The sequence below is a fragment of the Zea mays genome, chromosome 2 (assembly GCF_902167145.1).
Source record: "Zea mays cultivar B73 chromosome 2, Zm-B73-REFERENCE-NAM-5.0, whole genome shotgun sequence".
NCBI classification, from domain to species: Eukaryota; Viridiplantae; Streptophyta; class Magnoliopsida; order Poales; family Poaceae; genus Zea; species Zea mays.
Genome location: NC_050097.1, coordinates 85,630,847 through 85,702,783, shown reverse-complemented (window position 1 = coordinate 85,702,783; position 71,937 = coordinate 85,630,847). Strand labels below are relative to the sequence as shown.

Genomic DNA, 71,937 nt, shown 5'->3' with positions numbered 1-71,937 from the left:
CGGTCGAGGGACATGAACTCAAGACTCCCGAAACGGAGCATCGTCCCGGGTTGGAGAGGTTGCTGGAGACTACTCATCTGGAGCTTGACGGGAAGCTGTTCGTCAACACGCAGCAGGCCCCTACCTGGCGAGCCAACTGTCGGCGTTTCGACCCCGGGGGGTCCCTGGACCGACGAGTAAATTGTCGATGCGTGTCCCAGTCCAGATGGGTCGGCGCGAGACGGAACACAAGGGGGGAAAACAGTAAGGGGAAACCGCGGCCTTCGTGTTGTCCTGCGCCCAGGGCGGATGCGCTTGCAGTAGGGGGTTACAAGCGTTCGCGAGGGAGAGAGAGAGAGAGCACGCGCGAGCCTCGTGCGTCGGTCCGTTCTCCCGCGCGGCCACCTTCTCGTGCGAGAGCCCTGGACCTTCCCTTTATAGATATAGGGAGAGGGCCCAGGTGTACAATGGGGGGTGTAGCAATGTGCTAACGTGTCTAGCAAAGGGGAGCCAGAGCCCTATGTACATGCCGTCATGGCTGCCGGAGAGGTTTTGGCGCCCTGTTCATGTGATGTCGTGGCCGTCGGAGGAGCGCTTAAGCCCCGTGGAAGTACAGCTGTCGGATCCTTGCTGACGTCTCCTTGCTTTCGTAAGGGGATGAGAACCGCCGTCGTCATGGAGCACGCGGGGTGCCATCATTACTTGTTTACCGGGGCGGACCAGATGGGACGCCGGTCTTGTTCCCCGTAGCCTGAGCTAGCTAGGAGTAGGGTAATGATGGCCCCTCCTGTGACGTGGTCGGTCTGAGCCCGAGGTCGAGCGAGGCGGAGGCTCCTCCGAGGTCGAGGCTGAGTCCGGGCCCGAGGGTCGGGCGAGGCGGAGACCGTCGTCCGAGGTCGAGGTTGAGTCCGCGCCCTGGGGTCGGGCGAGGCGGAGACCGTCGTCCGGCGTCGAGGTTGAGTCCGAGCCCTGGGGTCGGGCGAGGCGGAGACCGTCGTCCATTGTCGAGGTTGTGTCCGAGCCCCGGGGGTCGGGCGAGGCGGAGTCCGTCGTCCGGCGTCGAGGTTGAGTCCGAGCTCTGGGGTCGGGCGAGGCGGAGTCCGTCGTCCGGCGTCGAGGTTGAGTCCGAGCTCTGGGGTTGGGCAAGGCGGAGCTTCCTATGGCGCCCGAGGCTGGACTTAGCTGCTGTCAGCCTCACTCTGGCGAGTGGCACAGCAATCGGAGCAGCGCAGGCGGCGCTGTTTTCCTGTCAGGTCGGTCAGTGGAGCGGCAAAGTGACTGCGGTCACTTCGGTCCTGTCGACTGAGGAGCGCGCGTTAGGATAAGGTGTCAGACGATCCTTGCACTAAATGCTCCTGCGATACGGTCGGTTGGCATGGCGATCCGGCCAAGGTTGCTTCTCCGCGAAGCCTGCCCGAGCTGGGCCTCAGGTGAGTCGAAGGTGTGTCCGTTGCTTGAGGGGACCCTCGGGCGAGACGTGAATCCTCCTGGGTCGGCTGCCTTTGCCCAAGGCTGGGCTCGGGCGAGGCGAGATCGTGTCCCTTGAGTGGATGGAGCCTTGACCTAAATCGCGCCCATCAGGCCTTTGCAGCTTTGTGCTGATGGGGGTTACCAGCTGAGATTAGGAGTCTTGGGGGTACCCCTAATTATGGTCCTCGATAATAACACTCTCTGTATGTATTTATTCACATTTCATATACTTATGACTATGTGACTAATACGTGCTCACCTCTTCTGCCATTTCAGTGACCTCGCCTGTCCGTGAGCCGTCTCCTGTCCTGCTTGGATTCTCTCCCTCTCGTGTGAGCTTTCCATGTAGCTATCCTCTCTTTAGTAATCCTATCGGCTACTCTGATCTCGTGCTTAGTTTTTCCTTCACATATGCAGTCTTCAGGTCAGGATGTCGCGCACGAAGAATGTGTCGGCGCCAGGGGGAGGAGACGACGAGGATCCTCCTCGCCCCTTCAGGCAGGTCAAGGGGAAGACCATTTATTTGGAGCAGCAGGAAGGCCGCAAAAAGCAGCATTTGGATAGAGCAACCCGTGCAGCTCTAGCGGCCGTAGCAGCAGCTGAGCAGTCAGAGAGAGGTGGCCAGCTGTAGATATCATCAGATCAGATTGCTTACCGAGTTCGTCGTCTCTCCTCTCAGCCTCGCTCCTCCGCACCTACCACTCCCGCCACTGCTACCACTCCACCTCCCACTTTGCCCGCTCCAGTCACTCATGCGCCATCAACCACCTCAACCATACCTACCACCTCCACCACTCCAGCTTCCACTGCTCCTCCTCCCGCTCCCTTTTCCGCTCCACCTATCCGACCTGCTCGCTTCCGGGAGCGAGATGAGACCGAGGTGCGACCACTAGCTACCGATCCTAGATTGATCGATCTTCAGCGTGCTACAGTGGTGCGGGTACGTCGGTTCAGACATGTACCCGTGGAGTCTTGGCTACCTGCACAGAGAGACCCTGCAGCAGCCGATCTTTTTAGCACCAGGATCTAGGAGTCTTTCTTTAGAGCATCGGCTTCAGACATGTTAGCCCAGATTGCTCTGCGAGCGCATCGGCTTCTGGATCTCCCTATGTTTCTGCTAGCCTCCGGTGTTGACTCTGAGGTACACCTCTCATATCTGCCTGGAATGACTCTTCTGACTACCAGCGGCATATATGTTGAGGAGTGGGTCCGAGTTTTCTATGCTTCTGTATGGATCTACCCTGATCACCAGTGGATGAGGTTCCACTTTGAGTGAGAAGATGTTACACTTCATGCTAGCCAGATTCGCCTGCTGTTTGGATTCAACGAGTCATCGACTCGTCTTCACAGCTTGTGCTACGACACCTCTAATCCTCCCCGTCGCCCTCACGGCAGAGTTGCTCCAGCTACAGCTCACGTCGCGGCCTTGTTCCGACCACCCTTCTCAGATGGGTCGTGACGTTCCCCGACAGATTTCACTATAGCAGCCAAGTACCTATATCAGCTCATGAGACAGACGCTTCTACAGCGGATGGGTTACAGGGAGGCTGCTACTCATATCCAACTCTGGCTCCTCGGTGCCCTGATCTCTCATCCAAAGTTTGATGTTGTTGACTTCCTCATTTGTGAGATAGAGGACACCGTATTGGATGGTCTTCGTGCTCGGCGACAGCTGCCATATGCTCACTATCTCTGCCACATCTTCGCACAACTGATCTTGCCACCACAGTTCCAGGGCACCCTTGAGGCCTCTCGCCTCCTCTTTGGCTCTTATCGTCCAGCCCCTGAGGACATAGTGCCGGCACCTGATCCAGTGACATACACTCAGGCAGAGGATACGACCTTTCTACATTTCGAGACTCAGGGCACAGCAGTTCCTGATGATGATGATGATGATTTTGGGATTCTGCCTCCGCCTCCGCCTCCGAGCTCACATGATCATGAGGCCAGGAGTTCAAGTGTTGTTCCTGTTGCCCCTCCTGCGGTTGACCCTGCTCTAGCTGCAATTCTTTAGGCCCTTACACAGCAGCAGACTCTTATGGCCTCCGAGCAGGCTCGACTGGCATCCGAGCAGGCTCGACAGGCAGCTGAGCAGGCTCATCAGGCAGCGGTCCAGCAGCAGATGTCCGAGAGGATGCTCTCTCTCTCTCTTTCAGATTATTCAGGACAGGCAGGACACTCTGCAGCAGTAGTTTTTGGCAGATAGGGCTGAGCACCAAGCTTTCATGACTCACATTCTTCAGCATACCAGTGTTCAGATCCCTCCGGTTCAGTCTGCACCCCCTCTAGCTCTTCAGGCGGCTGTTGTGCCAGCCATTCAGGCAGGACCCCCTCTTCCTTCAGTTGGTCCTTCTTCCTCTCCGCTCCGGCTGGTCACCCTGGTTTCTCGTTGCCGGTCATCAGCTCCGTTAGCGCTCAGCCACCAGTGCCACTAGCTCATGCTGTTACCACTGCTGCTGGGTGTCTGTGACCTCTTCAGCTCCGGCAGCTCTTGCAGCGCAGCCTCCGTTCGAGTCAGTACCAGCTCTAGCTTCTACGGCAGATCCTGAATCCAAGACTGACTCTGACCCTCAGCTGGCGTTTGCTCTTCTGCCACGACCGCGATCGGATGCGCCCCCACCACCTCCTTCCACTTCTGGTCTGTAGGTTCGGGTTCCCTTTTGGTGTTTGACGCCAAAGGGGGAGAGATATGAGAGTTGTGAGAGCTAGGGGGACTTAGGGAGTTAGTAGAGAGTCATTTTGATGTAATATATGTGCTTGATACTCTCTGAACCAGCCCCACTATTGTATGTCGATTTTGGCTCACAAACTCTATTATATACTCTCGATGCTTATGATTGACTGTGTGTGTATTGTGTTTTCACCTTATATGTTATCACCAGTCTTCTAGTTCTTGTTCATTGATTTGATTTCACTTTTATATGAACAAGAAACTTACAATGTGTATGCGCTCGCTCTTATTATTATGTTACACACTCTTTCTGTCAAAAAGTATTGAGTATAACTAACCATCTTCTCTATTGACAGAAATTTCAAAACAAACTACTCTCATAATCTTGTAGGGTTATCATCAATCACCAAAAAGGGGGAGATTGAAAGCATCTAGGCCCCTTGATGGTTTTAGTGATTAATGACAACATAATGGTATATGTGACTAACGTGTGTTTTGTAGAGACAAATGGTAAGTTAGGTCGCATTAAAGTTAGATGTACTACAACAGTGAAAACAATCCCAGAGATAAGAACTTGAAGCGACGACTAAAGCAACAAAACAAAAAGTGAAGGTCTTCGTATTCCGAGTGTCAAGGAGTTGCGGACACTCGTGATATAGTTAGGTCTTTTATTTTGTTTTAGTCGTACTATAAAGAGGGGTTGTCGATGAGTAGTTTGACCAAGAGAGTTCTAGTGTAGTGTTGGTGCATATTCACACTCACATATAGTGTTAGGTGTCACTCTAGAACATACTCACGAGTTAGAACGAAAACTGATTTGAAAAATAGCAAAAAATAGAAATTAGGGTTTCTGTCAGTGGGGCACCGGACTGTCCGGTGCGCCCTCTGTCAGGTGGGGCCAGGTTGGCCTGGGGAAGGGTTTTCCCCCGCGCAGAAACCCGAGAGCGCAGTGTTCGCAAGCTGAATTATAGTGGCACACCGGACAACGCACCGGACTGTCCGGTGCGCACCGGACAGTGACTGTTCACTGTCTGGTGTGCGATCTGTCCAACGGCTAATTGTCAGAACTAGCCATTGGAGTTGACCGTTGGCGCACCGGTGGCGCACCGGACTGTCTGGTGCGCCCATGCACAACAGCTTTCTAGTAACGGCTAGTTGGTGGGTGAGGGCTATTTATACCCCCTCCACCCACCATATTCATTGTCTTGCTGCCCACATTTACTCCTACACATTGGTAGAGCATTGCAAGCACCACAAAGCCTAGTGAGGTGATTAGAGAATCTTAATCCCGCATTTGGACCTCATTAGCACTAGCGAGAGCCACCTAGAGCACACACCACTTGCATTAGGCTTCTCTTGGTCAAGCGAATGTCTATGACTTGTTACTCTTGGTGATCGACATCACCTAGACAGCTTGCTGGCGTTGGGAGCTCGGTGATCACCGTGGAGATCTTGTTGGTGACCCGACTCAAGTTTGTAAGCGGTCCTGAGGGATCCACCGCGCCGGAGTGGAAAAGGATCATATTGTATTCTTGCGAGGACCAAGGGGGAGCGATACCCTTGTGCGGGTGCTCCAACAAGGACTAGGGGAGAGTGCCGACTCTTCGATACCTTGGGAAAAAATGGAGGAGTCTTCTAAACCTTGCTTTACATTTCGCACTTAATTCAAGCATTTTACATTGTGTATTTGTTTAGCAAGTATTTGAAGTATTGTCTTAGCATTATTGTATTTCTAGTACTATTCTCTTAGGGCTAGTTGTTGGGGTGAAGTTGGGCTCTTGCTTAGGTTTTAATTAGTGTTGATTTTTAGAAAAGCGCAATTCACCCCCCCCCCTCTTAGGCATCGTGGTCCTTTCAGTGGTCCACGACGGGTCGCTAGGTCGCCGGGTTGCCTGGCAGTGCTTGCTGCGGGGCCACGGATGGTCCGCGGCTCTAGGCTGGACGGTCCGTGACCTGGCGATAGGAGCAACGCCTTTCCAGCATGTTGTCCAGACAGTCCGTGCTCTGGAACGGACAGTCCGCGATGGCGCAGGGTCGTCTTCTTCTCCTCGTAGGACCTAGATCCTGCCCCCTAGGGGAGAGACCTTAGGGTGCTCCGGGTCAGCAGGTTGCTCGGGGCATCCCCAAACGATGTAGAGTTGCCTAGAAATTAAGAGATCAATTCGAGGAAGAGATCTTGATTAAAGTAGACGAAGTAGATCTTGCCCCTCAAGAGGGGTAAAGATCCTAGGGCCGTCTTAGGGTCGGCAGGCAACCTGGGATAGATCTAGACGACGTAGAGTCGAATAGGGGTGGAGGTAGATATGCGGAAGGCTACAACTAAAGATATGTTACATATACTCCTAGGGCAGGAAAATTAGTAAATAAAGTAGATAGGTTCGATTGGAATGTGTTCGGTGGTTCTCAATTGGTCGTACCCCTTTATATTTATAGGGGAGGAGGTCTGGACCTATTCCTAGGTGATAGCCAACAACTCCCACATGATTAGATGGATAACCACGCATGAGATAAGGATAATCACCTGAGTTAATCTAATCGTTTGGCGCACAGACTGTCCGGGCCCAAGGGCCAGACCGTCCGCCACTTTTGGTGCTCAACATATGCCCCCTGCCTTTTGGTGGAGCTTGGTGAACCAAAAGCGCTAGTGCACTTGGAAACAATAGATCTCATGAGTTATTTTGTTCTCGAAGTAAGGACTTATCTCGATGCAAGTCATTGGCTCTTGTGATCAGATAATATAAATATTTGATGTACAGAGGTCATTTTGGATTGCATCTTCTTCGACCATGTCTGCCTGGCCAACATGCCAATAGGCAAAACTTGTGGTGTCCCCCAACCCGCATAAGCAAATAGATTGGGCTAGTAATACGGATTCATCGCTGTACCAACCCACACTTGAGTAGGACAACACATCGATGATGAATAAACTAGAAAGCACTGTGACATCCCTAGAGGAGGATGGATAGACGATCTTGGTCGTACCACTTTTTGGGCCGGTTTAATCGGCTTTCGCTTTCGCACATATCTTGTTCGTTTTAGTGGCCGATCGTGTGGAACGACATTCTTCATATATTTAGCAAGAAACTGATTAAAGTAGGGCCGACTCTGCTGAGCCATCCAAACATTCTGGAAGTGTTTTACTCACTAGTACTTATCTTAGGACGATGTGCTCTGACAGTCTATGATCGCTGCTACTTCTAGTTGTTCGCGGATCATCCGACCTTCATGGTCAGACTGTTCGCGCCTGCCCAGACCGTCCGGCGTACGCAGGATAGGTGACCATGATCAGGTATCTAATCATGCTTGCCCCCGAGCATCCATCCTACCCTTTGGATGAGGACATAAACTTAGCACGATGATTAGAAAGGATTCATCAGCCATACCAGACACTGAGAGCAAAGATGTCTATTGAACTATAGAGCTTGCTCCCATGGAAGAACAAAATAATAGTCAACTCAATGATGCATAAGTTCGAGTATTGGTTGTACTAATAAATGAATCATTTACTTGAAACTATTCGGCAAGACTGATTATGTAGTTTGCAAGTAAACAATAACTGAATAGTGATAAGCAAATATTATAAGCATGATCATCCCATGAATAAACATGACAGAAGCAAATTGTAGCAAGAATCATTACTACCAACAACTGAAATACTTCGGTTCTATTTAAGCAGCAGCATATCGTAACTATCCATATGCGTAATAATTCAGTTGCACTCCTCCATAATATAAAGACACATATGGAGCAAAATGATGCCATAAAGGATAACCGAACATACCTTGGGACGACGTATATGGCATAGCTGAAAAATATGGACTATGCAATGACCAATAGCTTTGTTGAGCTAGGGCAAACCTTTCACCCAAACATCTTGTACTTGCTTTCTTCCTTTTGTTTGCCTTTACTCCACTTCTTCCAAAAGCATCATCCTTACCTGGATCTTGAGAACTCCCATTAGGGGCCTATGTCATGCCTCTCATCTTCAGCTCTTGTGCACTGAGTTTTTCTAGCCTCTTGTGCCAGATTGATAATCCGAGTGAGCTTCTCGGTTGTTTGGGCACATTAGGCTTCTTAAGTTCAGATTTAGTATGTGAAATATCGCTAGCTAATTTCTTTATTGTTTGGGTATTGCTAGCCGAAGTATCTAAAGCTTCCTCTAGCTCTGTAATGCATGAATTTAGATATGAACTTTTGGCTTTTCTATTATCATTCTTCACTATATAAACTTGCTTGACCATTCGATTCTTATTTTGAGCTCTAGACCGATTCTTATAAATAAAACAATCTTTGTCATATGATCGTTTCTCAAAATCAGAATTGAAATGAGATGAATATTCTATGCTATGTGATCTAAAATATGAAGAAGAACAAGCATTTGAATCATACCAGCCCCAAGATGGATAAGGATGAAAATACGAAGGAGCTGAACCGTATTGCATTGGTATTAGCGCCCCAAAAGGAGGATATGTTGCTGATGCATGAAACTCTTCTCCTCGCCGATCCTGATCTCTAGATTTATGCTTTAGAAATAATTTTGATGGCTTCAAATATGTTGTAGATGACTTAGCATTGCCAGTTTGATCAACATCCTTTACCTTGATTTGCTTACAATATTTAGCCAAAAGTTGCTCAAAAGTAACATTCGGCCTTTTACCCTTTTGTTTATCACGACCTTCACCTCCAAAACATTTACATTTGGACATACCTGGTGCACCATGCCCCCTGATGCCTCGGGTCTTATTAGCCTTTCTTCTATCCGGAGCCTTCCGAGTAACCTCTCCATGTGATAGATTTGGCGCGCGAGGGTCACGCATGATAATATTTTTTCCTTTGGCTTTATCGGCCGAACATGGCCGAACCAAGACTTTCTTGTCTACCAGTCCTAATATGTCGATAGGGACATGTTGTCTGTCAATCTTCATTTCTTGAAATCTCAATCGGCCTTCATCTACGGCCGATTGTATTTGTCGACAAAAGATATTACAATCATTGGTGTTATGAAAAAAAGGAACCATGCCATTTACAATATACACACCTTTTCAATTCCTCTATCGGAGGAATTGTGTGTGACAATTTAATGTTGCCATTCTTAAGTAGCTCATCCAATATTTTATCACACTTAGCAACATTAAATGTGAACTTAACTTTCCCCTTTTGTGTCGAATGCAGGGGAGAGCAAGCAGCAGATTTGGCCTTAGCAGGCCAAACAAGCTTAGCGACATGTATTCCTTTTGGCTTTGCAGGGGCCAAAAGGCATTCGGCTTCATGCGTGGGTGATGGCATGCTGCGACTATGGTGCGCTGCAGGTGGGGTGAAGCATGAAGATTGTGTCTGACACGCAGTGCCCGAGTCTGCGTATGCACACCCGGACAGTCCGATCTTGGTGATCGGACGGTCCGCAGAGGGATCGGACGGTCTAGTATTGTATCCGGACCCTCCAGTCGTGCATGGCTTTGGCTGTGAGACTTGTGGCAGGCTTGGTGCGACTCCAGACTGTCCGGCGTAAGGTGCCGGAAGGTCCATTGGAGGGTCGGATGGTCTGTGATCGTGCGCGGACTGTCCGACCATGTCCACAACCGAACTACCATGCAGTGAGGATGGTGACAACATTTTCCACGGATATGAGTTCATTGACACAACATAATATGGCTAGGACTGAAAAGCTCCATTTGTTGCCGATGTTTTTGACTCAGTTATTTTAGTGCCCAATTTATGGGATAAAAAATCAGGTGTATGAGTATTTTCTAATACATGCGTCATATTATATGTATCTTCCATTATAATTTTAATCCGATTATTAAAAGAAATTTTAACAGATTGAATATTGGCTAATGCCATGGTGTTACTTACAGGAGAGTTGATGCAGCAAGGCTGACAGTGTATCGTATTTTACTTCCCTCTCCTTGACGACCTTTTGGTGGCGATCTACCTTGAAGTGTGAGAGGTACCACTTTTTCGCCACCTTGCTTATCTGAGCCTGTTGTCGTTGAAATTCCTCGTCCAACCTTTTTATGTGGTCTTCTAATTTCTCATCCTTAGCGGCCGCCGAGCTAGTCAGCATTGTGTTCATGTCTGCGACAACATTGTTGTGATCTTTGGGATTGGCCATTGCGATAGATATGATAGATCTAATTTAATAGATCTAATCTATTAGATCAGATATGACAGATCCGATCTTTTCGTCTCCAGCGGAGTCGGCAAAAAGTGTGTTGGTGCCCTTTTGGACCAAACACTAACGATCCCAAGGTCGTCCTTGTAGTGAGTTCAAACCTTGGGGATGATCCCTAGGTTTTGCCCACGGAGGGTCAAGACCTAAGATTGTTATCCTGAAGGTGGGACACCACATTTATGATGCTCACCACCTATTTGGGACCAAACAACAATGAACCCTAGGGTCTTCTTGTGATGAGCAATACCTTAGGTTCGACTCGATGAGGTGGACGGTGCGGTGGTCCACGACGGGTCGCTGGGTTGCCTGGCGGTGCTTGCTGCGAGGGCATGGACGATCTGCGACTCTGGGTCGGACGGTTTCGACCTGGCGACAGCAGCGACACCTTTCTTGCGTGCTGTCCGGACGGTCCACGCTCTGGGTCAGACGGTCCGCGATGCCGAAGGGTCGTCTTCATCTCCTCATAGGACCTAGATCTCACCCCTGGGAGAGAGACCTTAGGGTGCTCCGGGTCAGCAGGTCACCCGGGGCGTCCCCAGACGACGACATAGAGTCGCTTAGAAATTAAGAGATCAATTCGAGGAAGAGATCTTGATTGAAGTAGACGAAGTAGATCTTGCCCCTCAGGAGGGGTAAAGTTCTTAGGGTCGTCCTAGGGTCGGAGGCTAACCCAGGACGGATCTAGACGATGTAGAGTCGAATATGGGTGAAGGTGGATATGCGGAAGGCTACAACTAAAGCTATGTTACATCTACTTCTAGGGCAGAAAAAGTAAATAAAGTAGACATGTTCGATTGAAATGTGTTCGAGTTCTCAATCGGTCGTACCCCTTTATATTTATAGGGGAGGAGGTCTGGAACTGTTCTTAGGTGACGATAGCCAACAACTTACACGTAATTAGATGAATAACCACGCACGAGATAAGGAAAATCACCTGAGTTAATCTAATCGCGGGGTGCGCGGACTGTTCGCCATTTTTGGTGCTCAACACACTCATCCACGGTAGAGAAATTAAGAGACTTGATCCAGGCTTGCGTGCCGATAAAAGGCACGGCCATATCATGATTACCGTTGTAAATCAGACTTTGGTGGTCACATCCAGATGGTACTTCACTGTACTCGGAATACCATTCTTGTAATAGATGTCGTAGTTGCACCTTGACCACGAAGGCACGGCCATACCATGATTACCGTTTTTATTTCTTAGTCAGTCAGAGTGTACCAACATCATTGGAAAAGTGGTCAGAAATGTATATTGTGGTTAAATATGTGCCTCGTCTATGGCGCCAGGGCTATTTATGCACTCAATGCTTTGGTGTCTACTGTCACCAACACTCCTTGTATGCCTGAAAGTACCAAGACGTGAGCAAATTAGCAACAAGTAAACAGGGAGGAAAACTACTGTCCAATTGCCTTTGTAGTTCCCATGCTGAAGATTGTATTAATTGCAACAGACTCATCTACCATATGTAGTCTTGTTTCCCTATCTGGACCTTAGTAACCAGGTTCCCAGATCGATAGGATATGTGCTACTAAAACTAGGTTTTAACACTATGGGAACGAGATAGTTTCCACAATTCCGAAACGGAACGAATGTTCTCGGAACGAGGAACGTGGCCAGTTCTCGGTTACTAAGATCTGGACCACCGAAATTCAGGAGGACATGGGCTTTTTGCCATCTGCAGCAGTATGCACTTAGATGCGAGTCACCATGGAAAGCAATTGCCAAGTGAAAAAAACACTAACGTCGAAGCATTATATATGATCTGGAACATGTTAAAATTTGTTTATAGAGTGAACACACGAAAGAGTATTGCTGCTGATCAAGTTCCACAATTGAATGTTTAAACCAAAAAAGAATTTTTTTTCTTTCCACCATATACCATTCCTAATAAATCATGTTTAAGGTATATCTAGTTCCACAAATCTAGTGATAAAAATAGGGCCACATTAATACATTATTGGAGCAGGCATAGTTGACTAAGCAGTGAGTCAGAAAAAAAGTAGAATACAACGACTTAATGAGTCAGGCATTGTTCTACATTGCTCTCTGCAACATAAAAAGGGGAGATTCCCATGGAGGCTAACTTAGGCCACTCACCATGACTGAACCTGCTGTGATAAGCTCCATGGAAAGTAACCACGAACTCCCCTGCCCCTGAGAACTTTAGGGGACATCGCCATTGTCTTATCACCCAGCATTGCAAAGGTTTCTACATCCCAGATCGCAATTCCAAAATACAAAATCATATGACAGTTACTACAACAGAGGACAGAGGTCTAACTTAGGGCTAGTTTGTGAAGCGTAAAACCGGGGTGGATTGTAGGGGCTAGAACCTAAACCGTAAATCCTAAACTCTTTGAATAAAAAGGGGATTCTAGCCCTTGGGTTTAGGATTCTAACCCCTTCAATCGTGGCTCCCAAACTAGCCTTCAATCAGCGGAGCAAAGCAGAGTAGAGGGCTTTGGTTAGGGGGGTTTGGCCTGGGAGGGTACCGAGAGTGGAAACCCCTATCAAATTACTGTATATCAAGGATCAATCACAGGGTAAACTCATCAAATGCCTATACCATGCGAACGTCTACATGTGCAGACTTTCTTGATTAAAAGAGGACATCAAGCTAATAAAACCACATTCTGAATGCTGGATACAAAATCTAAATAAGAACATACAATCACACAGGTTTCATCCATGCTCCAATTAACTCACTGTAAACCGGTCTCACTATTTCATCACCAAGCAACGAGCAATAATTATTATTATTATTTTTGACTAGGAGACAGGAAATTTAAAACCAAGTTATACATCGGAATTTAGTTTCAGTTTCAGCAAAGAGATAAATGAAGGCTATGGGTTTCAGCTCCCACCGAGAGCAAAGCAACTAATTTAAACAACCAAAGTACGATAGCGCTAGCCATAATCAATGACAATAACATAGAGCTGATAACACATCGCCGTTGCAGCCACCGATAAGAACATTATTGGGCGGCGACATGAGTAGTGCTTCCTTGCACTACATGTTTTGACTAATTGCGGCGAAGTGAGAGCCATGAATTCCATCCTCTCCCTCTTTCTGCCGCCGTTGATGGAGCCCTATAACAATAGCATGAAAGAAACAGTGTTACACACGCAGACGAAGAACAGAGAGAAGTTTGGTTAGTTTGAGTTGTCTGCTTACCTATTGCTGCTTGTTGATGCGCCTTCTCCATTATTTGTTCCAGTAGTTGGCATGGCAGTAGCTGTAGCGGGAGGAGCTTGGTTTGCAGTGGCTGCAGGGTAGTAGAAAGGGTAGCCGAACACCAGTCTACTTGTATCCAGGATAGGGATTATTGGCCACTGCTGCTGTTGGACCGAATTGGAGCCATTATTGCTACTGCTTCCTGCTATCAGATGAGAGGGCACGGGTACACCACCTCTCATTATGCTGTATGGAGAAGTAGTGTTTACTAGACCCTGCTGTCTATGCTGGTTCAACAGGTTGACAAGTGCCGCACTGCTACCAGGCTGGAGTAGCGCCGCCGCCGCCACCGCCGCTGCTGCTGCACCATTAGCCGCCGTCGAACCACCGTAAGGCGGCATTCTGTAATTTGACAACACTGCTTGCTGCTGCCGGCCTTGCTGGTTGTTTGAGACACTATTGCCTCTCCAAAGGCTAGTGGTAGTAGCCCATGAAGCATATGCTTGGCCACCTCTCCAAATGTTAGTAGTAGTGGACGGCATGTTCCTCGAAGGGACAACAGCCTGGTTTCCCTGCAGATTGGGAGTACGGTTTGCTGTACCAGTGGACAGGGCTTCATAGATGACACGACCAAAAAGCATAATGGAGGCTGCTGGTTGATTAGCAGTCTGCGGCTGAGTAGTTTGTGGTACGTTATGTGTTGCCTGGTGAGGATCACTGGGACCCATGGAAGAAGCTTCAGCATGACTGTTCTCAAGGTCTTGGGGTGTCACATCAAGAGGTACATTGAGATCTATATCCATTGCAGTGTAAGAAGAGTTTCCATAAACTATGTCCAAGGCAGCACCACCAGAACTTGATGGCAGATGCTGGTTAGTCTTGGGTGCTCCATCTGAGATCTGCATAGGAGCTGCATTGAGATCATTCACTACTTCAGGCCTTTGGATAACACCTTTACCCTTCTGACAAGTCACATTGCGACACAAATTAATACCATTGCACTCCTTAGCTCTTGAGTATGTATACAGAGCTCCTGAAGCCCTTGGTCGCTGCATAAGATTATGTCTTACTACAGCACCATTATTAGTGGCAATGCAGAAACTGCTACCCTTTGTAGGATTTTCCATGTATGCATTGAGATCATTTCCTTCTATCCGCTTCTTTGAATTCACTTCGCAGCTCAAGTGATTATTTCCCTCCCTGCCTATGAACATGTCTTCAGTTTTTTCTGAGTCTGTATCCGTTTCTTCATCTAACTGCATCATATGTTGTACAAATGCAGCATGAAAATCAATGCAAGGTTTGCCTTTGCTATTAAGGGTTTTCATATCTGATGGGGCCTTTCTACCATCATCAATATTTGAGTTGGCCACCTTCTTTTCTGGTGCTTTCCATGAATGATTCTTACCACCATCATTGCATCCCTTCATTGAAGAACCGAGTTCAGGAGTTTTAGCTCCACTTCGGATCTCGGCACCATTAATTGTACCATTTGCTACCTTAGCACAACTCTCATCAAGTGAAGTTATTAGTTTCAAGGTATCCTGTCCACATGATCCACTAACCACACAATTTCCTTGGTCGCCAAGGTTTGCAATGAGAACACTTTGTGGTACATTTTCCTTCATCTTAGACCAAGACTTTGTGATGCAAACTGCCTCATTATTGTGCTTACCTTCTGAAATGACTTTCTGTGGAATATCTTGAGCATTTGTCAATTCAGTGCTACTTTCACCTGCTTTATAAAACAAAATAGGATATCAGGAAGAATAAATTAGAGAAAACAATGGTCGTTTATATGCAAGGTTTGAAATTCTATGTATAGAATTAAAGTAACAGTAATGATCGATTTAGCACAAGAGGATAGTAAAAAAAATCTAAAAACTTATCAAATTAACTGATTCAAGTTATCAAGGGCACAAATGTGTTTTACTTTGTGCCCTTGATCGTAATTTGCTATAACTGCATTTGTACCATTTTTTACTTAAATAATGTAATTTCTTGCAAGGCAATCATATTTAAGTAAATTAAGTATGACACTGCTTTGAAGAGTGTACCTTATAAATAGTCTCAAGGTTCCACTTTGCAGAACTATAGTAACACATGTCATAGGGTATGTTTTAGTTTATATTACTACTATAGATTATCAATCAAAAATCCTTATATTATGTACTGCAAATCATCCTTTTTCACATGAAATGTTCTATTCCATGGATGTTAGGATATATGTGACATCATTTTTTCACTGCATGTTTAGGTAACAAGTTCAACAATAAATATATGATGACAAACATGTCTTTCTTTCTCATTCATTAAATCAAGAAGACAACATATAGTAAGCTGGTACTTAAAGAGCCATATATTTACACCACAAGATCTTAGTTATCATAAACTAACTTAAATTCTAATATATATGGAAAACATCAAAATCGTCTCCATCGAGTTCACTACACATCAAGATAAACTAAAATTACGGATAAAGTGCCATATGGCCAAATGTTGAAGGGATTACAACCATTATGATAAGCCATTCTTTTCCATTGAATTCAGAACATCTCTAAATGTTATAAAATTGTTATATCATTCATAATATGGACAAAACTAAGCAGTCATAGTATATTTTGTTAAACCAACAATCAATATCCTATATTTCTGGATAGGTCAATTTCCAAGCACAAAAGTGTGCATTATGTGCATCTTGTCACTATATTGACATTATTCGAAAAAATGGAGCTAAAATGAATTGGAATTACATGGGTTTATACTTTCACCTTAGGAACAAATTGGTGGAATAGTAGACATAAAACAGGACAAAAACGCAATAAACACTATAGTATATTGATCAATATAGATATCCATATACCAGCATTGATGTCTCAAAAAAGAAACAAGAGCAAGCAAAATCAGTGTTATAACATCTAGTTATATATTTCATGAATCTTAACCACATATTCACTGCAGTACGGTCGAGTCATGTTCTAAACAGAACAAGCAAACTTGATCATCCCATAAACATATATTTGGCCTACCTACATGCATGCTATATTTACAAAAATCAAATGACAAGCATAACCAGTGTTTATTGGTTAACAAATGTTGACATGCATGTGATAAGTTTTTAGATAATGGAGAGATATTGCAGCTTCAGCCACCTTATATGGAGAATGTGTACCAGGCCACTAAACTTACAAGAAAAACACATATGGCTGCAAACATCTATCACTACAATAAAATAATATTCACATCCTAGAACACATGTAAAAATAGCAAGACATAAAACTGGAGGATGGAATCACCAGGAACTCAAAGGTATAATCAAAATTTTCTACTATCCACATCCAAAAGTAAAAGAACAAGCAAAAATGTTTATGTGGTGATGTAGTGTGTTAAACAGCTCTACATGTTCATGCATTATCACTGTCACAATTGCAATCGCAAGGATAATATGAAAAATCTTTGACATGCAAATCAATGTGTAGTTACCCAGTGGTGCATCACATCCCGTAGAGGAACCAAGCTTAGACACCACAATTGCCGTCATGCTTGAACTGCTAATATAAGGATCACTGGTGTCCTCTGCAGCTCAAAAATCACACAAAAAATTTGTTAATTAATCACTGAAACATCTGGTTAGGTGTCATATTATATGCATTATTAGAAAGTGTACAAATCAGTTGCCAATGGTGAGCTACCTTTGCGTGGGACGACAGACATTTTAGGGACAATAATGGTTTCAGTCAAGTTGTTCATATTTGGGCGATCATCAATGCCTCCTACAGGTAAGGATAGAAATTATAGTAATTTCATAAACTTAGGCCATGTTTGGTTTCTTTAGTCTAGAGACTAAAGTTTAGTTAGGGGATTAAAGTTTAGTCTCTAACATGTTTTGTTCTAGGGACTAAAAATAGTAAGAATATACTAAATGACTTATAAGAAGACTAAAATGTTCTTTAACATTCTCCTGCTATCAATACAATCGAACTAAATGAGGGGCAAATATGGAATTAATATGGTTTAGTCCCTTTTAGCCACATATTGAGGGACTAGGGACTAAATCAATTTAGTCCCAGTTTTAGTCCTACAGTTTGACAATTTAGGAACTAAATGAGACTAAAATGGAGGGACTAATCTTTAGTCCCTCAAACCAAACGGGGCCTTATAAACATATATCTGGGCTGTAGCAACAAAAGCTAAAGCAATTGCATAAATTTTTTACTTAATTTCACCTCAAAAAATTATATTGCAGGAAATAGTAAGACATAAACAGTATGAAACTATCATACTAAGGCAAAATTAGTTAATACATATAGATATATCCACATACTTGCATCATTGTTTTGAAAACCAACATAAGAGCAAGCAAATTCAGTGTTATAATTGTTGTGGTGTATAGCTGAGACCATGGTATGATTATGGATATGTCAAGCAGAGCCCCTCTCTCAATCCCATATTACTGCTCTTGCAACTTTGTTTGTGGGCGATAACTAATGTACAATCAGGCCTTATGTGCAAGCGAGACTCCTTGTCCGTTTGATCATGATCCAACCGTATGTGAGATTTAACACAATGCCTTCCACGGGCTCGTGTAGATTTATAAAAAAACCTTAACAAACCACAATTATATATATGGTTTGATAATGATCCAACAGACCACAATGTTTGCTTGGATGCTTGCACATAAGGTGTGATTGCACATTAGTCGTCGCCTTGTTTTGGTGGTCTATTCTGGAGCAGATCAAGCTAAGGGTCTTCAGGAGGTGGAGGTGTTATCGAGGATTCTTCAGTTGACTCCTAATGGGTGTGGTTCCTCGATTAGTTGTTTTCTCTTCCTTGCATCAATGAATCTGTCAAAAATGTAACCTAGAATGTGAGGGGTTTAAACAGGAGATCTCATTGCGATGATGTTAGGTTGTTGGTTAATTTTAGTAGACCAGAATTTTTATGTCTTCAAGAAACTAAAAAAGAGGTGATCTCTCACATAATGGTGATGTTAATGTTGGGTGTTAGTTCACCGATTTCATTGTGCTGCCAACTGATAGAACTCGAGGTGTATATCTTTTGGCTCGGAGAGGTAACCTTTGTCGGATGTCTAACTTTAGAATTGATAATTATTATATGTTGGTTCAGTTTGACAGCACTGAAGGCTCTCCATGGTTGCCTACTGGTACCTATGGCCTCCAATCTAATGCTCAAAAATGTTTGTTTCTGCAAGAGCTTCACAACATTTGTAGTGCTTTCTTTGGGTCTTGGGATGTCGGGGAGATTTAAATCCTATTTATCGGGCTAAAGGCAAGAATAATGAGCATCTCAACAAAGTAATAATGGTTAGATTTTGGCACTATATTAATAGCCTGGATTTGAAGGAAATTGAGCAATTGGACATGAGGTTTAATTGGTCTAACGAGAGAACCCTACTCTAGTCCACTTGGATAGAGTTTTTGCCATCGCTAATAGGGAAAATGCTTTGCTCGATTACTTCTACAAATTGCAGCATCCTTGATCTCAAACCACTACCCCCTTCTTTTGGAGCTTCATGACCTCATGCATGGCAAACAATGTTTCCATTTTGAATGTTTCCTGCCTAAGTTGGAAGGATTTCTTGAGAAGTTTGCCAAGTCCTGGGATCAATAGTTGGTGTCAACTTGCCCGGTGAAAAGGCTTGCAGATAAGTAAAAAAGACTTGATAGAGATTTTCAATCTTGGAGCCAACGAAAAGTGGGGAACAATAGGCAACAACTATTATAGGTCAAGGTGATTTTACACAAGTTAGAGATTGCGATTGATTCTTATGCCCTCTCTGCCCATGAAGAGCGGCTGCGCCATCAACTCAAGCACCATTCTTTGGGGCTATTATCGCTTGAGAGAACCATGGCCTAGACCCACTCCATATATAAATGTGTAAAAGTAGGAGACATCAACACTTCTTATTTTTGACATCATGCTCATTGGAGAAAAGGGAAAAAATTATAGCGAAGTTGAAGGTTGATGATTAATTATTTGTGAACCAGGAGGAAAAAGGTGAGCTGTTTGGGAGTATTTTAATAACCTTCTTGGGATTACAGGGCTATGGGAGTTCACCTTGAATTTGCCATCTATTCATGTTCCCCTATTAACCTTGGGGACTTGGAGCAACTTTTTCTTGAAGATGAGATTTGGGATGCAATCAAATCCTTGACAAAGGATAAAACCCCAGGCTTGGACGATTACACATGATGTTTTTATAAAGAAGCTTGGCATGTATCAAGTTTGATTTCATGGCCATCGTTGGATGGGTTATGTAGGGCAATGCCAAAAACCTTTATCTTCTAAATTCTATGTTTGTAACTCTCTAACCTAAGACTACCAATGCTCTGGCCATCAAATAAAGTCCAATTCGTTTAATATATAGCTTCTCCATGGTCATCAATATACTGATGGCAAATAGGCTTGCATCTAGGCTAGAAAATATAGTTTCTCCTAACCAAACTGCTTTTGTCAGGGGTTTATCTATTCCTGATAGTTTCATTATGGCTCAACAAACAACTAGGGCTCTCCACAAACAAAAGGAGCCTAGACTGCGCAACATGCTTTATGTTCACAAAGTCTTTAATTCCGTCTCCTAGAAGTTTTGAGGCACTTGGGTTTCAATCCAGCATGATGTATTATGCTCTCCAAGATGTTGAGATCTTCTTCCACCTAGATGCTTGTGAATGGAGAACCAAGTAATTTGGTTACTTGTCAGAGTGGGCTTATGGAGGGGGACCCTTTACCCCCATGTCGTTCATCTTAGTGATCGATGTACTTAATTCTCTAGTTACAAAAGCTGGTGAGCCTGGCTTTGTTGCAGAAGCTATTGTGAAGGGTGGGAGATCAAAAAATTTCGCTATATGCTAATGATGTGGTGGAATTCTATGGAATCTAAAACCTTGGAGGAATTAGGGGTGCTAAAGGAAATTCAATGGATTTTTGGGATGCCTTTGGGATGCGTCACCAATTTTTTTAAATGCCCTATGATACCCATTCAATGTCATCTATAGGAACAGATGTTAATTCAAGATTTAATGTCATGAAATATCGTTGATTTTCCTTGCAAATTTTTGGGACTAACTTTGTCGGTGAGAAAATTACTAATAGTGAATGGATTCCCCTCATTGACAAAATTGTTGATCATTTACCTAGCTAGAAAATTGTCATAGTTCATCCAGCTAGGAGACAACTCTATTTATATTTGTGCTAACTATTGCCCCTATATATCATTTTATTGCCTTGCACTGTCCTAAATGGGTACTTAAGGGCATTGACAAGATCAGAATAGGGATCCTCTGAAAAGGTCACAAAGATGTCAGGAGGTCATTGCCTTGTTGATTGGGAGCGAGTATGATCTTGGTGGTCTTGGAATTCATAATTTAGAAACTCTTAGGTCGGTGGGCTCTAAACCTGAGATGGTTGTGCAAGAAGAAGACACCACCCTATGGCTGGTGGCATGATTTATAGCTACAAGTGCATCCTAGGGTTGCTGCCTTATTTGCTGCTTTGGTTATCACTACAATTGGGGATGTCTCCAATACATTGTTTTTCTCAGACAAATGGATTCAATCTCATTTTTTGGTAGTCTTGGTGCCTGTTTTAGTGGTTATTGTCCTTAAGCGCATGACCGGGTGATGTACAGTACATTAAGCTTTCTTTGATCTTCAATGGATTCAAGACACCAAGGCAGCTCTCGGTCAAGGTTCTAAGAGACTTTCTTTGGCTTTGGGATTTGTTGGAAGGATTTTTTCTGCTAGCTAGAGTGCATGATCAGCATGACTAGGCATTTAAACCGTCTAGATCATACTCTTCTAGATCTACTTATCGGGCTTTTTTCATGGGGTCAATCCTCTTTGAGCCAACAAATCAGACCTGGCACAGTTGGGCCACTCCTAGGTGCAAGTTTTTCATGTCGCTGGCTACTATGAACAATTGTTTGATGATCGATAGACTGGCACTTCATGGGTTAGATCATATAGAAAGTTGTGTTCTTTATAATTAGGTGGAGGAAGACGTCCAACTTTTACTTATCTCATGTATGTTTGTGAGGAGTATTTGGTTTGAGATTTTGGGGTTGGTTAACTTGCCTCATCTTTCTTCGGGGTCTCGAGTTAATAATTTACAAGAATGGCGGAGAGAAACTATAGTTTAGAAACAATCAAGAAAATGTTTTAATTCGTTGGTGATATTGGTGGCTTGGTGGATCTAGAAGCATAGAAATGCTTGCATCTTCAATGGAGCAACACCTAGCCTTGTTTCTATTGTGCAGAACATCACGAAAAAAGCTTTCGTATGGCCGGTGTAGGGCGGGTGTACCAGATTTGAGTGCTATCTGGCCTCTGTAGCTTTGTGGTGGTGTTTTAGAAGTTTGTATGGATAAGTTTGTGAACATATCTCAAATAAAAAGAATTCCTGAAGAACAAAGGGATTTGCCAATAAGAATGGTCTAAAAACACATGCTTGCAACTCCTGACTTGATTCATCAACAAAATAAAGCTATTCTCCTCCAAAAGCAAGTTGTAGAGAACAGTATAGTGAGACATAAAACATGAGGAAAAGAGTGCACATGATTTCAAAGATATATATGTAGGTAATCAATATGAGTATCTGATCGAGTCACATACATTTAACAAAATCGAAAGGTAAACAGAGAATCAGTGTTTCGATAAATCTCTATGGTGCAGTATATATGGTTATTGTCACACTTTATTTATAAGTTATCAAATGTTGACATGTGATAGTTGTCTAGATAATGGGAAGATATATTATAAAATTCCAGCATCAGTCATTCTACATCAAGAATGTATCTGACCACAAAAAATAGCAAACAAAAAAAAATCAAGAATGTATCTGAAGTCTGAACACATGCAGAAATAGCAAGACATAAAATTGAACTCAAAGGCATGGTTAATTTTTTTATCTGCATCCAAAAATAAAAGAACAGTAACCAGAAAAGTTTATGAGGTGCAGTACTAGCTGTGTAAAACATCTATACAACTGATGCATTATCATTGTCAAAATCATATAATATGACATGTATACGTATACTGTATAGTGCACAGATAACTATAGTAAAAACTGGTTATCGCATGATGACAAATCTTTGATGTATTACTAGTTGCAACATGCAAATGAACACCCCGTTACCTGTTGGTGGATCACATCGCTGAGAGGATGTAAGCTGATCAGGCACCACCGCCATTACTGTCATCATGCTTGAACTGCTAATGCAAGGATCACTGTTGTCCACTGCAGCTATGAAATCAAACAGAAAATAAAGTGTGAAACATCTGATCTCCTGATGTTATATGATGGAAACATCTGATCGAGTTGTTATATGATGGAAATAGTGGCAAGTGTGACTCAGTCATTTGGTGGCGGACTACCTTTGTCAGTCAAATTCTTGCTGTCGATACTTCCACGATCTCCTGCTGGTAGGGAATTACAGCGATTTCATAAACTCCTAAACATATATGAGCAGTACGTACGTATATATAGGCTAACAAAAGTTTAGATGTGTCAACCTGGTGGCAGACTAGCAGTACTGCGTCCCTGAGGTGAAGAAGGCACAACAGCTGCTGAGCAAAGTACCTTTTCAGTAATGACCAAGCTGCTACCGCCAGGACTGCTGCTGCCTACAGCTGAAAATCACAAAACAAAAAAATTGTAGTAATGATCACAGAAACATATATATATATATATCAGAATTCAGATCCAGGTAATTTGAGCTGAGTGACAGTTGTTGGAATCACTCCTCACTTTAGCAAGTGTTTATCACAAACACTCAATCTGGTGAACGCAAACACACAAATAAACAGAACTAAACAAGCTTAGCAAACCTTTTCTGGTCCAAGTCTGCTTCTACCACCGTACCACACCGTTTTTTGTTTTATTTATAGATTCAAGAGTATATGCAAGAGACAACAACCCATACAGCCGATAATGACTCCATGATCCTAATCTAATGCATGATGCATGAGGTATGCAAGCCACACGTTCTACCAGGAAATCACTTCGTGTCTTGACTCCTACTCCATCTCAAGTTCTCAACTATGATTGAGTCTCACACCGTTCTCCCATGCACTTTGGCCACTTCCCACAGCACCATATCATCGCGCGCGTCATATGGCAACATCGCATCTCACATCATATCAGCTAGAACTTAACTAGCTAGAATGCTAGAATGCAGCCTACTCTTACACTAGCTAGCTACATGCAGAAACATATGAATCAAGATTAGTTTTAACAATTTCCCTCTTAATCTCGATTCTCCAACCTTGAACAAATTTAGAGAAGACTAGGTTCATCGCTGGCTTAATCTTGCACGTACAAAGCCTTTTCCTCCTCCTTCCCCTTTTCTTTCTTAGGGAATTCCCAAGCATAATGTCCAAAATCTTGATAGTTGTAGCATTGTACCTTGCTCTTGTCTTTGCGCCATTCACGGTGGCCACAACCATGGCCAAGTGTAGCCATGAGGAGCCGTTTCTCATCTACATGGACCTCTCATCCCTTGTGTAGCTCTTCATGCACCTTCAGTGACCAAATTGCCTCCTTCATTATTGTCATCTTGTTGATGTCATTGAACAACACCATCGACAAAGTAACATTGATAAACATGGTGGAGACAGCTTGCAACATCTTCGTGACATACTTCTCCATGGTCTCCTCGATGACGCATAGCAGCATCTCGTCAACGATAGCTTGGGATATAATGGACAAGGCTAGTTGGTCCATGCCGTCATTGATAGCCTCAGTAGTCCCATGAACAATAGCACCCTATGCATCGTTGGTTCGCAGCACTACCGAAATCTGGCTCTTTGTCGAGTGCTCGACGCTTTGCCGAATGCTTTTTGTCGGGCACTCAGCAAAGAAGTCTTTGTCGAGTGCCGCACTCGGCAAAGTCCTGCTCTCGGTAATGACCGCGTTTATCGAGAGAATGACTCTTGGCACAGAAATAAACTCGGCAAAGAAACCTGTGCCGAGTGCCAAACACTCGGCAAACAACGGCCCTCGGCAAAAAGCCGTCAGTGGTCATCTAAAGCTGACGACCGTTAACTTTGCCGAGCGCTGGGCTTTGACACGCAAAGAAGCCTCTTTGCCGAGTGTCCGACGTCTAACACTTGGCAGAGCTTGCTGTGTTGAGTGTCATTCCTGGACACTCGGCAAATTATATTTTTATTTTTTTCTTTGCTCAACCAAACTTTTTGTGGTATGTTCTTAAACTATGTAGACCTACATGTACCATTTTGGCACAATTATAAAAGTGTTGAGTGTCCGATAAAAAGTACTCGGCAAAAAAGTTGTTGCCGATGTACTGTTTGTCGAGCTCTCTTTGTCGAGTGTCACACTCAGCAAAGACTTCGCCGAGTGTTTTCCAGGCTTTGCGGAGTGCCTCAGGCACTCGGCAAAACGCCCGATTCCAATAGTGCAGTACAAACTTCATTCTTACCGCCCACGTCGTGTAGTTCATCCTTGTCAAAACCAAGACCGGGAGCCTCGTCGTCGTCGATGTCGTCGGGTTGTCGAAACCATAACTCATCTTTGTTATCACCACTATTGCACTTGCCTAGGGGTGTGTACAATTCTCCATCCTTGTCATCACGACAGGAACACTAAATCTCTCTGATACCAATTGTTGGAATCACTCCTCACTTTATCAAGTGTTTATCACAAACACTCACTCAGCTGGTGGATGCAAACAGAAATTAAGGAGCATAACTGCAAAAGCTAGCAAACTTTTTTGGTCGACCTTTTGCTTCTACCAGCACGCTATTTTTTTGTTTTATTTATAGACTCAAGAGTACATGCAAGAGATAACAATTGGCCAACATCCTACTCAACCAAGAATGACTACATGATCCTACTGTTGGATCTTTTATGGGCTTGGCCCATTTATTGAATAAACTCTATGGTGTGTAATGGTGGAGAATACCAATAGTACCACATTGGAAGTTCAAGGGTCTTTTGCCTTGACTTATATGGTGGGATTTATTCCACTTATCTTGAGAAGTCAAGAAATGGACAAGGGCGTGCCACACGCGCGCGCGCGCGCCGCCGCCGCCGCCGGCCGGGCCGGGCCGGGCGTGGCGAGGCAGGCAGGCAGGCAGGCAGGCAGGCAGGCAGGCAGGCAGGCAGGCAGGCAGGCGAGCGGGCGTGGTGTGATTGTGTTAATTTTTAGCACTCACTAACCGCGTCAGCCGAGTGACCCTGTCTCTTCGTCTGCCGAGTGACCCTGTCTCTTCGTCAGCCAGCCGAGTGATCGTCTGCCGAGTGACCCTGTCTCTTCGTCAGCCAGCCGAGTGATCCTTCTCCTTCAGCTGCCGACTTATGGCGTGACTCGGCAAGAGCTGGCCGACTCATGGCATAACTCGGCTAGAGCTGGCCGACTCTTGGCGTGACTCGGCGACCGTTCTCCTTCAGCTTCCCTCTGCGAGAGGTTAAATAGAGGAGCACCCCTGTCATTCGGTACACGAGAGATAACTCTTTCAGAACACAGTCCAGCAGCCGAGTGAGGGTATTTCCATCTCGTGACTCTGCGCGCACAGAGAAGCGAGAGGGCAGGTGCCTCCGGAGCCCTTGCCGTTCGAGACCTTGCACGAGGGATCGGCAATTAGGTTTTTGGGGAGCGTCTACGCGACTGCCCAAAGTCTTCTTCCTGCTGTCATGACAAGTGAAGTTGGACAAGGATCTAGATCCTCGGAGCGCATGGCAGGGTATGATCAATTCATCTCCTTACTGTTTTCCATTCTGCAAATTATATATGTTCATACCTGCTGTTTTATTTATAGCCATAAATTTATCCAACCTGTTTTGTCGTATTATATCATGACGTGTCTGATGCCTGGTCATACTAGTAATATGATAAATCTGTTTGTCTTAATTTTACAGTCATGCTGTTTATATTGTTATCTGTTTATTTCCAGTTATTTCGCAATAATCCATGAACCATGTTTATATGCTTATTTTATTTATATGATTTACATGCTTCATATGCTTTGTGTTCTCATGATCCATATTGTTATGGATATTTTTGAGATCACGTTTTCCATGTTTGATTATCTATTATATGTCATCATCATAATGTTAATTTATGGAATTAAAATAATACAGAAAATGCCTATATTTCTAACAATCCAAAAACCTAATGTTAGGCATTTTTCTGTCAGAGGTTTTGCTGCTGTGCTAAAGCCTGATCCTTTTGATGGTAAAAACTTCTTGATATGGAAAGCTAAAATGGAATTGTGGCTAACTGCAATGTCTTGTTTTCATGCCGCTGAGGGCAAGCCTGCAAACTTACCTCCTGAGGATGAGGCTAAGTTTAAGGCTGAAGACAACCTCTTTCGAGGAGCAGTAATTAGCGCACTGGATACTAAATTCCAGAAAAGCTATATCATCCTTCCCACAGGGAAAGAGCTGTGGGATGCACTTGTCGGAAAGTTTGGAGTAACTGACGCTGGTAGTGAGCTGTATCTCATGGAGCAGCTGTATGACTACAAGATGGTTGAGAACCGATCTGTAGTGGAACAGGCTCATGAGTTTCAGGCACTAGCTAAAGAACTCGAACTTTTTCCTTGTCCTTTGCCTGACAAGTTTGTGGCTGGCGGTATAATCGCCAAGTTACCACCTTCTTGGAAGGACTTTGCTACCTCTCTCAAACATAAGAGACAAGAGTTCAATGTGGAAGAGCTCATTGGTACTCTTGATGTTGAGGAAAGGGCTAGAACAAAGGACAGTGGAAAAGGTGTTGAGACCTCTACTGCTAATGTGGTGCAGAAGAGAAACTTCCGCAAGTTTAACAAGAAGAAAAACCAGAACAAACAAGAGAACGCGAATAAACCTGTTCATACAGCACAGTTTAAAAAGAAGAACAACAATAACAAGGGAAAGGGAGGATGCTTTGTCTGTGGCAGTGATCAACACTGGGCAAGAGAGTGCCCTGATCGCAAGTTCACTCAAGACAAGAAATCAGCTAATGTTGTAACCACTGAAACTGAAGAAGGAACATCTGGGTATGGTAATTCTTTACCATTTGTTCTTTCAGTCTGTAATTCACCTGAGTGGTGGATGGACAGTGGTGCAAACATTCATGTGTGTGCTGATGCCTCTATGTTCACTTCCTATCAGGTCGGGAGGTCTGGCGCCTTGTTGATGGGAAATGGGTCGCGTGCTCATGTTCTTGGTGTTGGTACGGTCATTCTGAAGTTTACTTCGGGAAAGACGGTGCCATTGAAGAGCGTGCAGCATGTGCCCTCTATCAAGAAGAATCTCGTTAGCGCTTCGATGCTATGTCGAGATGGATATAAAGTTGTTCTTGAGTCTAATAAATGTGTTGTGTCGAAACATGGTACCTTTGTTGGTAAAGGATATGATTGCGGAGGCTTGTTCCGCTTATCACTGCATGATGTGTGTAATAAACTGGTGAATTCTGTTAATTTTTCTGATGAGTCAGATCTATGGCATTCACGGTTTTGTCATGCAAGCTTTGGCTGTCTTATGCGGTTAGCAAATATAAATTTAATTCCTAAATTTAACTTGGTCAAAAAGTCTAAGTGCCATGTGTGTGTTGAATCAAAACAACCCCGCAAGCCACACAAGGCTGCTGAGGCGAGGAGTTTGGCACCTCTAGAACTTGTTCATTCTGATCTGTGCGAGATGAATGGAATTTTGACCAAAGGTGGTAAAAGATACTTTCTCACTTTTATAGATGACTCCACTAGATTTTGTTATGTGTATCTCTTAAAAACAAAGATGAAGCGTTCAATTATTTTAAGGCCTATAAAGCTGAAGTTGAGAACCAACTTGAGAGGAAAATAAAACGATTAAGGTCTGATCGAGGTGGAGAATATTTCTCTAATGTGTTCGATGAGTTCTGCGTGGAACATGGTATTATTCATGAGAGGACACCGCCATTCTCACCACAATCCAATGGGATTGCTGAAAGGAAAAACCGCACTCTAACAGACTTGGTGAATGCCATGTTGAGTACAGCGGGATTATCCAAGGCATGGTGGGGTGAGGCGATTTTGACAGCATGTCATGTCCTGAATAGAGTTCCAACAAAGAACAAAGAGATCACTCCATTTGAGGAATGGGAAAAGAGAAGAGTAAATCTCTCGTATTTGCGCACTTGGGGTTGCTTGGCTAAAGTGAATGTGCCAATCAACAAAAAGCGTAAACTTGGGCCTAAAACCGTTGATTGTGTATTCCTTGGGTACTCTTTTCACAGCACTGGGTATAGGTTCTTAATTATAAAATCTGATGTGCCTGATATGTATATTGATACTATCATGGAATCAAGAGACGCAACATTTTTTGAGAATGAGTTTCCCATGAAGAATACACCTAGTGATATAAGTCACGAGACTATAATTCCCCATGAGCACGAACTGTCGATTCCTATAGATCATGCTGAGGATTCTCATGTGCACGTCCCTGAGGAGGATGACACTATAGTCACTCGAAAGAGCAAGAGACAGAGGGTTGCAAAATCCTTTGGTAATGACTTTATAGTGTACCTTGTGGAAGACACACCAACTACCATTAGTGAGGCATATTCCTCTCCTGATGCTGACTTATGGAAGGAAGCAGTAAGGAGTGAGATGGAATCTATTATGTCTAATGGAACTTGGGAGGTCGTTGACCGTCCTTATGGTTGTCAACCTATAGGTTGCAAATGGATCTTCAAGAAAAAACTTAGGCCTGATGGTACAATCGAGAGGTACAAGGCAAGGCTTGTGGCCAAAGGATATACCCAAAAGGAGGGTGAAGATTTCTTTGATACCTACTCACCAGTGGCTCGATTGACTACAATTCGCACATTAATAGCCGTGGCAGCCTCTTATGGTCTTATCATTCATCAGATGGATGTTAAGACAGCTTTCCTAAATGGAGAGTTGGATGAGGAGATCTATATGGATCAGCCAGAAGGGTTTATTGCGGATGGTCAAGAGAACAAGGTGTGCAGGTTGATAAAATCATTGTATGGCCTAAAACAAGCACCTAAGCAATGGCATGAAAAATTTGATAATACTCTTACAGCAGCTGGCTTTGTTGTAAATGAATCTGACACGTGTGTATACTATCGGTATGGTGGGGGTGAGTCTGTTATGCTGTGCCTTTATGTTGATGACATTTTGATCTTTGGATCAAATCTCAATGTGATTGAGGAAGTTAAAAATCTTCTATCGAGCAATTTCGAGATGAAAGATTTGGGAGAGGCTGATGTCATTCTAAACATCAAGCTTGTTAGAGAAGCTGATGGTGGGGTAACTTTGTTACAATCCCATTATGTGGAAAAGGTATTGAGTCGCTTTGGTTTTAGTGACTGTGATCCTGCTCCAACACCTTATGACCCCAGTGTGCTATTAAGAAAGAATCAGAGAATAGCAAGGGATCAATTGACATACTCCCAGATCATTGGCTCGCTCATGTACCTTGCAAGTGCAACAAGGCCAGACATCTCTTATGATGTGAGTAAGCTAAGTCGGTTTGTGTCGAAACCAGGAGATGATCACTGGCGTGCTCTTGAGAGAGTGTTGCGCTATTTGAAAGGTACTATGACATACGGTATTCATTATACCGGAAACCCAAAAGTGCTGGAAGGCTATTGTGATGCCAACTGGATTTCTGATGCTGATGAGCTTTATGCCACAAGCGGATATGTGTTTCTGTTTGGAGGTGGCGCTGTTTCCTGGAAGTCTTGCAAGCAGACTATCTTAACGAAGTCTACAATGGAAGCAGAACTCGCAGCATTAGACACTGCTGGGGCTGAGGCTGAGTGGCTTCGTAATTTCCTATTGGACTTACCGGTGGTTGAAAAACCAATACCGGCTATTTCCATGAACTGTGACAACCAAACGGTGATTACAAAGGTTAACAGTTCTAGGAATAACATGAAGTCTACAAGGCATGTTAAGAGGAGATTGAAATCTGTCAGAAAGTTGAAAAACTCCGGAGTTATTACTGTGGATTATGTCCACACATCGAATAATCTGGCAGATCAATTCACTAAGGGTCTATCACGCAATGTGATAGAAAGTGCATCGAGGGAAATGGGTATGAGACCCATGTGAGATCTACTCTAGTGGTAACCTGCTCTATGTGATCGGAGATCCCGTGAAGTAGAGTGGAGAAACAAGCTAGGAGTAGATTGTGAGGAAAGATCCCTTCTTTAACTCATTTCTGATGCACATCTTTCCTATCTGTAAGGCAGGATGGTTTTTACCTTAATGTATTCCAAGAGTCTTATAAAGGTGAGATGTTGTCCTACAGAACATCTTCTGAGGAATACACCTATATGAGTCAGACTGCTAGTCACAGTCTATGGGATTTGGGTAATCCCTAAATACTCATGAAAGGCACTGAAGTAAGACTTATATGCTTCTAAACAGCGGGAATACCCTTCTGCAGCCTAGTATCAGCAAAGGATTTGAGTGAATCTTATTTCGCACAAAACTGTCAATTCAAGGCATAGTCCATTGTTCAGTTGTGAATGAGTGAAACTCTTATTCTAGATGGATGTTCAACTTAACAGTCTCCATCGAAACACTGGTATATCAAAGGATTGTGATTCTGATACTTCATCATTACAAACCCTAGAGTTTGGTGGGGATTGTTGGATCTTTTATGGGCTTGGCCCATTTATTGAATAAACTCTATGGTGTGTAATGGTGGAGAATACCAATAGTACCACATTGGAAGTTCAAGGGTCTTTTGCCTTGACTTATATGGTGGGATTTATTCCACTTATCTTGAGAAGTCAAGAAATGGACAAGGGCGTGCCACACGCGCGCGCGCGCGCCACCGCCACCGCCGGCCGGGCCGGGCCGGGCCGGGCCGGGCGTGGCGTGGCGAGGCGAGGCAGGCAGGCAGGCAGGCAGGCGAGCGGGCGTGGTGTGGTTGTGTTAATTTTTAGCACTCACTAACCGCGTCAGCCGAGTGACCCTGTCTCTTCGTCTGCCGAGTGACCCTGTCTCTTCGTCAGCCAGCCGAGTGATCCTTCTCCTTCAGCTGCCGACTTATGGCGTGACTCGGCAAGAGCTGGCCGACTCATGGCATAACTCGGCTAGAGCTGGCCGACTCTTGGCGTGACTCGGCGACCGTTCTCCTTCAGCTTCCCTCTGCGAGAGGTTAAATAGAGGAGCACCCCTGTCATTCGGTACACGAGAGATAACTCTTTCAGAACACAGTCCAGCAGCCGAGTGAGGGTATTTCCATCTCGTGACTCTGCGCGCACAGAGAAGCGAGAGGGCAGGTGCCTCCGGAGCCCTTGCCGTTCGAGACCTTGCACGAGGGATCGGCAATTAGGTTTTTGGGGAGCGTCTACGCGACTGCCCAAAGTCTTCTTCCTGCTGTCATGACAAGTGAAGTTGGACAAGGATCTAGATCCTCGGAGCGCATGGCAGGGTATGATCAATTCATCTCCTTACTGTTTTCCATTCTGCAAATTATATATGTTCATACCTGCTGTTTTATTTATAGCCATAAATTTATCCAACCTGTTTTGTCGTATTATATCATGACGTGTCTGATGCCTGGTCATACTAGTAATATGATAAATCTGTTTGTCTTAATTTTACAGTCATGCTGTTTATATTGTTATCTGTTTATTTCCAGTTATTTCGCAATAATCCATGAACCATGTTTATATGCTTATTTTATTTATATGATTTACATGCTTCATATGCTTTGTGTTCTCATGATCCATATTGTTATGGATATTTTTGAGATCACGTTTTCCATGTTTAATTATCTATTATATGTCATCATCATAATGTTAATTTATGGAATTAAAATAATACAGAAAATGCCTATATTTCTAACACCTACTCTAATGCAAGATGCATGGGGCATGCAAGCCACACATTTTACCACAAAATCACTTTGTGTCTTGACTCCTACTCCATCTCAACTATGAGCAGGTCACACACCATTCTTCCATGCATTTCGGCCACTTCTCCCAACACCATACCATCGCTTCATATGACAACATCGCATCACACGACATATCAGCTAGAACTTAAGTAGCCTATACGTATCTCACGTACACATCTCCTGCTAGAATGTGGCCTACACTAGCTATCTACATGCAGAATGGAATACAAACATGCAGAAACATATGAATCAATTAAGATCAGTTGTAACAGTAGTGGCATGTGTATATACACATGTGGTCATCACCTGCAGGTGTGGGGCTATGCTTGCCACAGGAACCAGACACTTCAGAAGGAAAAACAACTTTTCCAGTCAAGCTGCCTATGCTTCCATTCTTCCCAGAATCGTTGAGATCTCCTGCAGGATGAAATTCACCGCAATTTCATCAATAAAACTCATAAAAAGATGCCTGACCGGCATTGGTCAGGTGCTATATATTAATTATACGGGCAAGTTTACAGCATGCGGTCACCTGTTAGTGGACTAGACCATTTGGAGAATGCAGACGCAGTAGTAGCTCGGGAAACCCTCATTTCTGCCATGTCCAAGCTTTTATTTTTGCCATGGCGACCTTTGCTTCGTCCTACAGGGTACACAAGGAGGGAAACCAAAGAGATTTGTTAAGCACACGCGTGAACATGATTTCTTGAGACACACATGCATAACATAGAGATGTCAATATTGTCATACTGTGGTAGGTTTTAGTTTGTATTGCTTCACCTGGTGGCGGCGTACATGATCCGTGAGAAGAAGCAGCTTCACGAGTGGCTCCATCATGAGCTAAAAATTTATGTGTGTTCTCATAATCCTTCTTATTGTACCGATTCTCATACTTTGCAAGGCCCTGACCCCAACCAAGCCGTGTCTTCTTCCTCGCGGCGGCCTTTGCCTCTTCTTCAGCATCGGCATCTGCGGCCAAAGAGGCAGCATGTGTTGAAAGCAGCCTCTTCTTTGCCATGAAGGCATTCAATCCTAGCACATCGCCCTGGTCATCATTCATGCGAGACATGCTCACATCGACACCGCCAGAGGTTTTCATGGGTGCTGGTGGGTCTGCTACTTGCAGCAACCTATTCTTGTCAGTGGCGGATGTGCTGCTGCCAGTGCCACCCAACCCTACTAACGACACATCATCTTGGGCATCATCGTTGCTCTTAGAAGCAGTCACACTCACGTCGACGACAACGGGATCCTTCAATTGCGGTGGATTAGTTGGCTCTGACACGGGAGGAGTCATCGCACTCACACGTACGTACGGGACGAGTCCTTGTTCTCTGGAGGAAGAACAACTGGAACTGCAGGCTGCACTTGGGCAAGAAGCTGAGATGGTCGCTGGCTTGAAGGGATTGAGCCTAGCAGTCCGTGACGACAACCCCTTCCTGCGTTATAAAGTCAGCAAGAGAAACCTTAGCTTCTTGGTGTGGTCATATTATATTGCGCATATATATGTAAGCACACTGCTCAAGGAGATGGACACCACCACAAGCATGTAGAAGATGAAATTCATGAAAATTAATATATCGAAACACTACAGAAAAGAATAGTATATTTCCTTGTACCGGAAATTAAACCCCGAAGAAGTGAAAGATTAACACACGCGTACGACAGTACTCGCTCCCCATAGATGGATCCAAGAACTACTTGCACAGGGAAGAAATTAATAGAATTCTCGTTTTTTATTATTTAAAACCAAAAGATCCACCTACTGGAACTAAGGAGCTGGAATAAGGAGAGTAGTGCTGCGTATATATAGGGCATTGTTGAGGATTCCTCTACACCCCATCCATGTCCATAGCATGAAAATGGCAGGATCGTGTTGGTGTATGGATCAAGCCATACGGCCCAGCAGGATGCCATTCCGGTGGCAGATGAAGACCTGACCACCCATAATCCATTCAGATCTGTCACACACGACACGATCGATCCACAGATCGCACGCACATATATAGCCGGGAGCAACAGAAAGCAGGTTGCAGGCCACAAACCTGCTTGGAATTCGACCGATCTGCGCAGCAGGCACTCTGGGGAATTTGGCAGCAGATCAGATCCAAAAGCCAGCTAGCTAGCTGGGCTAGCTAGGTAGGCTGCGACGACGACTGATGAGAGCAACACACAGCAAAATGTGCCGGCAGGGTGTTGTTGTGTCACTGCAGGTGTGGAGATACTAGTGGGGGAGAGAAATGGTTAGACCCCTCGCTCTCTTTTGTAGGAAGAAGGAAAAAAAAAGGCTAGCCCCTTGGTTTTGTGTCAGGGTTTCATACATGTTTTTGGTATTTAATAATGTGATATCTATCTGTACCAGATATCAGCCATCCTCAAGATACACCAGTATTAATTATTCCTTCCACTGCCATATCTGCAAGTTTGGCCTCTGGTTCCATTTAAAAACTCCTCATCAGTAGCTGCTAAAAACGATGTTAACAGCTGTAGTGTGGCGAAAATGTATGCCAGCAGCTTTGTTGTTTTTTTTGTTGTTTTATATAGACATTTTTTTGTCTGTCTCTTGAACCACTGCGTGGCCGGACGGACACACCCTCTTCTTTCTTTTTTTTCTGTCGAGTAGCAGGAGGGCTGCGCCACCAAAGAGCTACAATGCATGCATGCCGCCACATACGAGAATCATGCATGCATATGGGGTGCCCATGAATTGATCGAAACAGTCCCTGGAAAGACGTATAGGAAGCTTCCGCGAAATAGTACACCACACAAAATGCGATGACGACCACACCACCTTTATAACGCCTGGCCAAGAGACCTTGGATAACAAGTGTGCGCTAGCCTGCCCTGACGATGCCTGTGCCTGTACGTTTCGAGACGAACGCCCCGGCCCCCTGTGCCTGGTTCACTCCTGCAGCGCTCTGGTAATCGTTTGGCTGCACCATCGATATGATCACGCCGACCGATAAGGGATGCTGATGCTTTGCCTTATGTACTAATTAAGTTTTCCTTCAAAACTGAAAGTTAAAATATCTTCTTTCGGTAGCCAAGAACATTGACGTAGCCAATTTTTTTTAATCAGGCCTATGCTATAAGAATTTTTTTATAAATAATTTAGTATAGTTCATACTAATTTGGTATACATATGGAACTATAGATTTAACATTGACGTCCACAAGTGCATACATTATTGGAATGCAAATATAATATAAAATAGTCTAAACATCAAGCACAAAATATATTACTGGTGGTCCTGTGAGCTGACTTAGGGTATACATGCCATGGTTCACCTAGACCACCCATTAGCTAAGCCACTAGCTAAGAACCGCTGAAAGTAATTATTTCCCATCGAAAGTAACTTTTTTGATGGCTTTAGTGTTATTTTCGACGGCTCCATTTTGTCGGGAGTTCAGCGCAAAAAAAATAAACATTATTTTTTCGGTGGTAGCAGTATAACTGCCAAAAATAACCCTCGCATGATTGTTTTCAGCGGCTGCTAATGGCCTCCAAAAACAAAGTAACTTATTTTTCGGTGGCTTATATGGCCCGGCACTAGTCACATGTGTCATTTGTTGTGAGATTTGCGAGTCCAAAATTCTTCTTTTTTTACCACCTTTGAGTGACATATATAGCTCAATATTTATGACGACGAGCAAGTTCAAACAAAATTTCTATGGCAGAACACACGTTATTCTCCATTGCACCATATTCGAGCATGCAGTTGGAGAATAATGGGGTTATATGCTATCGAAATTTTGTTCGATCCCTATAAGCTCATTATAAATCCATGCTATATCGGTCACTTTTTGGGTGGGTTTATTACATGTCTGCCTATAGAAAATATAAAACACTCATCATTGTATTCGAAGTTATTTGACAACACAGTGAGTAAACATCTATGTCAAAATGTTTTGTGAAGATTATGAAATATGGGTGTTTCACAACGAGAAATACACTGTAGTTGTAATAGAAGAAGAGAATGATAAAGTAGGCATCGATAGGATGGACAACATGCTTGAAGATATGCAGCCAGAACTTTAACCTAATTAAACACTAAGGATGAGCCAACTTTGAATGCTATGGAGTTCTTTAGGCTTCTCAAAGCTTTGGAAGAGCCATTGCATAAACAAAAAAATAAACTTGTGTGTTCCGACTTATGGTTATTAAGTTGGTTTTTTCTCAAATAATTTCTAAAATTGTCACACCCTAAAAGTTTAAAATTTTAGGATGTGAATAGAAAGAATAATTAATGCAAAGATTTTCATGTAATTGTAAAATTTTGCCAAGCTTAATTTATTCTAAAAGTAATTTAACATAGGAAAAGTAGTTATTTATTTTTATAAAATTAAACGAGCTTGTGTGTGCTTTTGGTGTTTCATGAGTTCAAAAGCTTAAAAATGTGATTCTCTATCATTGGTTCTTCCGAGCATTTACCAGATTTTTTCTAGCAATTATTCTCATTTTCTTAGAGCTATTTATATTAATTAGAAGGCTCTAAAGTATTTTTATGGGCTCAAAATATTTTATTTAGATTCCTCATGTTCTAATAGACTTCTAGGATGTTTCCTACAATTTTTGGAACCTTTAGGATACTTTTCGTGGTTTAAAATATTGGATCTAGACTTTTCTAGAATTAAAATAAATCAAGAAAACAAGTATTCTAAAAAATTCTAAATTAGTGGGTGGCCCACATTCTCGACACTCGAGCCGAACTGGGCCAAAGGCGTAATCTGCGGATCCGATTTTCCCTCAGGATAGCGGTCGCGCGTGGACTCTCAACGCAACGATTGACGTGTAAGGCCCACTCTTTGGAATCGTCTCCTACCTAGAGTCTCTGAACTCAGTCATCATGAAGTTTTTTGGAAGGTCTAATACGAGAAGGACTCTAGAACTAAAAATATGGCAAATATATTATTAAAATAGAAGAGACAAGCCAAAGTTTTGAACAGATAGGATAAAATCCCAACACAAGGCAAAGTCCTAAGTAGATAGTACAGAATCCTAACGAATAAGGATGGCACACATGTAATTATAGAGAGTTGGATTCTTATAATTATGTTAACAAATTAGATCTATCATGTAAACTACTCATATTCACCCTTGTAATCGCCGCTCTCCTTGGACTATATAAGGAGAGGCATGGGAGACCCCGAGAGCGCAGACTAGAATATAATAGGTTATTAGCCACCAAAACACTAGACATAGAGTATTATCTCATGACGAGAGCCTTTACCAGCCTAAATCTTGTGCCTCTTGTGCATTTTACCTTCAATTCTTGATCTCGCGACCTACCCCATAAATTCACATTGGGGAAATCCTCGATAGAGGGATCAAAAGACCAACCTTGTTAAGACTCTCAACAACAGTAATTTCCTTTAGAAGGCAAGTTGTGTCCTTGATCATGTTGTTTTGACCTATAGAATATTTACTATTATATTCTCACCTATGCATTGCATAGTTATGTTAAATTTGATGGGACATATTAAGGATGCCTAGTTTTATTTTTCCCAATACCTTGTTTACACATGGTTTTATTATTATTGGGTAAACATGCTAATTGAAAGTAGCCTAGAGGGGGATGAATACGCTACACGTGCAATTCTCAACACAAACTTCGAACTTTTGTGAGAAACGACAGTTCAATAGGGGAGGCCGGTTCAACCGCAATTCACCTGTTCAACTGCGAACTTAAATGAAAGTATGAAACTACTCAGATCTACCAACAATAAACATAGCGGAAGAGTTGAATTAAAACCAACTAGATAGATCAAAGATCTAAGATGATGATAGAAAAATCACACCCATAAAAGCACACAAGACACATAATTTTTACTGAGATTCGGTCACACCACCAAGGTGTCCTACTCCTCGTTGAGGTGCCCACAAAGGGATATGTCTTTCGCAACCCCGTTCCTCGTTGCCGACCACACAGGTCAGGGCGATCCCTTACTCAATTTTTCCCACAAAGAGCTGGTGATACAAAACATTCTTGGGGTCATCCAAAAATTTGGAGACTCCCAAGGCAAGATTACAAGCGCACAAGGAATAACACGTTCCAAGAACAAAGAGATCACAAGTAAGAATGATTTGCACCAACTAGAGAGAGAGATTGAAGAACTTGAGTAAAAAAGCACTTTAGAATCGAGAACTTATCTCACACCGAAGAATCTTCCCACCGATCAAAGGGCGAAGGACTTAGGGCGCGAGATTGGAGTTGAAGTGCTTTGAAACGAAGGAGAGCAGCCGTCATAGGGTTTAGGTTCGAGAGCCTTAGGGTTTAGAAGTGGGGAAGGAAGGTTTTTATAGCCCCCACAAATTAGATCTGGTTGATTCTAGGCGACTGTGCAAATCCCGGTTGAACCGACCCTAATCTCGATTAAACCGGATTTCAACGGAGAACTCTCTATAAATTCCCGATTGGACCTGAATTAAAATTCTGGTTGAAATGGATTTTCCTTTAAGAAGAAAATGCTATTAAATATCCAAAAATCAATTATGAGCAATAAAAAATCATTCTAAATGCAAATAAATAACAAATACTTGAATGAAAAATTTATTACCCTAATTATCATAATAACTAACTGCATTATTTTTATTTAATGATTTTTATAGTGTTACACTTATGATGTGAGTTCCAGTTTTAATGTGGCGGACCTCTCTCCTTTCTTTGGATTGGAAGAGTCGAGGACGACTCTTTTTCAAGGGGAGGATGATGTCACCATACTGGCATCGTTAGCCTTGCCGACCATTCCTACTAGGCCTATCACTCGAAGCTGAGCAAAAAAGATACAACAAGAGGTGCACATGCTACTTTATGAATTTCAATTAAACACTAACGAGAACTTTATGCAACCTAAGTTGTGTATGTTGATATTGCTTAGGTTGACCAAAGAGGAAGGACAGAACATATCAAGGGCGAATCAGAGAGAAGAGCTATGTTCGAGTCAGTCCAGCGCGACACAATCGTCCAGAAGAAACAGTCATATCTTTTGATTCCCAAAAGCTTTGAAAACCCATAAGTACTTTTTGGAAAGTATTGAAATCTAGTCTCCAATTCTTCTAAGGCCGACTTGATCTGATCAACCAATAAGGCGTTCGACCTACTTTTGTGCTGATTGGTCAGAAGGTCAACAGTCTGCTTGATGACCAAGTTTTCATATTAAACTACATCATTCTACGAAGTTTCATTAGGCATGCTATACATGGTGAGAAAGACTATCAAGTTAGCTTTCCTACGCATCCAGCCCCACGCCATTTGAAGACTCCTAGGAGAAGTTATTATCAAAATACTGAAGGCTGCGTAGAAGTCAAACGACCACACAGAATTCAGCTCTATAGATCTCCCGAAGAGGCTCCTTCATATTAGCACGTTAAAATACTTGCTTTTCGTGTTTATACCTATCTAAGGCTGGTTGTAGCTAGTATAAATACCCCCTATGTCTATGATGTAAGACAACTTTTGATAACCTTTGACAATTTAATAATCCAAGTGATTAGCGCAGCCGAGCTCCTGAGTACTTACTCTACCCTTGTTCTTCCTTGTTCTTCCTGGACTTGTGAAGAGATTCCTCTAGGATCCACTAGTTCGTGTCTTGCAAGTTCCAGTACGGTCGCCTCGCTTTGTGTGGATTAGCTATGGTTGTGGTTTTGCGGTCGTTCGGAGATCGAGTCAAAGTCTACATGGTTTCGGTGTCTCTCTCCCTGTCGATTGGTCACCTCTGACCTTGATCAGGTATAAAGTCTGTTACCCGCTGTTCTTCAGCAAATTTACCTTGTTATTTCGTTACCTTTATAGCCAACCATCCTATTTATTGACCTACTACCGTGAAGATCGGCCACCCTAGTACCGAATATAACTCGGTACATATCAACATTTGAAGTGGAAGTTATTTATGGATGTTAAGTTCTAAATTTTATCATACGATTTGGTTTATATGCTTACAATTGAGATGTTGTCTAATTCAATGGAAAAGTTGTTTTATATATTTAATCTTTCTTTAATCAAAATATGATGTTTACATGATATGTTAATCAATTACTTGTTGAGATATTTTCATCTCACTCTTGCTTTGTTTATTGTTTCCAGGTGTTTGATGCTTGTATTTTGGGAGGGGGTAGCATCACCTTTACACTTCACTTTTGTTAAGAGGAATCAAATTAATAACTCTATCATTTTCGTGATAATAGAACTGTTATGGTGGATGCTAAGTTTGACATGATAATATGGATACTTACATTTGATATGGCCATTTTTTGATGATGCTTATGTTATGTATCGATTTAATACATTATGATGCCCTTGTTTTGCTTAAGTTACAAAGGAGTTGCTGCCGAATTAAGGATCATTCCACCTTAGTCTGTTCTTGATCCGAGAAGACAATAATGGAACGTGGTATTGGCATACCATTGTTCTTTGATGTGACGACTTTCCCATTTAGGCATATGTTCAGAGAATTGGCTACTGGGTTTCGGAAATTTGCCTTGATCACACTTACAAGGTCTAGGGTGCTCAAATCACACCTCTTCAAATAGAGTTCCATGATTGGAACAACAAGCATTGTGATGTGCTATTTTCTTGTCTCTCACTCTCTGAGTTTGAAAAAGTTGGGCACTTGGGTATGGCTCATGCGATCTAGACTACCTTGGAAAAATTCCACGAGGGTAACGATAATGTGAAAACCTGACTCTTTAACACCTATCGTCGAGAGTATGAGAACTCAGTGCAGTTGATTGGACAAACCATTAGTACAAACAAGGTGTAGTTGCCCTATGATGATCGCGAGAGAGCACTCAAGTTACTACATGCTCTAGATTAGAGGGTTTTAGAGGTGAAGGTCTCAGCGATCATAGAATCACACAACTATGAGGCCCTCGTCATGGATAAGCTTTTCAGCAAGCTCAAGTCTACCAAGATTGACCACTAGACGAAGGCCAAAATTGAAAACCGTAGTGCACCCACCATGGCCCTTGTGTCTAGTGGAGGTTCTTCCTCTAACCCTTTGCCCGCTCTATTTACTTTGTCCTTTTTGTTATCTGTCACAGAGGAGTAGGTTGAGAGCCTTAGGGATGAGGAGCTGGCACTTGTTGCCAATCGGTTCATGCGGTTCCACAATAACTACCTGAATTAGTGGCGTGGCTAGTCCAAGGATGGCTACTTCAACTATAGAGGTTGCAAACACTTTATCGCCAACTGCACCAAGATGAAGGACAAACCAGAGGCCAGCAAGCACGACCACCACTCCGGTCGATGCAAGGGCATGTAGGAGTACACCTCCGACAAGCACAAGTCCTTGAGGAGGTTTGACAAGGAGGTCCTCAAGCAGAAGTACCTCCACAAGGTCAAGATCAAGGAGCGTGCCTTCCTTGCCTCCCTAAGAAACCTCAGCCACGACTCTAAAGACACATATTCTTCAAGCGACGAGGAGCCCGAGAGGCAGGTTGAGGACAAGTTCAAAAGACTCTTCTTCTTTACCAACACAGCAGGAGGTCTCTATGCCATGGCACTTAGTGACGATGTGGTGGACAGCAATGATAATGAAAACAACGATAACTCCACCTCAGAGGATGGAGGTCTAAAGAACACATGGCTCATAGATTTTGGCTACTTGTGCCACATGAACAGAAATTCTAGATGGTTCTCTAGCCTTGACCCCGTTATCAGTAAAGAGTACATCACTTTTAGGGATAAATCTAGAGGTAAGGTTGTCTCTCATGGCACCATTCGAGTGAACAAAAGCTTTGTGCTCAAGGATATTGCATTGGTTTCCAATTTGCATTTTAATTTGCTCTCTGTTTCACAACTCCTTAAGGACAATTTCAAAGTGCGCTTTAAGAAGGGTCTTTTTCGTGTTTTGGGTGGCAAGGGAGATCTTGTTTCTTGGATTTCCCCATTTGGACAAGTTTTTCATGCTGATTTTTCTCAGTTTTCTAGCCCTACTTGATGTCTTGTGACATGTTCTTCCTCTTAGATCTAGAACTGGCATATGAGGTTAGGTCATTTGAGCTTTGGACTTCTGGTTTGATTGAGCTCGCTTGACCTCATCCAGGGATTGCCTAATTCGAAGTATGAGAAAGATCTTGTTTTTTAGCCTTGTCATCATGGGAAAATGGCTACTACTTCTCATCCCTCAATCACCAAGGTGACGACCAAGCAACACAAAGAGTTGCTTCACATGGACACAGTTGGTCTAGCTCGGGTTTGCTCTCTTAGGGGAAAGTGGTATGTTTTGGTGATTGTAGATGACTTTTCTTGCTAATATTAGGTGTTTTTCATGGTGGCAGAGAATGAGGATTTTTCTCATGCTTGAGATTTCATTCTTTGGTTGCAAAAAGATTTTCCTAAGAATGCCATGAGAGCTATTCACAATGATAATGGCATAGAATTCAAGAACACTCATTTTGTGACCTTTTGTGCACCTTTGGGTCATAATCATCAATTTTACTCTCCATATATACCTCAATAGAATGGCATTGTTGAACGCAAAAATTGGACTCTTGTTGAGATGGCTTGGACAATGCATGATGAGCATAGGAGTCATAGAAAGTTTTTGTCCAAAGCGATCAACAATGCTTCCATTTGTTAAATCACATTTTTCATTGAGCCTTCTGAACAAAACTTCTTATGACTTGCGATTTGGGCGTCCACCCAAGGTGATCCGTTTCTGTGTGTTTGGCAACAGATGTTTTATGCTTAAATAGTGAATTTTGTACATGTTTGAGTCGTAGTCTTCTACAAGATTTTCTTGGTTATCCTTTACACTCTCAAGCTTATCATATTCTTAACCTTGAAACTAGTCGTATTATGGAGACTTGTGAGGTGACCTTTTGATGAGACTATGCCTATTCCATCCCTATTTTTTAGCATGCTAGTCACGGACAGATGGGTGAGACCATCTTTGTGGAGGAAGAGCATGACGATGCTGACTGAGGAGATATCGAGCTGACTCCATTGGCTACCTAAGTCAAGCCTGCGCTCACAACTTGAGATGACAGACCCAACTTCACATCTTCCACGACATGGGGTTCTCTTGAGCCGAAGAGTGCTGAGCCTAGAGGAGATAAGGCTACTGTTGAGTGGGAGGTGACCCCGTCGAGAGATGTAGCACGACACATTCAGCTTGATCATCCACCTCAACAGATGATTGGTAAGCTTCACAAGTGAGTCACCCGCTCCAGGACACATCAGATATGTCACTTTTCTCACTCCACTTTTGTTGCCTCTTTTGAACCCCGTGATGTTAGGCATGCTTTATTTGACCCCATCTAGGTCAATGCTATGCATGAGGAGCTTAAAATTTTAAAAGAAACTAGGTTTGGCTTTTAGTACCACCTCTTCAAATCTGGCACCCAATAGATACAAAATGTGTTGGTAGTTTGAAACAAGGCAAGGTTGGTAGCCTAAGGGATTTGCTAGAAGGAGGGAATATACTTTGAGTAAACCTTTGCCGCTGTTGCCCGTTTAGAAGCTATTAGAATCCTTCTAGCTTTTGCTGCTTGGAAGGGTTTTAAACTTTTTCAAATGGATGCCAACAATGCTTTCTTAAATGGGTATATAGAGAAAGGTTTATCCGAGACAACCCCCTGGTCTCAAGAAGCCCATGTTTCCAAACCATGTTTTCAAACTTCAAAAAGCTTTATATGGTTTGAAACAAGCCCCTAGAGCCTAGTACGAGCGTTAGAAAACCTTTTTTCTCCTCAAACAAGGCAATGACTCTCTATTGTTTCAGATTTTCGTGGATGATATCATCTTTTGTGGTTCTTCTCAAGATCTTGTTTCCAAGTTTTTAGATACTATGAGCAAGGAGTTTGAGATGAACATGAAGGGAGAGCTCAACTTCTTCCTAGGGATGCAACTCATGAAGACCTAAGATGGGACATTTATGCACTAAGGCAAATGCACGAAGGATGTCTGAAAGAAGTTTGACATGCTTGAGGCCAAGCCTCTTTCGACGCCCATGTCCACCACATCGGCCTTGTATGCCAATGAGAACGGTGGGCCCATGGACCAAAAGGAGTAAATGAGCATGATCAGCTCCCTTTTGTACTTGACGACGACAAGGCCTATCATACACTTTGTCATGTGTTTGTGTGCTCGGTTCTAGGATTCCCCATGCACTTCCCACTAGTGGGCGGTCAAACAAATCATGAGGTACCTTTGTTTCACTCCTGAGTTTGCATTATGGTATTCCTCTTCTTTAGTCCTATCTTTAATTTATGTGGTTATTCTGATGATGATTTTGTGGGTTGTCACATGGATCGCAAGTCAACTTCTAGAACTTGTCAATTTTTGGGATGTTCTTTGGTCTCTTGATCTTTTTGCAAATAGTCTAGCATAGACCAATCCACCAGAGGTGCATATGTTGATGTCGCTAGCTATTGCTCATAGTTTGTCACACCCGATTTTAGAAGGCAAACCAAATGCGAATCATGTATGTGCCAGGATCAGAAATTGACATACACAGCGATTACATAACTGAACATCATCGCATAGTGATTGAATAATAGCATACAGAAGTAGTACTTTATTACATCATGATGTCCAAAACATCCACATAGTAATTAACTTAAACATAAATCAAAGTGCTAAACAAAATGTAATAAGATAGCCTTCACAGGCAACTGACTGGTGGTTTGTCGCTAATGTACTCTAGAACTCATCAAAGTCTCGAAACTCCTGAAAGTCCTCAACATGGCCTTCATCTTCTCCTGAGCAGGGGTTGCAATGGGGACAACATGTTGTTTGGTGTTTAAGCAATGGTGAGTACACATCAACGTACTCAGCAAATGTCTTGTTTGGCGAAAGTGGACTATCTGTATGTGGGGTGAAGCTTAAAGCAGTTTCTTTTATTTTGTTAGATATTTATCATTAGTAGAAGCCAAGTTTTAGCAATAACCCTAAGTTATTAACCCAAAAGGTACTCCCTCCGAGAGGAAATACAAGAATCCATATGTCGGCGTTCCGAGACCGGGGGGTCCCTTGGGCCGACGAGTGAGTGTCGCCGCGTGCCCCAGCCCAGATGGGTCGAGCGCGAGGGCGAGCGCGAAGGGGGGAGAAGCGAGGCGGCCGGAGACCGGCGTGAGAGAGGTGGGAATCCCGCGGCCTTCGTGTTCGTCCCGCGCCCAGGTCGGGTGCGCTTGCAGTAGGGGGTTACAAGCGTCCACGCGGGAGAGGGAAGCGAGCGGCCCCAAGAGAGCGCCTGTCTCGCCCTCGTCCCCGCGCGGCCAACCTTCTCTAAGAAGGCCCTGGTCCTTCCTTTTATAGGCGTAAGGAGAGGATCCAGGTGTACAACGGGGGGTGTAGCAGAGTGCTACGTGTCTAGCGGGGGAGAGCTAGCGCCCTAAGTACATGCCGATGTGGCAGCCGGAGAGATTTTGGCACCCAGCTGGTGTGATGTCGTGGCCATCGGAGGAGCGATGGAGCCTGGCGGAGGGACAGCTGTCGGAGCGGTTGAGTCCTTGCTGACGTCCTCTTGCTTTCGTAAGAGAGCTGAGAGCTGTCGTCGTCACAGAGCATGCGGGGCGCCATCATTGCCTGTCTGGCGGAGCTAGCCAGATGGGACACCGGTCTTGTTCCCAGCGGTCCGAGTCAGCTCGGGGTAGGGTGATGATGGCGCTTCCTGTTGACGTGGCTGGCCTGCGCCCTAGGTTGGGCGATGTGGAGGCTCCTCCGAAGTCGAGGTCGAGTCTGTCTTCCATGGCCGAGGCCGAGTCCGAGCCCCTGGGTCGGGCGAGGCGGAGGTCATCGGCAGAGTCCAGGGCGGAGTCCGAGCCCTGGGGTCGGGCGAAGCGGAGTTCGTCGTCTTCTGGGACTGAGCCCGAGTCCGAGCCCTGGGTCGAGCGGAGCGGAGTTCGCCGTCTTCCGGGACTTAGCCCGAGTCCGAGCCCTGGGTCGGGCGGAGCGGAGTTCGCCGTCTTCTGGGACTTAGCCCGAGTCCAAGCCTTGGGTTGGGCGGAGCGGAGTTCGCCGTCTTCTAGGGCTGAGCCCGAGTCCGAGCCCTGGGTCGGGCGGAGCAGAGTTCGCCGTCTTCCGGGACTTAGCCCGAGTCCGAGCCCTGGGTCGGGCGGAGCGGAGTTCGTCGTCTTCCGGGACTTAGCCCGAGTCCGAGCCCTGGGTCGGGCGGAGCGGAGTTCGCCGTCTTCTGGGGCTGAGCCCGAGTCCGAGCCCTAGGTCGGGCGGAGCAGAGTTCGCCGTCTTCCGGGACTTAGCCCGAGTCCGAGCCCTGGGTCGGGCGGAGCGGAGTTCACCGTCTTCCGGGACCTAGCCCGAGTCCGAGCCCTGGGTCGGGCGAAGCGGAGCTTCCTATGGTGCCTTTGGCAGGACCTGACTGCCTGTCAGTCTCACTCTGTCAAGTGGTACTGCAGTCGGAGTGGCGCAGGCGGCGCTGTCCTTCTGTCAGGCCGGTCAGTGGAGCTGTGAAGTGACGGCGGTCACTTCGGCTCTGCCGGGGGGGGCGCGCGTCAGGATAAAGGTGTCAGGCTGCCTTTGCATTAAATGCTCCTGCGACTTGGTCGGTCGGTGCGGCGATTTAGTCAGGGTTGCTTCTTAGCGAAGGCAGGGCCTCGGGCGAGCCGGAGATATGTTCGCCGTCGGAGGGGGCCTCGGGCGAGGCGGAAACCCTCCGGGGTCGGCTGCCCTTGTCCGAGGCTAGGCTCGGGCGAGGCGTGATCGAGTCGCTCGAATGGACCGACCCCTGACATAATCGCACCCATCAGGCCTTAGCAGCTTTATGCTGATGGGGGTTACCAGCTGAGAATTAGGAGTCTTGAGGGTACCCCTAATTATGGTCCCCGACAGTAGCCCCCGAGCCTCGAAGGGAGTGTTAGCACTCGCTTGGAGGCTTTCGTCGCACTTTTTTGCAAGGGGACCAGCCTTTCTCGGTTGCATTTTGTTCGGTGGGTGCGCGCTAGCGCACCCGCCGGGTGTAGCCCCCGAGGCCTCGGAGGAGTGGTTTCACTCCTTCGAGGTCTTAATGCCTCGCGTAATGCTTCGGCTGGTCTGGTTGTTCCCTCATGCGAGCTGGCCGTAGCCCGGGTGTACGGTCGGGTCCCAAGTTCTCGGGCTGGTATGTTGACGCTGTCAACGGTTCGGCCGAAGCCGGGTTTGCGAGAGCAGCCCCCGAGCCTCTGCACAGGGCGAGAGGGCGATCAGGGACAGACTCGGCTTTTTTACATATGCTCCTGCGTCGCCTTTCCGCAAGGAGGAGGGGGGAAAGCGCCATGTTGCCCTCGATGGGCGCCGAACATGGTGTCTCCGGTGAGCTGCAAGCGGGTAATCCGAGTGGACGTCCGTGCCCCGTTCGTTAGGGGTCGGCTAGGGGCCCAGAGGCACGCCCAAAAGTACCCGCGGGTGATCTACCGGACCTGGTCCCCTGGCGACGGGGTCCGAGGGCTCGATGCCTCCCTCTGATGGGATTCCGTTACAAGATCGCTCCCACTGGTCTCGGAAATGTCCTAGGGTACCTCGGGAGCGCAGACCGAGCCTTGGTTATGTATCGAACGTACCCATGGTCATCCCTCGCTCGGCGTCTGAGGCGGCTATGAACCCTTCGGGGGCCAGCCTTCGAACCCCTGATCAGTAATGGGCGCGGAGCCCGAATAGCCTGAGGCGGCCGTGGAACCCTTCGGGGGGCCGGCCTTCGAACCTCTGACCAGTAGTGGGTGTAGGGCCCACGCGATCTGAGGCGGCTGTCGAACCCTTCGGGGGGCCAACCTTCGAACCTCTGATCAGTAGGGAGGCTCGGAGCCTGGTTCCTTCACGGGGAAGGATCCTTTTCGGGGTATCCCCCTTTCCCGGTCCCTGTTGCAAGAGAGAGAGAGAGAGAAAGAGGAAAAAAGGAAAAGGATGTGAAATCGAACGACGCGGCGTACCTTTTTTTGGCGCGGTTATTACGGCGAAGGCGAAGCGTCGCCCGCTTCTCCTGCCAGAAGCGCCGCCTGTCCCGCCGCGGAGTTAATGCGACGCGGCGAGTGGTTGGCGGGGCGGCCGTTGCGCGTGCGCGAGCCGTTCGAGGAACGGATCACGGGCGCGTTGTCTTCACGCCGCGAGAGGGGGTTCTCTTGCTGCCCCCGGATGGGACGTGAGCTTGGCTGACGACGTGACCGCTGCTCCCGCCCGCCTGCCACCGTCATTACTGCCGGCCCACTTTTGGCCGCATTGACCGCCACGCCAGGTTGGCGCTGCCTGGTCGTGCACTGGGTCGCCTCGAGTCGCGGTATTGGTTCCGCAATCGAGGAGGCGCGGTGGTGGTGCAAGTGGCGGTGCAGTTGCTTGCATGAAGCATCCGGCGCGCCGGTTGCGTGACGCGTGGGCCTGGGCCTCCAGGCTGGGCGTGTTGGGAGTCGGAGAAGGGCGTCCACTTGGCGCGGTTGCATGCCGCCTGCATGGCTGCCCGCCCCTTTCGCCCGCTGGTCTGGGCAAAAGTGGAGGGTCACTTGTAACCGCTGGGCGGTCGTGCGCACCGCGCGCGACGGTTTGGCCTCTTCTGCTTTGAGCCGGCTTGTATGACATGCGGGACCCAGCCCCCGTGCCGCAGGGGAGGGCCTTGGAGCGTGTTGGAGAAGGCTCAGCCCGTGACGACTGGGGGCGCAAGTAGGGAGAGTTGCCTTTAAAAGGAGGGTGACCCCCTTCGGAAGGCGACCATGTCTTCGCGCTCCCTTATGCGTCGTGTCTTTCCACCTTCCAAGCCCCCGGATGGGGGATACCCGCCGTCTTTCCGCCTCATCATTGGAGGAACGCAACTCCATGGGAGTTGGTACCTTTCAGCCATCGTTCGGCTTCAAGGATTTTCATCATGCAGCCCGGTTGCACCCCTCCGCCGGCGGTCACCCAAGACGGTGACCACCAGCCCCTGGGTGGGGAGAAGCAAGCCGGGCTACGATCTTGGTCCCACCCTCAGCTTCAAGGATGTTCATCCTCCTTGCTGGGGTGGAGGCCGGGCTGAGCCGGAGCTCTACCTCCTGCACGGGTTCGTGGGTCACCCTCTCCTGCGGCGTTCGAGGGAGAGGGCACTCACTGGCCCTACGGGCGGCCCGGACTTCGAGAACGCGGGGCTGGTCGACGGCGGGCGTCGTCACCTCCAGCGTGTCGAGCTCGTCGGCTTGGCTCCCGGTGGCCCCTCCTGCCGGAAGGCGGCTGCCGCGCCGTGTGCACGGGAGGACCACCCAAGGTGTCGCGCGCTGCTAGGGCGGCGTTCGTGTTCTGGGGTGGTCCTGCCTTTGCACCGGTATGGCGCCTCCACGCGGAGGTCGGTGCCCCACTCGTCCGGGAGGATTTGAGTGGGGATCTGCCGGAGGGCTGATGGCGCCCGCCGTCGGTGCCGAGGCGTAGGCGGCTCGAGAAGTCCCCGTCGCCGACGGGATCACTACCACCATCCGCGCTCCGGGCCTCCGGCTCTTTGTACTTGTCCTCGCCCCTCGAGCGTCGGCGTGGGCGAGGGCAAGATTGCAGCATCGCCCACCCTGCGGCCTGCGCTGCTGCAATTCGGCCACCCGGAGCGGGGGTCGTTGTCGTCGCAGTCAGAGCGGGCGGCGGCGGGCCGCCCATCAGTCTTCTGTTGCTCCGCAGGCCCTCCCCCATCGAGTGGGGTTGTTCGTACCTGCGGAGGGGGAACCGGAGTTCCGTTTGTAATGGCACTTTGAATGCCAGTGTTTTTGTTCATTATGGCTGTCGAGGCCTGAACATGTATGTAATTTTGGCACGGAGCCATGTTTTTTCCTCATTTTCGAGCACTAAGACTCGCCTGTTGGTTGTCTGAACCGCTTCACCAAGCGTGAGTCGCCCCGTGTCAAGGTGACGAGTGAGGTATCCGTATCCCGGAGGCGTAGGAGTCCCTCGGCTCGGTCGGCCTTGTTGTCCGAGGCTTCTCTAGCTTAGTTAAAGGAAAACCCCTCGGCCGCTCTTCGATGAGCCGAGGCCAGGGGTAGCGATATCAGCATGAACAGGGGCAGAGTTGGCTCGAAAATGAAACCTGGTTGGCCGGAGCCTAGCCGGGTCGTCCGTTGGCGGGACCGATGCCGGAGTTGACCAGCCGAGGCCTCGGGTCGGGCTGGCGCCCATGGAAGATGGTTGGCCGAGGCCCCAGGGGTGACCGGCCGAGCCGCCTGCTCGGGTCGGATTCCCGGAGAAGTCCCTGGCAGCGATTGCCCGGGCGTGGCGATGACGTCGTCCCCCAGAGTGGAGATCCTCGGACCGCGTCGCCGTCCGAGGCTAGGTCGGACCTCGCTGAAGGTGTCGTCGATGCCGAGGGTGCTGCTGCCCCCTTCCAGCGTCAAGACCCGAGCCTGCAGGATCAGATTGTCTTGTAGCGTGTGCCTTCTGCGGCCGCCGAGGCCAGAACACACACCCTTGCTGTGTTGTAAAGTTGCGTCTCTTTTCTTCTTGTTTCGAGTATCTGGACTTTTTTGTCGGTAACAGGGTTGTTTGTGCGAGCGAGAGTTGCTTCTCGCGGAAGGTGATGAGTGAGGTATCCGTATCCCGGAGGCGTGGGAGTCCCTCGGCTCGGTCGGCCTTGCCGCTTACGCGCACTTTCACCCGTCCATGAGGCTCTGTCACCGACTCAGTCAAGAAGGCTCGAAGGATCGCTTTGGCAGAAGAGCTTCCGAACGTGAAGACTTGTTCGGTCCGCGGAACCACTTATCCGAACGCGAGTTACTTATCGCAGAAGGTGATGAGTGAGGTATCCGTATCCCGGAGGCGTAGCAGTCCCTCGGCTCGGTCAGCCTTGGCTACTTACGTGTACTCCGTCGTTTTCAGGATCCACTTTTCGAAGCAGTCAAAAAGCACGAAAGATATTCTAGCAGAAGAGATCTTTTTTCGAGGAAAATTTCAACGCAGAGGGGGTTCCCCACCTTTTAGCCCCCGAGGGAGGGTCGGGCTTTGCCGAGGCGAGGCCGACCCTTCCTTGATGACCAAACTTTGCGTGGGTGCGAGGTATATGAACAACTTGAAAACATCTTAAGGGTAGAAGCGACGTAGCTGTTGGATGTTCCAAGCGTTGCCGTAGACCTCGCCTTGACTGTTGGCCAGCTTGTACGTTCCGGGCTTCAGAACCTTGGCGATGACGAACGGTCCCTCCCAGGGGGGCGTGAGCTTGTGCCTCCCTCGGGCGTCTTGTCGCAGCCGAAGCACCAGGTCGCCCACCTGGAGGTCTCGGGGCCGGACCCCTCGGGCGTGGTAGCATCGCAGGGACTGCTGGTACCGCGCCGAGTGTAGTAAGGCCTTGTCCCGATCCTCTTCCAGCTAGTCCAGCGAGTCTTCTCGGCTAGCTTGGTTGCTTTGATCGTTGTAGGCCCTCGTCCTCGGGGAGTCGTATTCCAGGTCTGTGGGCAAGACGGCCTCGGCCCCGTAGACTAGGAAGAACGGCGTGAAACCCGTGGCTCGGCTCGGCGTCGTCCTCAGGCTCCAGACCACCAAGGGGAGTTCCTTCATCCATCGCTTGCCGAACTTGTTGAGGTTGTTGTAAATCCGAGGCTTGAGCCCTTGTAGAATCATGCCGTTGGCACGCTCTACTTGCCCATTCGACATGGGATGAGCCACGGCGGCCCAGTCCACCCGGATGTGGTGATCCTCGCAGAAGTCCAAGAACTTTCTGCTGGTGAACTGGGTGCCGTTGTCGGTGATGATGGAGTTCGGGACCCCGAAGTGATGGATGATGTTGGTGAAGAACGCCACCGCCTGCTCGGACCTGATGCTGTTCAGAGGTCGGACCTCGACCCACTTGGAGAATTTGTCGATGGCGACCAGCAGGTGCGTGTAGCCCCCGGGCGCCTTCTGCAAAGGGCCGACGAGGTCCAGACCCCACACGGCAAAAGGCCAGGTGATGGGTATCATCTGTAGAGCCTGAGCGGGCAGGTGGGTCTGCCTCGCATAGAATTGGCACCCTTCGCAGGTGCGGACAATTCTAGTGGCGTCAGCCACCGCCGTTGGCCAGTAGAAGCCTTGTCGGAAAGCATTCCCGACAAGGGCTCGAGGCGCTGCGTGATGGCCGCAAGCCCCCGAGTGTATCTCTCGTAGGAGTTCCTGACCCTCGGTGACGAAGATGCATCGCTGGAGGATGCCCGAGGGGCTGCGGTGGTAGAGCTCCTTCTCATCGCCCAGCAAGACGAACGACTTGGCGCGCCGCGCCACCCGCCGAGCCTCAGCTCGGTCGAGGGGTAGCTCTCCTTGGCGGAGATATTGCAGGTACGGGATCTGCCAGTTTCGATCAGGCGTGGCCCCGCTTCGCTCCTCCTCGATGCGCAGTGCCTCACCCTCGGAGGCCGAGGGTACCTCGGGCTGAACCGAGGGCGCCTCGGGCCGAGCTGAGGGTGCCTCGGGCTGTGCCGAGGGTACCTCGGGCTGGACCTAGGTTACCTCGGACTGGGCCGAGGGCGCCTCAGGCTCGGGCGTGTCGTCGATCTTGACGGAGGGTTGATGCAGATCCCGGGAGAAGACGTCCGGGGGAACCGTTGTTAGCCCCGAGGCTATTTTAGCCAGCTCGTCCGCAGTCTCGTTGTAGCGTCGAGCGATGTGGTTAAGCTCGAGCCCGTAGAACTTGTCTTCTAGGTGCCGAACCTCATCGCAGTAGGCTTCCATCTTCGGGTCGCGGCAGTGGGAGTTCTTCATGACTTGGTCGATGACGAGCTGCGAGTCACCGCGGGCATCGAGGCGCCGGACCCCTAGCTCGATGGCGATCCGCAACCCGTTGACCAGAGCCTCGTACTCAGCCACATTGTTGGACGCCGGGAAATGGAGGCGTAGCACATAGCGTAGGTGTTTCCCGAGGGGCGAGATGAAGAGTAGGCCTGCGCCGGCTCCCGTCTTCATCAGCGACCCGTCGAAAAACATGGTCCAAAGCTCCGGTTGGATCGGAGCCGTCGGTAGCTGGGTGTCGACCCATTCGGCTACGAAGTCCGCCAAGACCTGGGACTTGATGGCCTTCCGAGGGGCGAACGAGATTGTCTCGCCCATGATTTCCACCGCCCACTTTGCGATCCTGTCCGAGGCCTCTCGGCACTGGATGATCTCCCCCAGGGGGAAGGATGACACCACAGTTACCGGATGAGACTCGAAGTAGTGTCGCAACTTCCGCCGCGTCAGGATCACTGCATACAGCAGCTTCTGAACTTGTGGGTAGCGGATCTTGGTTTCGGACAGTACCTCGCTGACGAAGTAAACTGGCCTCTGAACGGGCAATGCATGCACCTCTTCTTGCCTCTCGACCACAATCGCGGCGCTAACCACCTGAGTGGTCGCGGCGACGTAGACCAAGAGGGCTTCTCCGGCAGCTGGGGGCACCAAGATAGGCGCCTTCGTGAGGAGCGCCTTCAGGTTCCCGAGGGCTTCCTCGGCCTCAGGGGTCCAAGTGAAGCGCTCGGCTTTCCTTAAGAGGCGGTACAGAGGTAGACCTCTTTCGCCGAGGCGTGAGATGAAGCGGCTCAGAGCCGCGAGACATCCCATGACCCTCTGTACGCCTTTTAAGTCCTTGATGGGCCCCATGCTGGTGATGGCTGCGATCTTCTCCGGGTTGGCTTCGATGCCCCGCTCGGAGACGATGAACCCCAAGAGCGTGCCTCGGGGCACCCCAAAGACACACTTCTCGGGATTGAGCTTGACGCCCTTCGCCTTGAGACATCGGAATGTCACTTCAAGGTCGGAAAGGAGGTCGGAAGCTTTCCTCGTCTTGACTACGATGTCATCGACGTAGGCCTCAACCGTGCGACCGATGTGTTCGCCGAACACATGGTTCATGCATCGCTGGTACGTCGCGCCCGCATTCCTCAAGTCGAACGGCATGGTGACATAGCAGTACATGCCGAAGGGCGTGATGAAAGAAGTCGCGAGCTGGTCGGACTCTTTCATCCTGATTTGATGATACCCTGAGTAGGCATCGAGGAAAGACAGGGTTTCGCAGCCAGCGGTGGAATCCACGATTTGATCGATGCGAGGCAGAGGGTAGGGAACCTTCGGACATGCTTTGTTGAGACCAGTGTAGTCTACACACATCCGCCATTTCCCCCCTTTCTTTCTCACAAGCACGGGGTTGGCAAGCCATTCGGGATGGAATACCTCTTTGATGAACCCTGCTGCCATTAGCTTGTGGATCTCCTCGCCTATCACTCTACGCTTCTCCTCGTCGAATCGGCGCAGAGGCTGCTTGACGGGTCGGGCTCCGGCCCGAATATCCAGCGAGTGCTCGGCGACATCCCTCGGTATGCCGGGCATGTCCGAGGGACTCCACGCGAAGACGTCGGCGTTTGCGCGGAGAAAGTCGACGAGCACTGCTTCCTATTTGGGGTCGAGCCCGGAACCGATCCGGATCTGCTTGGAGGCGTCGCCACTGGGGTCGAGGGGGACGGCCTTGACCGTCTCCACTGGCTCGAAGTTGCCGGCATGACGCTTCACGTCTGGCACCTCTTTGGAGAGGATTTCCAGGTCGGCGATGAGGGCCTCGGACTCGGCGAGGGCCTCGGCGTACTCCACGCACTCCACGTCGCATTCGAACGCGTGCTTGTACGTGGGGCCGACGGTGATGACCCCGTTGGGGCCCGACATCTTGAGCTTCAGGTAGGTGTAGTTGGGGACGGCCATGAACTTCGCGTAGCATGGCCTTCCCAGTACCGCGTTGTAGGTTCCTCGGAACCCGACCACCTCGAATGTCAGAGCCTCCCTTCGGAAGTTGGAGGGCGTTCCGAAGCAGACGGGAAGGTCGAGTCGTCCGAGGGGCTGGACGCGCTTCCCGGGAATGATCCCGTGGAAGGGCGCAGCGCCTGCTCGGACGGAGAACAGATCGACGCGCAGGAGCCTGAGGGTCTCGGCGTAGATGATGTTGAGGCTGCTGCCTCTGTCCATAAGGACTTTGGTGAGCCTGACGTCGCCGATGACGGGGTCGACGACGAGCGGGTATTTCCCCGGGCTCGGCACATGGTCGGGGTGGTCAGCTTGGTCGAAGGTGATGGGCTTGTCGGACCAGTCTAGGTAGACTGGCGCCGCCACCTTCACCGAGCAGACCTCCCGGCGCTCTTGCTTGCTGTGCCGAGCCGAGGCATTCGCCGCATGCCCACCGTAGATCATGAAGCAGTCGCGGACCTCGGGGAACTCTCCTGCTTGGTGATCTTCCTTTTTGTCGTCGTCGCGGGCCCTGCCACCCTCCGCGGGTGGCCCGACCCTGTGGAAGTGGCGCCGAAGCATGACGCACTCCTCAAGGGTGTGCTTGACGGGCCCCTGATGATAGGGGCACGGCTCCTTGAGCATCTTGTCAAAGAGGTTGGCACCTCCGGGGGGCTTCCGAGGGTTCTTGTACTCAGCGGCGGCGTCGCGTTTCGCTTGCGACTTCCTCTTGCCTTTCTTCTTGGCGCCGCGCTGAGTAGACGCCTCGGGAGCATCTTCCAATGGGCGGCCCTGGGGCTGCTTGTCCTTTCAGAAGATAGCCTCGACCGCCTCTTGGCCAGAGGTGAACTTGGTGGAGATGTCCATCAGCTCGCTCGCCCTGGTGGGGGTCTTGCGACCCAACTTGCTCACCAGGTCGCGGTAGGTGGTGCCGGCAAGGAACGCGCCGATGACATCCGAGTCGGTGATGTTGGGCAGCTCTGTGCGCTGCTTCGAGAATCGCCAGATGTAGTCCCGGAGAGACTCTCCCGGCTGCTGCCGCCAGCTTCGGAGATCCCAGGAATTCCCGGGGCGCACATACGTGCCCTGGAAGTTGCCGGTGAAGGCTTGGACTAGGTCGTCCCAGTTGGAGATCTGCCCCGGAGGCAGGTGCTCCAACCAGGCGCGAGCGGTGTCGGAGAGGAACAGGGGGAGGTTGCGGATGATGAGGTTGTCGTCGTCCGTTCCACCCAGTTGGCAGGCCAGACGGTAGTCCGCGAGCCACAGTTCCGGTCTCGTCTCCCCCGAGTACTCTGTGATAGTAGTCGGGGGTCGGAACCGGGTCGGGAACGGTGCCCGTCGGATGGCCCGGCTGAAGGCCTGCGGACCGGGCGGTTCGGGCGAGGGACTCCGATCCTCCCTGCTGTCGTAGCGTCCCCCACGCCTGGGGTGATAGCCTCGGCGCACCCTCTCGTCGAGGTGGGCCCAACGGTCGCGATGATGGTGCTCGTTGCCGAGGCGGCCCGGGGCCGCAGGTGCGGTGTTGCGCGTGCGCCCGGTGTAGACCGAGGCTTCCCGCATGAATCGGGAAGTCGCGGCATGAGGTTCCGAGGGGTATCCCTGCCTTCGGGAGGCAGAGCTCTCGGTCTGTCGGACCGCGGCGCCTTCCAGGAGATTCTTGAGCTCCCCCTGGATTCGCCGACCCTCGGTGGTTGATGGCTCCGGCATCGCGCGAAGAAGCATCGCTGCTGCAGCCAGGTTCTGGCCGACCCCACTAGATGCGGGTAGCGGCCTGAACCGGTCGTCGTCGGCAACGCGGTGCTGGAAGCCCTGGGGTAGATGACGTATTTCTCCGGCCGGAGGTTGGCCCGCCCATGCCTGCCCGACATCCCGGCGGATTGTCTCAAGCGCTCCTGCTCCCTCGTCGATCCTGGCCTGCGCCCCGCGGACTTGCTCGAGCTGTGGGTCGTGACCCCCCGCCGGAACGGGGACCACAGCTAGCTCCCGTGGGATGTCAGCGCGAGGCACCGGCCTAGGGAGATCACCGTCCTCCGGCATGCCGAGATGATTGCCTTCGGAGGGACCCCCTAGATCGACGTGGAAACATTCGCGGCTTGGGCCGCAGTCCTCGTCGTCGAGGCTGCGGCTACCGTCGGAACAGTGGGAGAGGCAGTAGTCACATGCGGTCATGAAGTCCCGCATGGCACTGGGGTTGCCAAGTCCAGAGAAATCCCAACAGATGCTGGAGTCGGCGTCTTCCTCGGACCCAGAGGGCCCGTAGGTCGAGACGTCCGTCAGCCGGTCCCAGGGCGACCGCATGCGAAACCCCAGAGGGTTTGGACTCGCCTCTACGAGAGCGTCCGCCAAAGCGAGGTCGCTAGGCGGGTTGAGGCTGAATCCAAATGACGTAGGATGGGAATCGGTCGGTACCTTTTGGTCGACGGGCGGCGATGAAGTCACGTCGGGGACTGACTGCACCGTCGTCTCAGGTACGAGGGTGACGCCCAGCAAGCTCTTCGCGAGCGCGCTGGCGTCGTCCGCTTGCTCAGGATTGGCGTGTCACGGGGAGACGGCGCTCGTCTTCGTCTCAGGCGCGAAGTCGATACCCGGTGCGCCCCTCGTTGGGGTGCCGGCGCTGTCGACTCGCTCGACAGCCGACGAGGCGCTGCCTCCTGCTTGGCCTTGGTTGCCCTGCCTTCCCCTCCGCCGTCGGGGAAGAAGGCGGGACGAGCTCGAAGATTGTTCTTCCACCACGCGGGGAAGACGTCGTCGATTCCGCCGCCGGCGGGCGGGCTGTCGGCCGCCATTGTCGTTGTCACGCGGCGGTGGAAGGAGTATCATGTCGTAGCTGCCGTCGAAGGACATGAACTCAAGACTCCCGAAACGGAGCACCGTCCCGGGTTGGAGAGGTTGCTGGAGACTGCCCATCTGGAGCTTGACGGGAAGCTGTTCGTCAACACGTAGCAGGCCCCTACCTGGCGCGCCAACTGTCGGCGTTCCGAGACCGGGGGGTCCCTTGGGCCGACGAGTGAGTGTCGCCGCGTGCCCCAGCCCAGATGGGTCGAGCGCGAGGGCGAGCGCGAAGGGGGGAGAAGCGAGGCGGCCGGAGACCGGCGTGAGAGAGGTGGGAATCCCGTGGCCTTTGTGTTCGTCCCGCGCCCAGGTCGGGTGCGCTTGCAGTAGGGGGTTACAAGCGTCCACGCGGGAGAGGGAAGCGAGCGGCCCCAAGAGAGCGCCTGTCTCGCCCTCGTCCCCGCGCGGCCAACCTTCTCTAAGAAGGCCCTGGTCCTTCATTTTATAGGCGTAAGGAGAGGATCCAGGTGTACAACGGGGGTGTAGCAGAGTGCTACGTGTCTAGCGGGGGAGAGCTAGCACCCTAAGTACATGCCGATGTGGCAGCCGGAGAGATTTTGGCACCCAGCTGGTGTGATGTCGTGGCCGTCGGAGGAGCGATGGAGCCTGGCGGAGGGACAGCTGTCGGAGCGGTTGAGTCCTTGCTGACGTCCTCTTGCTTCCGTAAGAGAGCTGAGAGCCGCCGTCGTCACAGAGCATGCGGGGCGCCATCATTGCCTATCTGGCGGAGCTAGCCAGATGGGACACCGGTCTTGTTCCCTGCGGCCCGAGTCAGCTCGGGGTAGGGTGATGATGGCGCTTCCTGTTGACGTGGCTGGCCTGCGCCCTAGGTTGGGCGATGTGGAGGCTCCTCCGAAGCCGAGGTCGAGTCTGTCTTCCATGGCCGAGGCCGAGTCCGAGCCCCTGGGTCGGGCGAGGCGGAGGTCGTCGGCAGAGGCCAGGGCGGAGTCCGAGCCCTGGGGTCGGGCGAAGCGGAGTTCGTCGTCTTCTGGGACTGAGCCCGAGTCCGAGCCCTGGGTCGGGCGGAGCGGAGTTCGCCATCTTCTGGGACTTAGCCCGAGTCCGAGCCCTGGGTCGGGCGGAGCGGAGTTCGTCGTCTTCCGGGACTTAGCTCGAGTCCGAGCCCTGGGTTGGGCGGAGCGGAGTTCGCCGTCTTCTGGGGCTGAGCCCGAGTCCGAGCCCTGGGTCGGGCAGAGCAGAGTTCGCCGTCTTCCGGGACTTAGCCCGAGTCCGAGCCCTGGGTCGGGCGGAGCGGAGTTCGCCGTCTTCCGGGACTTAGCCCGAGTCCGAGCCCTAGGTCGGGCGGAGCGGAGTTCGCCGTCTTCTGGGGCTGAGCCCGAGTCCGAGCCCTAGGTCGGGCGGAGCAGAGTTCGCCGTCTTCTGGGACTTAGCCCGAGTCCGAGCCCTGGGTCGGGCGGAGCGGAGTTCGCCGTCTTCCGGGACCTAGCCCGAGTCCGAGCCCTGGGTCGGGCGAAGCGGAGCTTCCTATGGTGCCTTTGGCAGGACCTGACTGCCTGTCAGTCTCACTCTGTCAAGTGGTACTGCAATCGGAGTGGCGCAGGCGGCGCTGTCCTTCTGTTAGGCCGGTCAGTGGAGCGGTGAAGTGACGGCGGTCACTTCGGCTCTGCCGGGGGGGCGCGCGTCAGGATAAAGGTGTCAGGCTGCCTTTGCATTAAATGCTCCTGCGACTTGGTCGGTCGGTGCGGCGATTTAGTCAGGGTTGCTTCTTAGCGAAGGCAGGGCCTCGGGCGAGCCGGAGATATGTTCGCCGTCGGAGGGGGCCTCGGGCGAGGCGGAAACCCTCCGGGGTCGGCTGCCCTTGTCCGAGGCTAGGCTCGGGCGAGGCGTGATCGAGTCGCTCGAATGGACCGATCCCTGACTTAATCGCACCCATCAGGCCTTAGCAGCTTTATGCTGATGGGGGTTACCAGCTGAGAATTAGGAGTCTTGAGGGTACCCCTAATTATGGTCCCCGACACCATAGTTATAATCATTATCATTAAACCACTATCTTAAATGAATCCAGAGCTAATCAAAGGAGCTCTCAAGGCTGCTCATAACCGTGAGCATGGCTGATATATCAGTTTCTAACCCTCTATAGAGGTCGCACACTTTACCCATGAGTCATGATCCCTTTTCTGCCCGGGGTTCTCGATTCCCCATTGATCACTTCCTAGGTGATCCGGTAGGGTATCACTACGTAGCGTTTACAAAGATTCCATAGAGGTCATAGCCACCCGTTAGAAGGGGTGACTGTAGCACCCCAGGTGTTACTAGGGTTTCTACTGAGCACTTTCACAGTTTCACAAACCATGTTATCACATTTAGGTAAAATTGAGCAAAAGATTCCATACTTGGGAATCAAGGCCAATAGGTAAATGCAAATCATCATGAAAGACTGTAACACCCCTGGTGTTACTATAACTAAAACTTGAGCATGGCATCATAAGCATTGTCATTGCATATGTTTGATACACCTAGAGTGCATTCACTAGGCAAAAATTTCAAACAAGTTGTATTGTTTTAATGTTTTTGCAAATAGAACCCTGGTTAAAGGACTTAACCCTAAATAGTGGTTAAAGGGGTAAAACTTAACCTAAGATGAGAAAACCCAAAGACTTTAGGGAAAGAGTCATAAAATATCCCCAAAAACAAAGTAGAGTCACATTTATACCCCTGGGATACCAGAAACCCTAATTGGAACCCTGGAAAACCCTACAACCAAATCCTAGGGACTTATGTGCAAAAGTGATGAACCTTTGGACTAAAGTGTAAAAACTACTATGTTTAAAGATAAAAAGCCATTTGGTTCACAAATATGTGAATTTGCAAGTTAAACCCTAAGTTTTGGGTTTATTTGCAAAAATCACCTCTTAAGCACGATAGAGCCTAAGTCTGAAATTCAGTTTAGTTGGTTCAACTTTGGAGTCCTGTATCTTTTAAAATATATGGATTTTGCCCAAAGTGACCACAACAAGTTTGTAGACCAATTAATGGAGAACAACTTTGCTTAAGGTTGTAAGCTCTCTTGTTGAGAAAAATCCAGAGATATTCAAGCCTGAAGTCAGGCTGTAAGACTGGTTTGGTCTGAATTTTCAGACTAACAGTGAATTACCACCAACTTCAAACCCAATTTCAGACATGATTCAGTGACTTTTTGTGACAACACCATGTAGCAAAGTTGTAGCTGGTTTATAGCACTCCACTATTGCTGCAGAGATTTGGACTTGGTACCATAGAAAATCTGGAGAAAAAGAGCTCTGATGTTGCTGTCAGCTGCTCTTTGAAGCGCTCACCATGGTACAGTGTCACGACTGAAGGAGATCAGACCGCCAGCTGGATCGCTCGTCGCCGGCGATAAGGATGCCGCGGTGGCCCAGTATGGTCGTCGGCGGTCACGGAAAAAGTTACCGGCGACGTGTCCGTGAGTTACCGAGGTGGCAGGCTCCGGTTAAACGGCGACCGCCGCGCTGTCCCCGGAATCCGCCGCGTGGTACGCTCGCCAGCGCGATCCCGAGCTCCCCAAGCCTCATCCGTCGCCGGCCAGCCGTCTATAAATTGAGCGCGTCCTCAACTCCGTCAAGTATTCACGCAGCTATAGCACCCACTCTCATCTCCACTCGTTCACCGTAGCCCCGCAATTCGGGTTTCTTCCCAAATCAATTCTCCGCCGCCGTGAACCAAGCTCGTCGCGGCCAGCCCATTTCAGGTCGGTTCATGTTGCTTTGTTGCTCGTTCTAACATCCCTAAGCTCTTCTCAAACTCCCCGACCCTTTAGATCGAGCTAAACTGCCATTGGTGACTGGGAACACGCGGTTCTATTTGAAGTCTCCGCTGTCACCGTGGTCAGGGGCATTAGGGTCGCCGTTCATACAATTGACTTGGGGAAAACTTTCACTCGACCCTGAATTTGGTTTCGACCAACGTAGAGCGCCAGTACTTGCCCCAATCGGCCGGTCCAGTACCTCGCCGGAGCCTCTCCGTGCGCGTCGCCGTCGTGGACCGCCCACTGCGAAGAAATAAAACCTCAAGGGCCTCTGTGCAAAGCGTCAGTAACACAGGAAAACAGTAGAAAGACCGGATTCCAGTTAATGAGAACCCCGAGGGTATTTTTGCAAAGCCGCCAGCGCGCGCGGGCGCGGGCGCCTTTCTCTCTGGATTGGGCCGTATGGGCTGAAACCAGCCCATTACTGTTGAAGCTTTTTCCTTTTCTTTTTCGGCAGAACTTTAGAAATCCATGGAAAATTGTAGAAAAATGGTAAAATTGTGAAACCAATTTTCCTAGGCTTGTTATTTTCCCTAGAATTTAGTAAAAATAGTTTTGTGATTTTTAGTGGAAATAAGAAATTTTAGGGTATTTAAAGTAGTTAAAAGTGTTAGTTAAGGATTTTTAGAAAATAATGGGTAAGTCCAAAAATGCCCAAACTTTTTATGGGAACTTAAAACATTATTTAGAAGCCATGGGTAGAGTTTGGTTTGATTTCAACATTGTTTGATAACTAGAACCCAAAACCACCCCCCTGCCCTATGAACTCCTTTACCGACTCCGGAAACCCTAAGTTCTCGGAGTTCCGTGAAGGAAAGTTATATTCAAGATATAGATAATAAGTTTATATTATCTCTGCATCCTCATGAGCATCCCATGGCATCCATTCTTATACATATGTATGGTTATGATTAGAACGTGAAGAAGAAATTGAAGTAACTGAAGAGAAGACACCACCACCTTCGGAATCTCAGGCCGGAAATTGTTTCTACTTTGATATTTGTGGATCCGAACCCGAATCACCTGTAAACGAAGGCAAGCCCCGGTGCATTTGCCACCTCCCTTGATATTTTTAAAATCTTTCTCACTTGCTTGATGCATTAGGTGATAGGAGTTGATTGCTAAAACAATTCCTGCATTACCTTCCTTGAATTTGATTACCTTCCTTGATCACCCGTTTTACAAAAGATTTTAATGCTTAGCCTTGCTTTAGAAAACAAAATGTTTTGTTTTTACAAAATATGATGTGGCAAAAGTGGGTGGGATGTTTTCGAAAATAAAACTTGATGATGGATCTATCAAAGGCCTTGATAGGTTCAACATCGGAAAAGATGTACCTCTGCCAGGTACCAAACTTTGGGTTTGAAATAATTAAGTTGAGACCGGGCGGGTGACTTGCACGAGAAAGGAGTCTCGGTGTAGTGTCTCCGTCTGAGTCGATTAAGGACCTTGTCTATGTAGGCTTGATGATCGAGGACCCTTTAACTGGTCACATGCCTCGTCATGGGTAAGCCTTGCCTCGGGCAGACTAAGGCCAGAATAAGATAACACGAAATGGGCGTGGAGCGGTGGCGAGAGTAGCGTGTACCCTCCGTGGCAAGAGGCTGGACGGTGGTGTATCTGTGCTCTCGGTTTGCGTGAACCTGATCTGGTCTTAAGAACCCCGGTGGCGGGTTGACATATGCAAGGGTTAAGTGCTACATATGTCGTGTGATTGGAGATCCTCAGCTGAGTATAATCGATTCGGATCGTCGTACCTTCGCGGTTATGAAGACTTGGTCACTGCCCTACACGTAGCATTCCACTAAAGACGATGGGCTTTTGTTAAGAAATTGGCTAGTGCAGGACCAGTGATTGAACTAGGGTAGAAAGAACTCTAGTGCAGGTAATTTTACTTACTTGACAATTAAAATTGGATTTTTAAGGATCCACTTTAGTAAGCATTTCTGCAAAACAGAGTCTTTGATTATTGAAAAGCCTTACCTTGATTCCCATATAACCAGCATACCCTTGAGAGTCTTTTCTTTAGTCGGGTAAGACTTGTTGAGTAATTCCATACTCAGGGTTTATCCCTTCGTTGTTTTTAGGTGAGGAAGTAGCAGATTTCTGCTGCTTCTGTGCCAGGGTGGTTCCCAAAGAAGAAAAACAAGACTGAAGTGCGGGAGGACTCAGTCCTCCACATAGGATCTTTTGCTTATAACTTATCGGGAGGAGTCTGTGCCTCCCTTGGTTTGTATAATATTACTACTCAGCACTCGCCTTTTTAGTTCTGGTCTGTAATAAAATAACTTAAGCTTGCTTCTAAAATAAATGTAATTTATGTAATCGCTTCCGCATTTCTTTATCTCTGATGTTCTGTAATGTCTGCAAGACGGGTGAAACGTTCCTGGTAAGGTAAGAAAAGATACCGAACTTGTCAAGTGACTTAGGAACATCTACAGAGTGTCGGATGTCTGTTAGACAAGGACAACTGTAGGTGGGCCTAATTACTTGGGAGGTTCCGTCACAGCTGGTATCGGAGCGTAGCCCTTCTTTGCAGATATTATGAGGCATCTTCAAAAGGATTTTCAAAAGTCTTACCTAAAAACTCTTTTCTCTTCTTACCTAAGTATTCTGAAGAGTCTATCTTAAAGACCAGATAGGAAGAGTGCAATGTATAGAAGGTTGAATCGACTAAGGTTGATTCTGTACTTACACATGCATCATGCTAAGAATTATACTAATAAAATTTTCCCCCTTAGAAAGATGTCGCCGCGCACAAGGCTAACGGCACGCAAGTCAACGGGACCGATTGGAGTGCCTCGGCATCAACTGGCTCCCCGACATGAAAGCAGCAGCAGTGGAAGTAATGACCCCATCGGAGATCTTGAAGCCCAAGTGAGTCGACTTCAAGCGGCGCTTCAACACAGGACCGATGCTTGGGTCGCAGACGGAGATAGAATCAATGAACTAAGAAGGGACATCCGTCACCTGCAGGATCAGCTTGCTGATCGAGACTTAGCACTTGACTGGGCAGTACAGTCTCGTTTGCTAGCATGCGCTAAGGAAGCAAGGGCTCAGGCCCGAATTAAAGAACTTAGCTCAACTGTCGACAACCTGCAGGTCTACTGCAATACGTTGCATGAGGAAGTCCATGTACTATACTCACAATTACACCCTAGTGTGCCTGCACACCCTGCTGAGGCGGAAGCCGGACCCTCTCACGTTGCGGGACGCGCGCTGGGTGGGGAGTTAGACCTTTTTGAGCCCCCTCCTTCTTTGAGGTTGGTTGACGTCTGGACTCCCACACCTGACGATGAGGCCGCCAAGAGTAATGGAAAGCAGGACTAATGGTGTAATAGAAGTAGATTAGTGTATTGTAGGGTGTACTGTTGTATAATAGGTTGAACTTTTGTATAATGGGTAATGTATCCTGTTATGTAATATCGAGTCTGTATCATTACTTTTTATAGTAATGTAAAATGGAAGGCTTCTCTGGCATATTATGTTTACTTCAAATGTTCTTTGCCACAGATGCCGACCAGGACTCGAGGACAGGACGCAGCAGGAACTTCTGGGGGAAGGGATGTTACCCCAAACCCACCTCCGGTTCCTCCCACGTTAGCCGAGGCGATTGCCGCCTTGGTGAATGCCACCGCAGACAATACCCGCTTCCTTAGGGAAATGGCGGGTCAACAGCAATTCCAGCAGCAGGCAGGAAGGGGTTATCAGCAAGGCCCCCGTGAAACTACTTATTTGGACTTCTCTGAAACCCGTCCACCCCTATTCGTCAAAGCTGAAGATCCACTAGAAGCTGATGAGTGGATACGGGTTATTGAACAAAAGTTTGGTCTTCTCCGCTGCTCAGAAACGCAGAAGCCGTTATTCGCAGCACAACAACTACGTGGTCCTGCCAGTACCTGGTGGGGAAATTTTGTGGCTATTCAACCTGTCAACCATCAAGTCACCTGGGAAGAGTTTAAAGCAGCCTTCCGTGAGCACTACATACCCGAAGGAGTGCTACATATGAAACAAGAGGAATTTATGAAGTTAAAACAAGGAGGAGATACTGTCAATCAGTATCTCAACAAGTTTAATCACCTGTCGCAGTATGCCATCGACCAGGTGAATACTGATTTAAAGAAGAAGAACTATTTTATGCGGGGTTTAAATGATCGGCTACAGAGGAAAATGGCCACATGCATAGATCTCACGTATGGAAAGGCTGTCAGCACAGCCTTATCTGTTGAAGCAAAATACGCAAGTTCTGGGAAGAATAAGGGATTTGGTGGTGAGAGGCCTAATCAGGGCCAGGCGAAGAGGCAACGGTTTGTGATCCGACCTTCAAGTCAAAATCGCACTTTTTCTCGTCCACCCTCATTCCCTTTCAAACAGCCAATCATTATTCGCCCCAACAATACCTCCACTACCCCAAATCAGCCGGGTGCCCCAGGCACTCGATTCCCTGCCTTGCCTAGTTCTTCAACTGGGTGTTTTAATTGCGGCAAGTCGGGACATTTCATCAAAGACTGCCCATATCCTAAGCAAAATCAATCAAATGCTCCGCAAGGATCTGGGAGATCAGCTCAGCCTAAGGGAAATACTGTGGGGAAAAATACAAAGAAGACGGGGCGTGTATATTACACCCAAGTGGCCACTACACCGGAAGGAGAGCCGGTGATGATGGGTACGTTTCCCGTGGCCAGTCACCCTGCAATTATTCTTTTTGATTCTGGTGCTTCGCATACCTTCATTAGCAAGAAATTTGTGGAGCAACATCACATTGCATGCCATGAATCAAAAGAGGGATTTAAAATTCATTCACCTGGGGGACACATTTTTACTAGAGAAGTGGCCTATAAAGTGCCAGTAACAATGGCCGGACAGAACTTTCCTGCTAACATGATTGTTCTGAAAGGCCAGGATATAGATGTAATTTTGGGTATGAATTGGTTAACCCAACACAAGGCAATTCTCAACACTGAACTCAGAACCGTCAGGTTGAGCTATAATCAAGAAGAGATTCTTTTGTCTCTCCCCGTAACCAATCCAGCCAAAGCTTCTGGTAGAATATTTGAAGCCATTGTACCGGAGATCAAGAACATTCCGGTAGTATGTGAGTTTCCAGATGTATTTCCGGAAGATTTGCCTGGACTACCCCCTGAAAGAGATGTAGAATTCGTAATTGAGCTAAAGCCCGGTACGGCTCCCATCTCCCGAAGATCGTACCGTATGCCCCCTAATGAGTTGGCGGAATTGAAGATTCAATTACAAGATCTACTGAATAAGGGATTCATCTGGCCAAGCTCGTCCCCATGGGGTTGTCCCGCCATTTTTGTTAAGAAGAAGGATCAAACCTTGCGAATGTGCGTGGATTATCGACCCCTGAATGAGGTCACTATCAAGAATAAGTACCCTCTTCCAAGGATCGACATCTTATTTGATCAACTGACTGGGGCGAGGGTATTTTCCAAAATTGATCTCAGGTCGGGCTATCACCAAATCCGTATTCGGCCCGAGGATATACCGAAGACCGCGTTTACTACGCGGTATGGATTGTTTGAATACCTGGTAATATCTTTCAGGCTCACAAATGCTCCTGCCCACTTCACCTATTTGATGAACTCGGTGTTCATGCCCGAGTTGGACAAGTTCGTGGTAGTCTTCATCGACGATATCTTGATATATTCTAAAAATGAAGAGGACCATGCTCAGCATCTACGGATTGTATTGACGCGCCTAAGGGAACATCAGCTGTATGCCAAGTTCAGCAAGTGCGCGTTCTGGCTGGAAGAAATTCAATTTTTGGGGCACGTGTTATCAGCTAAAGGGATTGCGGTAGATCCTAGCAAGGTCAAAGATATTCTGGAGTGGAAACCCCCAACCACTGTTCACCAAGTCCGGAGTTTTCTTGGACTAGCTGGGTATTATCGCAGGTTCATACCAGATTTTTCTAAGCTTGTGAAGCCAATCACAAGTTTATTGAAGAATGACATTAAGTTCAATTGGTCTTCTGAGTGTAATGAAGCCTTTGAGCAATTGAAGACATTATTAACCACTGCTCCGGTATTGGCTCAACCGGACATCACCAAGCCTTTTGATGTATATTGTGATGCATCTGGCAGTGGACTCGGTTGTGTATTAATGCAAGAGGGCCGAGTAATTGCGTATGCTTCAAGGCAGTTGCGCCGACATGAGGAGCATTACCCAACTCATGATCTGGAGCTAGCTGCTGTGGTTCATGCCCTGAAAATATGGCGTCACTATCTGCTGGGAAATATCTGTCACATATATACATATCATAAAAGTTTGAAGTACATCTTCACCCAGTCAAAGTTAAATATGAGGCAATGACGATGGCTTGAGCTTATTAAAGACTATGAACTGGAGATCCATTATCACCCAGGCAAGGCCAATGTGGTGGCAGATGCACTGAGTCGTAAGACTTCCTGCCACTGTCTTATGGCGAAGACCTCCGAGAACACTTTGTGTCAAGAGATGGAGAAGCTAAACCTGGGGATAATCCAACAAGGGACTCTGAATCAGCTAAAGCTTGAGTCAATCATTTTGCAAAGGATAATTGATGCTCAAAAAGATAATCTGGGTATGAAGCACATACGAGAGAAGATAAAGGCTGGAGTAGCCAAATGTTTCAAGGAAGACGATCAAGGTGTGATATGGTTTAAAAACCGCATAGTAGTGCCAAAGAACGAAGAACTCCGCCAGCAAATTCTTGATGAAGCACATCTTAGTCGTTATTCTATTCATCCCAGAAGCACTAAGATGTACCAAGACTTAAAGCAACATTACTGGTGGACAAAGATGAAGATCGAAATTGCACGCTATGTGGCTAAGTGTGACACTTGCAGACGTGTCAAGGCCATACACATAAAAACTGCTGGTCCATTACAGTCGTTACCAATACCAACATGGAAATGGGAAGACATCAGTATGGACTTTAATGTGGGATTGCCCAGGACCGCAAAAGGATATGACTCTATTTGGGTTATCATTGATCGACTTACCAAGATCGCCCACTTCCTCCCTGTCAAAGTAAAATATCCCGTCATTACCTATGCGGAGTTGTACATCGCCCGTATTCTCAGTTTGCATGGTGTTCCAAAGACTATAGTGTCGGATCGTGGACCACAATTTGTATCCAAATTCTGGGAAGAACTTCATAAATCCCTGGGTACTAAGTTACTCCACAGTTCGGCCTATCATCCTCAAACCAGTGGACAGACTGAGAGAGTGAACCAAATACTTGAAGATATGCTGCGGGCATGTGTTCTGGACTTCTCACAGAAATGGGATGAATGTTTGCCCTTAGCGGAGTTTTCATATAATAATAGCTATCAAGAAAGTATCAAGATGGCACCCTTTGAAGCTTTATATGGACGTCGATGTCGTACTCCGCTAAATTGGTCTGAACCTGGTGAAAGGTGCTTCTTTAGGCCTGATATGGTGAAAGAGGCCGAGGATAAGGTTCAGAAAATTATTTATAATATGAAGAAAGCACAAGCTCGTCAGAAGAGTTATGCAGACAAGCGGCGAATGCCCTTATATTTCCTGGAAGGAGACTATGTTTACCTGAAAGTCTCACCAATGAAAGGAGTATCGCGTTTTGGGGTTAAAGGGAAGCTTGCACCCAGGTACATTGGTCCATTCCTGGTACTTGAGCAATGTGGACCAGTGGCATACCAACTCCAACTACCCGAAACATTGTCTGCTGTGCATAATGTGTTCCATGTGTCACAATTGAAGAAGTGTCTTCGGATTCCCGATCGAACTATTGAAGTAACCGATGTTGTCCTTGAGCCGGACTTGACATACTCTGAGCACCCTATTCGAGTCTTGGATCAAAAGGACAGGATTACCCGGAGAAAAACTCTCATGTTTTATAAGATACAGTGGAACCAGCATTCTGAAGATGAAGCTACTTGGGAAACTCAAGACTTCTTGAATAAGAATTTCCCAGGCTTTCTAGCCTCATGTAATTTGTAAAGTGTATATAGTTATTGCAATAAAGGAATGAACCCCCACATCACCCCTGCCTTGTACCAAAAATAAGGAAATAAAAGTATTCCGCGTTTCCTTTTCCATTACTTACCCTAGGACTTTTAATCTCGGGACGAGATTCTTTTATGGGGGGAAGGATGTAACACCCCTGGTGTTACTATAACTAAAACTTGAGCATGGCATCATAAGCATTGTCATTGCATATGTTTGATACACCTAGAGTGCATTTACTAGGCAAAAATTTCAAACAAGTTGTATTGTTTTAATGTTTTTGCAAATAGAACCCTGGTTAAAGGACTTAACCCTAAATAGTGGTTAAAGGGGTAAAACTTAACCTAAGATGAGAAAACCCAAAGACTTTAGGGAAAGAGTCATAAAATATCCCTAAAAACAAAGTAGAGTCACATTTATACCCCTGGGATACCAGAAACCCTAATTGGAACCCTGGAAAACCCTACAACCAAATCCTAGGGACTTATGTGCAAAAGTGATGAACCTTTGGACTAAAGTGTAAAAACTACTATGTTTAAACATAAAAAGACATTTGGTTCACAAATATGTGAATTTGCAAGTTAAACCCTAAGTTTTGGGTTTATTTGCAAAAATCACCTCTTAAGCACGATAGAGCCTAAGTCTGAAATTCAGTTTAGTTAGTTCAACTTTGGAGCCCTGTATCTTTTAAAATATAGGGATTTTGCCCAAAGTGACCACAACAAGTTTGTAGACCAATTAATGGAGAACAACTTTGCTTAAGGTTGTAAGCTCACTTGTTGAGAAAAATCCAGAGATATTCAAGCCTGAAGTCAGGCTGTCAGACTGGTTTGGTCTAAATTTTCAGACTAACAGTGAATTACCACCAACTTCAAACCCAATTTCAGACATGATTCAGTGACTTTTTGTGACAACACCATGTAGCAAAGTTGTAGCTGGTTTATAGCACTCCACTATTGCTGCAGAAATTTGGACTTGGTACCATAGAAAATCTGGAGAAAAAGAGCTCTGATGTTGCTCTGTCAGCTGCTCTTTGAAGCGCTCACCATGGTACAGTGTCACGACTGAAGGAGATCAGACCGCCAGCTGGATCGCTCGTCGCCGGCGATAAGGATGCTGCAGTGGCCCAGTATGGTCGTCGGCGGTCACGGAAAAAGTTACCGGCGACGTGTCCGTGAGTTACCGAGGTGGCAGGCTCCGGTTAAACGGCGACCGCCGCGCTGTCCCCGGAATCCGCCGCGTGGTACGCTTGCCAGCGCGATCCCGAGCTCCCCAAGCCTCATCCGTCGCCGGCCAGCCGTCTATAAATTGAGCGCGTCCTCAACTCCGTCAAGTATTCACGCAGCTATAGCACCCACTCTCATCTCCACTCGTTCACCGTAGCCCCGCAATTCGGGTTTCTTCCCAAATCAATTCTCCGCCGCCATGAACCAAGCTCGTCGCGGCCAGCCCATTTCAGGTCGGTTCATGTTGCTTTGTTGCTCGTTCTAACATCCCTAAGCTCTTCTCAAACTCCCCGACCCTTTAGATCGAGCTAAACTGCCATTGGTGACTGGGAACACGCGGTTCTATTTGAAGTCTCCGCTGTCACCGTGGTCAGGGGCATTAGGGTCGCTGTTCATACAATTGACTTGGGGAAAACTTTCACTCGACCCTGAAGTTGGTTTCGACCAACGTAGAGCGCCAGTACTTGCCCCAATCGGCCGGTCCAGTACCTCGCCGGAGCCTCTCCGTGCGCGTCGCCGTCGTGGACCGCCCACTGCGAAGAAATAAAACCTCAAGGGCCTTTGTGCAAAGCGTCAGTGACACAGGAAAACAGTAGAAAGACCGGATTCCAGTTAATGAGAACCCCGAGGGTATTTTTGCAAAGCCGCCAGCGCGCGCGGGCGCGGGCGCCTTTCTCTCTGGATTGGGTCGTATGGGCTGAAACCAGCCCATTACTGTTGAAGCTTTTTCCTTTTCTTTTTCGGCAGAACTTTAGAAATCCATGAAAAATTGTAGAAAAATGGTAAAATTGTGAAACCAATTTTCCTAGGCTTGTTATTTTCCCTAGAATTTAGTAAAAATAGTTTTGTGATTTTTAGTGGAAATAAGAAATTTTAGGGTATTTAAAGTAGTTAAAAGTGTTAGTTAAGGATTTTTAGAAAATAATGGGTAAGTCCAAAAATGCCCAAACTTTTTATGGGAACTTAAAACATTATTTAGAAGCCATGGGTAGAGTTTGGTTTGATTTGAACATTGTTTGATAACTAGAACCCAAAACCACCCCCCTGCCCTATGAACTCCTTTACCGACTCCGGAAACCCTAAGTTCTCGGAGTTCCGTGAAGGAAAGTTATATTCAAGATATAGATAATAAGTTTATATTATCTCTGCATCCTCATGAGCATCCCATGGCATCCATTCTTATACATATGTA

The 71,937-nt window shown here is 47.5% G+C and overlaps 1 protein-coding gene across 4 annotated transcripts; it reads right to left on the bottom strand.

The window, feature by feature from the left end:
* Window positions 1-12,993: 12,993 nt before the first annotated feature.
* LOC103646647 (uncharacterized) lies at window positions 12,994-34,764 on the bottom strand. Of its 4 annotated transcripts, none has more exons than XM_023301630.2 (11): window positions 34,396-34,764; window positions 33,131-33,789; window positions 32,883-32,993; window positions 32,657-32,767; window positions 23,002-23,118; window positions 22,864-22,905; window positions 22,625-22,732; window positions 17,164-17,244; window positions 16,955-17,047; window positions 13,472-15,206; window positions 12,994-13,386 (listed from the first exon to the last, which is right to left on the bottom strand). In XM_023301630.2, the coding sequence occupies exons 2-11, from the start codon at window positions 33,645-33,647 to the stop codon at window positions 13,320-13,322; spliced, it is 2,982 nt and encodes a 993-aa protein (XP_023157398.1). In that variant the 5' UTR covers window positions 33,648-33,789; window positions 34,396-34,764; the 3' UTR covers window positions 12,994-13,319. The 4 variants fall into 4 exon arrangements, with proteins under 4 accessions (XP_023157398.1, XP_020403943.1, XP_020403944.1 ...); XM_020548354.3 differs by having other exon boundaries at window positions 13,472-15,209; window positions 34,396-34,646; XM_020548355.3 differs by lacking the exon at window positions 17,164-17,244 and having other exon boundaries at window positions 13,472-15,209; window positions 34,396-34,634.
* Window positions 34,765-71,937: the final 37,173 nt, after the last annotated feature.

What these genes read in the sequence shown, in the direction of transcription:
- LOC103646647 (XM_020548354.3), bottom strand. Translation starts at nt 33,647, where the DNA reads ATGACTCCTCCCGTGTCAGAGCCAACTAATCCACCGCAATTGAAGGAT. An exon ending in GCATAGCCCCACACCTGCAG is followed by an intron (nt 23,119 to 32,656) that starts GTGATGACCACA and finishes TGTGATTTTCAG; the next exon opens with CTGTAGGCAGCAGCAGTCCT. An exon ending in GCATCAACAAGCAGCAATAG is followed by an intron (nt 13,387 to 13,471) that starts GTAAGCAGACAA and finishes CTATTGTTATAG; the next exon opens with GGCTCCATCAACGGCGGCAG.